The sequence below is a fragment of the Triticum dicoccoides genome, chromosome 5B, assembly GCF_002162155.2.
Source record: "Triticum dicoccoides isolate Atlit2015 ecotype Zavitan chromosome 5B, WEW_v2.0, whole genome shotgun sequence".
Classification (NCBI taxonomy): Eukaryota; Viridiplantae; Streptophyta; class Magnoliopsida; order Poales; family Poaceae; genus Triticum; species Triticum dicoccoides.
The window spans coordinates 94910028-94982116 of record NC_041389.1 but is presented as its reverse complement, the minus strand read 5'-3'; the positions used below and the strand labels follow the sequence as shown (position 1 = coordinate 94982116).

The 72089-nt window shown below is 43.1% G+C and overlaps 1 protein-coding gene across 4 annotated transcripts; it reads right to left on the bottom strand.

Annotated features, from left to right (window-relative positions):
• Nucleotides 1–36519: 36519 nt before the first annotated feature.
• On the bottom strand, nucleotides 36520–46914 carry LOC119307570 (histone deacetylase 15-like). 4 transcript variants are annotated; one of them, XM_037583646.1, is made up of 17 exons: nucleotides 46762–46913; nucleotides 44571–45101; nucleotides 44359–44452; nucleotides 43003–43061; nucleotides 42408–42483; nucleotides 41976–42040; nucleotides 41797–41852; nucleotides 41496–41619; nucleotides 41236–41361; nucleotides 41030–41080; nucleotides 40795–40863; nucleotides 40077–40185; nucleotides 39284–39363; nucleotides 38501–38583; nucleotides 37850–37895; nucleotides 37194–37362; nucleotides 36520–36984 (listed from the first exon to the last, which is right to left on the bottom strand). In XM_037583646.1, the coding sequence occupies exons 2-17, from the start codon at nucleotides 45063–45065 to the stop codon at nucleotides 36842–36844; spliced, it is 1845 nt and encodes a 614-aa protein (XP_037439543.1). In that variant the 5' UTR covers nucleotides 45066–45101; nucleotides 46762–46913; the 3' UTR covers nucleotides 36520–36841. The 4 variants fall into 4 exon arrangements, with proteins under 4 accessions (XP_037439543.1, XP_037439546.1, XP_037439544.1 ...); XM_037583647.1 differs by having other exon boundaries at nucleotides 36888–37004; nucleotides 46762–46914; XM_037583648.1 differs by having other exon boundaries at nucleotides 36944–37048; nucleotides 46762–46914.
• Between the last annotated feature and the right edge of the window lie 25175 nt (nucleotides 46915–72089).

Sequence of the window (72089 nt, the reverse complement as noted above, 5' to 3'; positions counted from 1 at the left end):
ATACATCAAGAGGTTTTGGAAGTTTAAGTCTATGAAGAATTGGTGCCTCCGAGTGCTCCTCACCCAGAGGGTTCAAATCTGACTTGGTCAAACTTTGTGATGTAGCATGAATAGAGTTTGAGATGATAAAAGCATAGATTGCTAGAGGGAGTACTTAGGCATTCTTGTTCATCCATTTGGCAAAAGAAAATACTAAACAATCAAAGCAACAAATGGATGTCCTCGAATGAAGAAAATTATGCAACCAACATGCTCACACAATTAAGATGGAAAATGAAATGTGTGGCAAGGCATGCACAGTCACTCTAGCATCTATCAAGCAATTGGCAATGACTAGGTCATCTATATATGAGTATATTGACTTAGGAGTCAAATGAGAACATTTGGTCATAGGTCATACTCATCGTTTAAGCACAAGTGTGGTTACCACTTTTACATAAAGCATTGTTGTGTTCACACCATTAGAGTTGCTTTAGCTCATTTCTTAGAGCAAAGCTCCCCCCAGATGTGATATCCCCCCTAAGAGGGGTGAACTAACTTTGGGTTTTGTCGACGATGACTTCATGTAGATGTTGAAGATGTGGATGCTCATTGTTGTTGTAGATCATTTGGAGCAATCCTTTGGAGTGAGTTGCACTTTCAATACCTACATGTGTTAGTCCCACAAGGAACAAACAAGAATATCCATAGACATAGAGTGATGTACACAAAATATGATGTCCATGAAAGCATTTGGTAACCTTGTACCTTGACTTACTATCAAGAGGGTTTGTGACTCCTTCCACTAGTGCAAGATGTGGAAGTTGATTGCACTTGTCCTTACCAATATGAATATGAGTGAAGTATGTTGGCGGAGTCACCCTCAAGAACTCTCTAGTTCTTCTTCTTCAGGATCCACGTCATCTTGATGGGAATCCTTGGGGTTGTTGTAGCGACCATGATTCGAATGGACCGAAGTCTCTGTGCATCGGTGTCATCCTTGGATCGGTAATGCTGACATGCACAATACTCGAGGAATTATAACAGAGTTCAATCACACACTTATTACTTCAAGTGCTCATAAAGAGTATGATTACACAAAAATATTATGGCTGAAGGCCATCTAAACTAAATAACTGCGGAAGCTTCAAAGGTAAATGAGTCCATCAACTCCAACGGCATAGCTGAGTGCAAAACAACGACCAATCGCACATTATTCGTCGTCTGAGTAGTCTGCAACATGAGACATTGCAGCCATGTAGGTCAGCACAATGAATATGCTGGCAGAGTTACACTGTAAAGCAATAAAATGCAAGAACTATATCTACATGCAATATTTGGCTGGTGGAGGCAATAAGTTTATGATTTTGCATAAAGCTAGTTTTTCCCAACAACAAAGGAATAAATTTATTTAACTACTCCCAAGTTGCCCAATATTTGAGAAGGTAACCCCAACTCAAATCCCAATTAAAAGTATCATCATTAAACCCAATCAATTAGTTAAAGAGTAATGAGATCAACATTAATATCCAATTCCAGATACTCAAGATGTCCATAGCCAGGGACACGGCTAACCATGATTAGTTTATACACTCTGCAGACGTTTGCGCACTTTTCCCCACAAGACTCGACCGCATCCATGATCGGATGATCGAGACATAGTCTCTCTGAAGCACTCACTCTCTACTCCGGGCAGACCGGTACACCTACTTTCCCCTACATCTGCTAGTCCACCTCTTCAAGAGCTCACGCAACTTACTCAACTATGTCAGAGCCCATAATAGCTTGTGGCTGCACACGGAAGTTTCTAGGCATGAAATATCATATGATCCCTTTGAGCCTGGGTGGCGAACCGAAGGAAAAATCACACGGGTACTCCGGGATTTCCTTAAATAGGCAACACTGGGTTCCCCAGGTGCCTCAACCAATCCACCCAGATGTATATTAAAGTTGCCACCTTAATGTTATCCAAGATTAATAACTCTCAAAGTTACATGTGTAAATCACGATCCAATCCCCGTCTATGAGCATGGCTAAGCAATAAATAAGCATAACATATATTCCCAGGGTGATCAAAAAGTATTAGGTTCCTACCTCAAGCACTACAATCAAACCACATGTTCCCAAATCCTACTCAATCAAATATTTGAGGGGTGATACTAATGCATAGTAAAAACTAGGTATAGAAAAGTATGATCAAAGTGTAACTTGCCTTGCTGACGATTTGCAAACTCTAGAGATTCATAGTAACAAGCTTCGCACTCCGGGTAATCTAGCATAGACAAACAGTAGCATACATAAGCAATCACTCAAACGAAACAACAAGAAAACCGAGAAAAAATCCAAATCAAACATGAAACAAGAAAACGGCTTAGACTAACAAAAAGTAAAACCTAACAGCATTATTATCGTGTGGATTAGATCTTAATAGTAGGTACAAGTGATTAGCTACGATTTGCAAAAAGAAACAACTCAAACGGAGAAACAGAACTCAAAATACGAAGGAAACAAGATTGTTTACTAATCTGAACTAAACTCAAATTTTACAGTGTCAAAATCATGTTCAAGTTACTTAACTGGAAAAACAGAACGATGCAAAGATTTAGGCGCTGGTTTCATCAAATTTGGGTAAACGAGTAAAAAGTTACGCTAGTTTTAAGATCAGGGGCTAAATCGCGAGAAAAATATTCGCGGATAAGTCCCTGGCTGAAAATAAACTAAAAAGAAAAAAACTACGGCACAAACATTCGCTAACAGAACTAATCCGACGAAAATTGTCCCTTAAAATGAACGAACATTCGTTAAATAAGTAAACCTCAAAAAATAAACCGATCAAAGCCGTAAAATGGGAAAAGACCGAACGGTTTTATACCGTTATCCAAGGTTTGACCGGCGGGATTTCTGGTGGCGGCGGCGACTCCTGGGGCGGCGAGGCGACGCGAGCGACTGCGAGGGGTGGCGGCGGCTGCGGGCGGCGACGGCGGCGCGAGGCAATGCGGCAGCGGAGGCGGCGTGACGCGGCGGCAGCGGCTTTGGTGGGGTGGAGAGGCGGCGGCGGGGCGATATATGAAGGCCCGGGGGGCTCCCCGACTTAGACGAAGCCGGCGAGGGGCGTGGCCGACCCGAACTCCGGCGAGTCCGGCTCTCGCACGGCACGGGGAAGGCGGGGGCGCTAGTTGGGCCGGCTGGGCCTTCGGCCCAGTTCGGTCTCGAAAGACTTTTTTTAAAAAAAATCACCATGAAGGAAAAATCCTAAATAAATATAAAAAAATCTAAAAATACCAGAAACAATTTTCACCGTCCAAACCTAATATTTAGGACAAGATGAACATTTTTCTCGACTAAAATGCAATTTTTTTTCTAATTCAAATAAAAATATCGATAAATAAGAATTTGATTTTAAAATTCTTTCTCTAATATTTCTCTTAGGTTGAAGAAGTCATATTATCTTCTCTCATTTATTTTAATGTTGGAAATAATTGGAGAGAAAATAATAAAATCAAATTGATCCTCTTTTCAAATTTGAAATAAATTCAAATATGAATTTTTGTGAAACCTCCAACACTCTCCTTGGGTCATTGAGTTGCTTAAGATTTCTAGGATCACAACAAAATGCAAAAATAAATATGATATGCATATTATGATCTATGTATAACATCCAAATTGAAAATTGGGATGTTACAAACCTACCCCCCTTAAGAAGAATCTCGCCCTCGAGATTCGGGTTGGTTAGCAAAAAGGTTTGGGTGGTCCTTTCGGAGATCTTCTTCTCGTTCCCAAGTGGCTTCCTCCTCGGTATGGTGGCTCCACTGAACTTTGCAAAACATGATAACCTTGCTGCGAGTAACTCGACTGGAAAACTCAAGAATCTTGACTGGCTTCTCTTCATAGGTCAAATCGCTATCTAACTGAATTGCTTCCAGTGGCACTTTATCTCTTAGAGGAATATCAGCCATCTCTGCATGGCACTTCTTCAACTGGGAAACGTGAAACACATCATGAACTCCTGACAATCCTTCTGGCAATTCCAGCTTGTATGCAACTTCTCCCATGCGTTCCAAAACTCTGTATGGTCCCACAAAACATGGTGCTAGCTTTCCCTTGACTCTAGAACATTTGACTCCTCGAAGTGGGGACACACGAAGATATGCTCTGTCTCCGACTTCGTAAACTATCTCCTTGCGTTTAATGTCCGCATAACTCTTCTTCCTGGACTGGGCTACCTTGAGTCTGTCACGAATCAACTTAACCTTCTCTTCAGAGTCTTTGATTAAGTCTGGTCCGAACAACTGTCGATCTCCAACATCATCCCACAATAATGGTGTCTTGCACCTCCTTCCGTACAAGGCTTCGAAAGGGGCCATCTTCAAACTGGCTTGATAATTGTTGTTATAAGAGAACTCTGCATATGAAAAATTGTCATCCCAACTAGATCCATAATCTAGAGCACAAACTCTCAACATGTCTTCCAGAATCTGATTGACTCTCTCGGTTTATCCATCCGTCTGTGGATGATTCCAAAACTTTGAAGTAAACTGGGTTCCTTGATACGTCTCCAACGTATCTATAATTTTTGATTGTTCCATGCTATTATATTACCTGTTTTGAAAGATTATGGGATTTATTATACACTTTTATATTACTTTTGGGACTAACCTATTAACCGAAGGCCTGGCCCATATTGCTGTTTTATTGCCTGTTTCAGTATTTCGAGGAAAAGGAATATCAAACGGAGTCCAAACGGAATGAAACCTTCGGCAGCGTTATTTTTGGGAAGAATATCACCCAGGAGACTTGGAGTTCACGTCATAAGAGCCTCGAAGAGGCCACAAGATAGGAGGGGCCCCCTACTGGGCGGGCCCCCTGTCTCGTGGGCCCCTCGAGCACCCCCCGACCGACTTCTTTCGCATATATATTCCCTCGTACCCTAAAAACATCGAATATCAAGATAGATCGGGAGTTCCGCCGCCGCAAGCCTCTGTAGCCACCAAAAACATCTCGGGAGCCCTTCCCGGCACCCTGCCGGAGGGGGGGTCCTTCACCGGTGGCCATCTTCATCATCCCGGCGCTCTCCATGACGAGGAGGGAGTAGTTCACCCTCGAGGCGGAGGGTATGTACCAGTAGCTATGTGTTTGATCTATCTCTCTCGTGTTCTCTCTCGTGTTCCCTCTATGGCACGATCTTGATGTATCCCGAGCTTTGCTATTGTAGTTGGATCTTATGATGTTTCTCCCCCTCTACTCTCTTGTGATGAACTGAGTTTTCCCCTTTGAATTTATCTTATCGTATTGAGTCTTTTATGAGAACACTTGATGTATGTCTTGTCGTGCTCATCTGTGGTGACAATGGGATATCATGTGCCTCTTGATGTATGTTTTGGTGACCAACTTGCGGATTCCGCCCATGAACCTACGCATAGGGGTTGGCACACGTTCTTGACTCTCTGGTAGAAACTTTTGGGCACTCTTTGAAGTACTTTGTGTTGGTTGAATAGGTGAATCTGAGATTGTGTGATGCATCATATAATCATGCCCACAGATACTTTAGGTGACAATGGAGTATCTAGGTGACATTAGGGTTTTGGTTGATTTGTGTCTTAAGGTGTTATTCTAGTATGAACTCTTTTATAGATCGATCTGAAAGAATAACTTTGAGGTGGTTTCATACCCTACCATAATTTCTACGTTTGTTCTCCGCTATTAGTGTCTTTGGAGCGACTCTTTGTTGCATGTTGAGGGCTTGTCATATGATCTATCTATGTTATTATTGTTGAGAGAACTTGCACTAGTGAAAGTATGAACCCTAGGCCTTGTTTCCTATCATTGCAATACCGTTTACGCTCACTTTTACCACTTGTTACCTTGTTGTTTTTATAATTTCAGATTACAAAAACCTTTATCTATTATCTATTTTGCACTTGTATCACCATCTCTTCGCCGAACTAGTGCACCTATACAAATTACCATTGTATTGGGTGTGTTGGGGACACAAGAGAATCTTTGTTATTTGGTTGCAGGGTTGCTTGAGAGAGACCATCTTCATCCTACGCCTCCTACGGATTGATAAACCATAGGTCATCCACTTGAGGGAAATTTGCTACTGTCCTACAAACCTGTGCACTTGCAGGCCCAACAACGTCTACAAGAAGAAGGTTGTGTAGTAGACATCAAGCTCGTTTCTGGCGCCGTTGCCGGGGAGGCAAGGTAAACGGCACTCACACCCCGTCAACTAAGCTCTTTTCTGGCGACGTTGCCGGGGAGGCTAGCGCTTGAAGGTATATCTTTAGATCTTGCAATCGAATCTTTTTGTTTCTTGTTTTATCACTAGTTTAGTTTATAAAAGAAAACTACAAAAAAATGGAGTTGAGTTTATCTCATACGTTTTGTCTTTTTAATATCTTTCGTGAGAATGATGGAAAGGAAAATTGTGCTCAAGTGCTAGAAGAAGAAATCTATAGAATGTTTGATATTAAATCTTTGTATGATGAGCATGATTGCAATGTTGTTAGTATGAATTCCTTGAATATCCATGATGCTAATGATATAAAAAGCCACAAGCTTGGGGAAGCTATGGTTGATGAATATGATATTTTTTGTCCCCCAAGCTTTGATGAGAATATTTATTATGATGAAAGCATGCCTCCTATTTATGATGATTATATTGATGAAAGTGGGTTTGGAAGAGTGTCAACTTTAAGAAGTAGTGATCCCACTATTTTGGAGGATGGTGAATCTTATTGTGATGAACATGAAAGTGGATTTGCAAGAGTGTTAACTTTATTTAGTGATGATTCCAATGTTTCGGAAGAGGTTCCAATTGATTATGAGAACAAAGTTGCTATCTATGATGATTATTGTGATGACTTGTATTCTATTAGGAATAACGATAACCATGAAACTTGTCATCATGATTTTAGTTTTCAATTGGATTATGCCTCACATGATAATTATTTTGTTGAGTTTGCTCCCACCACTATTGATGAGAATAAATTTGCTTATGTGGAGAGTAGTAAATTTTCTATGCTTGTAGATATATAAAGAATGTTTTAGGTGCTGGTTATATTGTTGAATTCATTCATGATGCTACTGAAAATTATTATGAGGGAGGAATATATGCTTGTAGGAATTGCAATAATGTCAAGTTTCCTCTCTATGTGTTGAAAATTTTGAAGCTATGCTTGTTTTACATTCCTATGCTAGTTGATTATTGTTCCCATAAGTTGTTTGCTCATAAAATCCCTATGCATAGGAAGTGGGTTAGGCTTAAATGTGCTAGTCATATGCTTCATGATGCTCCCTTTATGTTTCAATTCTTATCTTTTATGTGAGCATCATTGCCATCATCATGCCTAGCTAAAAAGGCATTAAAGAAAAGCGCTTGTTGGGAGACAACCCAATATTTATCCTTACTGTTTTTGTGTGTCCACATGATTATGATACTATAGTAATCATGTTTTATAGCTTTTTTTCAATAAAGTGCCAAGTAGAACCTTTGGGAAGACTTGGGTGAAGTTTATGTGATCTTGCTGTAGAAAACAGAAACTTGAGCTCTGAGAATAGCTGCCATTTTTTACTGGAGAGTGTTTTTAGGTTGATTCTTATTGCAGATGATTAATAGACAAATTCCTCGGTTCCACAAATTTAATTCAGAATTTTTTAAGTTATAGAGGTATACGTTTGATACAGATTACTACAGACTGTTCTGTTTTTGACAGATTCTGTTTTCTATGTGTTGTTTGCTTATTTTGATGAATCTATGAGTAGTATCGGAGGGTATGAACCATAGAGAAGTTAGAATACAGTAGATATTACACCAATATGAATTTAGAATGAGTTTATTACAGTACCTAAGTGGTGGTTTTATTTTCTTATACTAACGGAGCTTACGAGTTTTGTTTTGAGTTTTGTGTGGTTGAAGTTTTCAAGTTTTGGGTAAAGATTCGATGGACTATGGAATAAGGAGTGGAAATAGCATAAGCTTGGGGATTCCCAAGGCACCCCAAGGTAATATTCAAGGACAACCAAGCAACTAAGCTTGGGGATGCCCCGGAATGCATCCCCTCTTTCGTCTTCGTTCATCGTTAACTTTACTTGGAGCTATATTTTTATTCACCAAATGATATGTGTTTTGCTTGGAGCGTCATTTTATTTTGTTAGTATTTGCTTGGTGTTAGTTAGAATAATGTTTTGCATCTTTAGTTTCAATAAAAAAAGTCAAGGATAGCCTTTGTCATGCTTATTTTGCTAGTATACATGTTGCTGTTTGAAAACAGAAAGTTTACCGTTGTTGCAAAAATTCCCTAGAAAAGTCAGAGAATGGTATAACGTTGAATATTTTTGCAAACTAAGATCTGATAAATTTATTACAGTGGGAATTTTATTTCATAATTTTTGGAGTCAGGGAAGTATTGTTACTCTTGCACTCTTTACAGACTGTACTGTTTTGGCAGATTGCTGTTATGTTTGCATTGTTTGCGTATGTTTGCTTGTTTAATGATTCTATTTGAGGATAGGAGTATTAAATATGCAGATAAATTTAGTATTCAATGTTGAATAATAATGTTAGTAATATGTTACAGTATAAAATGATAAGGTTTGGCATTAGTTTATACTAACCTATCTCACGAGTTCTTGTTGAGTTTGTTGTGAATGAAGCTTTTGATAAGAAATAGAAAAACCATGATATGAGAGGAATTAAGGAGGCATAAAAGCTCAAGCTTGGGGATGCCCAAGGCACCCCAATATAATATTTCAAGAAGTCTCAAGCATCTAAGCTTGGGGATGCCCCGGTAGGCATCCCACTTTTCTTCTTCAACAACTATCGGTTAGTATCGGTTGAACCTAAGTTTTTGCTTCTTCACATGAGTTGTGCTATCCTTGCATTGCCATTTTATTTTGTTTTTCTTGCTGTTTTAATACAATACCAAGATCTGAAATTCTTAAATGAGAGAGAGTCTTCACATAGTTGCACAATTATTTAACTACTCATTGAACTTCACTTTTATCTTTTGGAGTAGTTTGTCGTTTTCTCTAGTGCTTCACTTATATCTTTTAGAGCACGGTGGTGGTTATATTTTGAAGAAATTGCTAGACTCTCATGCTTCACTTATATTATTTTGAGAATCTTAAAAAGCATTGTAATTTGAATGAAAACCATCATAGGAAGTGAATTGGATGTTATGATCAATTTGTTGCTTGATAATTGTTTTGAGATATAAAGGTAGTAATGTTAGGGTCATGGTAGTGGATAATTATGAAATTTAGAAATACTTTTGTTGAAGTTGGCAAGTCCCGTAGCATGCACGTATGGTAAAATTTCTGTGACAAATTTGTTGCATGAGGTGCTCTTTTGATTGTCTTCCTTATGAGTGGCAGACAGGGACGAGCGATGGTCTTTTCCTACCAATCTATCCCTCTTGGGGCATGCATAGTAGTACTTTGCTTCGAGGGCTAAGTAGAATTTTGCAATACGTATATGAGTTCTTTATGAATAATGTGAGTCCATGGATATACGCACACTCATCCTTCCACTTTGCTAGCCTCTCTTATTACCGCGCAACTTTCGCCGGTATTGAACCCATTATTTACCTTCCTCAAAACAGCCACCATACCTACCTATTATGGCATTTCCATAAATATTCCGAGATATATTGCCATGCAACTTTCCACCGTTCTGTTTATTATGACATGTTCCATCATTGTCATATTGCTTTTTGCAGGATCATGTAGTTGACATCATATTTGTGGCAAGGCCACCTTCATAATTTTCATACATGTCGCTCTTGATTCATTGCATATCCCCGTACACCACCGGAGGCATTCATATAGAGTCATATCTTGTTCTAGCTTTGAGTTGTAATTCTTGAGTTGTAAATCCATATAAGTGTGATGATCTTCATTATTAGAGCATTGTCCTAGTGAGGAAAGGATGGTGAAGGCTATGATTCCCCCACAAGTCGGGATGAGACTTCGGACTTTACAAAAGAAAAAATGAGAAAAGAGAAGAAAAAATGATGAGAAAGGCCAAAAAGAAAAAAAAGGGGGGAAGGCCAAAGAAAAAAAGAAAAAAAAGAAAAGGAGAAAAAAATAAAAAGAGAGAAAAAGAGAGAAGGGACAATTGCTACTATCTATTTTTCCACACTTGTGCTTCAAAAATAGCACCATGATCTTCATGATAGAGAGTCTCATAGGTTGTCACTTTCATATACTGGTGGGAATTTTTCATTATAGAACTTGGCTTGTATATTCCAATGATGGGCTTCCTCGAAGTGTCCTAGGTCTTCGTGAGCAAGCAAGTTGGATGCACACCCACTTAGTTTGTTTTGTTGAGCTTTCATATATTTATAGCTCTAGTGCATCCGTTGCATGGCAATCCCTACTCACTCACATTGATATCTATTGATGGGCATCTACATAGCCTGTTGATACGCCTAGTTGATGTGAGACTATCTTCTCCCTCTTTTTGTCCTCACAACCACCACCATATACCACCATAGTGTTATGTCCATGGCTTACGCTCATGTATTGCGTAAGAGTTGAAAAACCTGAAGCGCGTTAAAAAGTATGAAACAATTGCTCAGCTCGTCATCGGGGTTGTGCATGATGGAGTATTTTGTGTAATGAAAATGAAGCATGGCCTAACTATATGATTTTGTAGGGATAAGCTTTCTTTGGCTATGCTATTTTGATAAGACATGATTATTTGTTAGTACGCTTTGAAGCATTATTATTTTTATGTTTTGTAAGCTTTTATCTTGAATCATTTGGATCTGAACATCCATGCCACAATAAAGTGAAATTACTTTGAGAATCATGCTAGGTAGCATTCCACATCAAAAATTCTGTTTTTATCATTTACCTACTCGAGGACGAGCAGGAATTAAGCTTGGGGATGCTTGATACGTCTCCAACGTATCTATAATTTTTGATTGTTCCATGCTATTATATTACCTATTTTGAATGATTATGGGCTTTATTATACACTTTTATATTACTTTTGGGACTAACCTATTAACTGGAGGCCCAGCCCATATTGTTGTTTTATTGCCTATTTCAGTATTTCGAGGAAAAGGAATATCAAACGGAGTCCAAGCGGAATGAAACCTTCGGCAGCGTTATTTTTGGGAAGAATATCACCCAGGAGACTTGGAGTTCACATCAGAAGAGCCTCGAGGAGGCCACGAGATAGGAGGGCCCCCCCCCTACTGGGCGCGGCCCCTTGTCTCGTGGGCCCCTCGAGCACCCCTCCCCCCCCCCCGACCGAATTATTTTGCCTATATATTCCCTCGTACCCTAAAAACATCGAATATCAAGATAGATCGGGAGTTCCGCCGCTGCAAGCCTCTGTAGCCACCAAAAAACTCTCGGGAGCCCTTCCCGGCACCCTACCGGAGGGGGGATCCTTCACCGGTGGCCATCTTCATCATCCTGGCGCTCTCCATGACGAGGAGGGAGTAGTTCACCCTCGAGGCTGAGGGTATGTACCAGTAGCTATGTGTTTGATCTATCTCTCTCGTGTTCCCTCTATGGCACGATCTTGATGTATCCCGAGCTTTGCTATTGTAGTTGGATCTTATGATGTTTCTCCCCCTCTACTCTCTTGTGATGAACTAAGTTTTCCCCTTTGAAGTTATCTTATCAGATTGAGTCTTTTATGAGAACACTTGATGTATGTCTTGTCGTGCTTATCTGTGGTGACAATGGGATATCATGTGCCTCTTGATGTATGTTTTGGTGACCAACTTGCGGGTTCCGCCCATGAACCTACGCATAGGGGTTGGCACACGTTCTTGACTCTCCGGTAGAAACTTTTGGGCACTCTTTGAAGTATTTTGTGTTGGTTGAATAGGTGAATCTGAGATTGTGTGATGCCTATCGTATAATCATGCCCACGGATACTTGAGGTTACAATGGAGTATCTAGGTGACATTAGGGTTTTGGTTGATTTGTGTCTTAAGGTGTTATTCTAGTATGAACTCTTTTATAGATCGATCCAAAAGAATAACTTTGAGGTGGTTTCGTACCCTACCATAATCTCTATGTTTGTTCTCCGCTATTAGTGTCTTTGGAGTGACTCTTTGTGGCATGTTGAGGGCTTGTCATATGATCTATCTATGTTATTATTGTTGAGAGAACTTGCACTAGTGAAAGTATGAACCCTAGGCCTTGTTTCCTATCATTGCAATACCGTTTATGCTCACTTTTACCACTTGTTACCTTGCTGTTTTTATAATTTCAGATTACAAAAACCTTTATCTATTATCTATTTTGCACTTGTATCACCATCTCTTCGCCGAACTAGTACACCTATACAAATTACCATTGTATTGGGTGTGTTGGGGACACAAGATACTCTTTGTTATTTGGTTGCAGGGCTGCTTGAGAGAGACCATCTTCATCCTACGCCTCCTACGGATTGATAAACCTTAGGTCATCCACTTTAGGGAAATTTGCTACTGTCCTACAAACATGTGCACTTGCAGGCCCAACAACGTCTACAAGAAGAAGGTTGTGTAGTAGACATCATTCCTCTATCTGATACAATGGTCCTCGGAAACCCATGCAGGCATACGATCCTGCTCATGTATATCTTTGCCAACTTAGCACTCGTATAAGTTGTCTTCACCGGGATGAAATGAACTACTTTCGTCAAGCAATCAACTACAACCCAGATAGAGTCATAGCCTGAACGAGTCCTGGGTAATCAGGTGTTAAAATCCATGCCAAGTTTATCCCACTTCCATTCGGGTATCGGTAACGGCTGTAGCAATCTGGATGGCTTCTGATGCTCTGCCTTAACTCTCTGACATACATCACATACTACTACATACTCGCAATATCGTTCTTCATTCCTGTCCACCAGAAACTTTCCTTCAAATTCAGATACATCTTTGTGTTACCTAGGTGAATCGAGTACGGCGAATCATGGGCCTCCTGAAGAATCAACTTCCTGATCTCAGGGTCATTAGGCACATAAATACGATCTTCAAACCATAAGGTGTCGTGCTCATCCTCATGAAATCCTTTAGCCTTTCCTTTACTCATCCTTTCCTTTATCTCGGCAATCTCCTTGTAAGTCTTTTGGGCTTCTCTGATCTTGCCAAGTAGAGTGGATTGAATTTCCAATGTTGCAACATAGCCTCTCGGAACTATCTCCAAGCATAGCTCTCAAAGGTCATCTATTATCTCCTTTGGTAATCCTCCGGTTATTAGCGTGTTAACATAACTCTTGCAGCTCAACGCATCTGCTACAACATTTGCCTTTCCTGGATGATAATGCAATCTCATGTTGTAATCCATTATGAGCTCCAACCATCTGCTTTGCCTGAGATTTAACTCCTTCTGCGTGAAGATGTATTTCAAACTCTTATGATCCATGTATACATCACAATGGTTTCCAATGAGAAAGTGTCTACATGTCTCCAGCGCATGCACTACGGCTGCTAACTCCAAATCGTGCATAGAATAATTCAACTCATGAGGTCGAAGCTGTCGTGAGGCATATGAAACAACTCTTTATTCCTGCATAAACACCTCCAAGTCCTCGACGTGAAGCGTCGCAATATACTTGGAAATCCTAATGTTGGTCTGGGAGAATCAGCACTGGGGCTGTAACCAAACCTTTCTTCAACTCCTGAAAACTGGCCTCACAATCCTCAGTCCATTTGAACTTTGTGTCCTTCAATAACTCCGTCATGGGTTTTGCAATCATGGATAAATTCTCGATAAACCTCCGGTAATAACCTGCGAGTCCAAGAAAACTTTTGATCTCCCCAACTGATGTGGGTGCCAACCACTTAGTGACAGAAACAACCTTGGTAGGGTCTACTGCTATTCCTTCTCCGGATATAACATGTCCGAGAAATCCAGCTTCCTTTAACCAAAACTCACATTTGCTGAACTTGGCATACAACTGATGTTCTCTGAGCTTCTCAAGAACCAAATGCAAACGCTCATTATGCTCTTCTTCGTTCTTCGAGTAGACCAATATATCATCAATGAACACCATGACGAACTTATCCAAAAACTCCATAAACACCTTGTTCATCACACTCATGAAATAGGCAGGGCGTTAATCAAGCCAAATGACAATTGTATACTCATATAGCCCATACCTTGTGGTAAAGGCTGTCTTAGGTATATCCTGCTCTCGGATCTTCAACTAGTGATAACCCGATCGAAGATCGATCTTGGAGAAAACTTTAGCTCCTTGCAACTGGCCAAACAAGTCATTGATCATCGGCAGCGGGTATTTGTTCTTCATCGTCACCTCATTCAGTGCACGATAATCAACCACCATCCTCAAAGATCCATCCTTCTTCTCCACTAGAAGCACTGGGTCTCCCCAAGGTGATGAAATTGGTAGAATGTAACCTTTCTCCAGTAACTCCTTAACCTGCCTCTTAATTTCCTCCAGATATTTTGCAGGCATCTGATATGGTCTCTTTGATATTGGTCTGGTGCCTGGCAATAACTCAATCAAAAACTCAATGTCACGATCTGGTGGCATGCCTGATAACTCTTTCGGAAATACGTCGGGATAATCCTTCACCACTGGTACTTCCTCCTCAACAACTCCTGATAAGGAATTCACCTGAGTTCTCCTCGGTGCATGCCAGGATACATACTTGATCCTCTTTCCTTCTGGGGTGGTGAGAAGAATTGATTTACTGGCGCAATTGATGTTGCCCTCAAACTTGGATAGCCAATCCATGCCTAGTATCACATCCAATCCTTGTGACTCCAGAACAATCAGGTCGGTGGGGAAAACATGTCTACCTATGGTTACTGGCAACTGATAGCATCCCCTACTAGCCATATACTCCGCTCCTGGGGAACTTACTAACATAGGTGACTTAAGGGCTACGGTTGGCAATTTATTCTTATCCACAAATCCCCTTGATATGTATGAATGCGATGCACCAGTATCGAAAAGAACAAGTGCGGTAAATGCATTAATCAAAAACTTACCCAACAACTACGTCGGGTTGATCCTCAATCTCCTCCACACTGACGTGGTTCACCTGACCTTTGGTGAAGGGGTTGGGCTTCTTCGCAGAACCTCCATTGCCATTTCCATTCTTTGCTTCAGGACATTCAGTGGCATAATGTCCGGTCTTTTGGCACTTGAAACAAGTAATGTGGCTCAGATCCCTCTTGGCTAGCGTTGCGGGGTTGGAACGGTTCTGGCTGCTGCTTCCTCCATTCCCATTGCCATTCTTGGGGCCACTATGGTTGTGCGAACTTTCTCCATTGTGCGTTTTTCCTCCATGGTTATGGCCTCCATGGTTATGGGTATGTCCTCTCGAGTACGGGGAATAGCAGGGCTTCTGCTGAGCTCCAGAAGTGTACCTCCCATGTCCATACTTCCTCTTGCAATTATCAATCTGTTGTTGCTTGCCTTCAATCATGAGAGCCCTGTCTACCAACTCCTGGTAGTTGTTGAAAGTTTCCACCATCAACTGCATGCTCAGCTCATCGTTGAGTCCCTCAAGAAACTTCTCCTATTTAGTGGCATCTGTGGCTACATCATCTGGGGCATAGCGTGCTAACTTGCTAAACTCATCCACATACTGGACCACTGTACGCCCTCCTTGGCGCAAGTTGCAAAACTCGCGCTTCTTCATGCTCATAGCTCCTGCTTAAACATGGGCAGTGCGGAAAGCCTGTTGACACCGATCCCATGTAACTGTATCAATGGGGTAAGTGGCAGTGAAATTCTCCCACCAAGATGCTACGGGTCCATCAAGCAGATGTGCGGCAAAGCGCACTCTGTCCGCATTTGTGCATCCTACAGTGGTCAGCTCTCGTCCAATCTTGCGGAGCCAATCATCTGCAACAATCGGCTTGGTGCTACTAGAGAACACCGGCGGATTCAACCTTCGAAAACGGGCTAGGTGGTCAACAAGGGGTGGTGGTAGTGGGTTGTTGTTGTTGTTGCCTTGGTTCTGGTTCTGAACTAGTATTTCCATCAAGGCATTCTGCTGCTGGATCAACTGAGTGAGCTCCGGTGGGAATGCAAATCCATTGTCACGTCCTAGAGGCATCTGATGGGTATAAGGGGTGAGAAAACAGAATAGAATTGAGGTCTAAGAGAGATTCACTACCCATATGCTCATGAGACAAACACAATCAATTCACTTCATTCAATAGCACACTAGATTCACACAAACGATCTAACCTATGATTAGAAACTCGATCGTTGCTAACTACTTGGAGGAATACTACTAGTTACATGGTGGTCATCTAGAAATTTTCATCACAGGAAGACTCCATAATATATGCTCCAGCTTCATCAACGTAGTCGTCTTCACTGTCATCGCTTGCATCACTATCCGTCTCGGTGTCGTCCAGGATGATGTAGTCCTCCGAACGGATCTCCTTTGCTGGTTCTCACTTGTGATTCTCAACTGGTAGTCCTAGCTTCTTCTTAAGGTCTTCATGCTTCTCTAGTAGTACGGCAATCTCTTCCTCATATCCATCGCGTGTAAACTTGAGTTCCTCTTCTAGCTTGTTTTTTCTCTTCATCAGCTTCTTGATCTTCTTCATGTGGATAATTTGTTGATTCTCTTGTCGACGAATATGATCTCCCATCTCTTGAATGTAGCCTGCAATTGATCCATCCCTCCTAGTATGAATCATCTCCCATTCTTCATCTCAGCGGCCACATATTTGACAAATGGTGTTCTCTAGCTCCTTGTGATACACCTCACATATGCGTACAAAGGTGATATGGGCTGCCGTGCTCTTTCCTAAACTCCAGCTTGGTGCATCCAGGTAGAAATCAATAGGCTCCGTTGTTGGTGCAAAAGTCCTCCCAGGTACCCAGACTTTGATCTTCCAGCGCTCCTCTTCTGGTACAGTTGTAGAGAATGTCCCCGTGAAGCTTGGTAGTCCGATGTTCAGGTACTTAGTGACTTCCTACAAGTGTCATCTGAAAGGGGTGTCATCATCCAGCTGAGTGAACTTGTTCCTGGGATCTGCCATCTATAGAGTAGAAATAGAGGAGAACTGAAACTGAGCAGAGAAGAGAAATCTTGTGTCTTATTCCAGTGGTCGCGTCCTACAGTCAGCGTGTGCTCTAATACCATCTTGTAGCAACCATTGTCCGAATGGATCGCAGTCTCTGTGCATCAGTGTCATCCCTGGATCGGTAATGCTGACACGCACAGTACTTGAGGAATTATAACAGAGTTCCATCACACACTTATTACATCGAGTCCTCAAAAAGAGTATGATTACACAAAAATATTATGGCTGAAGGCCATCTAAACTAAATAACAGCGGAAGCTTCGAAGGTAAATGAGTCCATCAACTCCAACGGCATAGTTGAGTACAAAACAACGACCTATCGCACCTTATTCGTCGTCTGAGTAGTCTGCCACATGAGATGTTGCAGCCGTGTAGTTCAGCACATTAAATATGCTGGCAGAGTTACACTATAAAGCAATGAAATGCAAGAACTATATTTACATGCAATATTTGGCTGGTGGAGGCTCTAAGTTTATGATTTTGCATCAAGCTAGTTTTTTCCTACAACAAAGGAATAAATTTATTTAACTACTCCCAAAATTTGCCCAATATTTGAGAAGGTAACCCCAACTCAAATCCCAATTAAAAGTATCATCATTAAACCCAATCAATTAGTTAAAGAGTGATGAGATCAACATTAATATCCAATTCCAGATACTCAAGATGTTCATAGCCGAGAACACGGCTAACCTTGATTAGTTTATACACTCTGCAGAGGTTTGCGCACTGTTCCCCATAAGACTCGACCGCATCCATGATCGGATGATCGAGACATAGTCTTTCTGAAGCACTCACTCTCTACTCCAGGCGGACCGGTACACCTACTTTCCCCTACATCTGCTAGTCCACCTCTTCAAGAGCTCACGCAACTTACTCAACTATGCCAGAGCCCATAATGTCTTGTGGCTGCACACAGAAGTTTCTAGGCATGAAATATCATATGATCCCTTTGAGCCTAGGTGGCAAACCAAAGGAAAAATCACACGGGTACTCCAGGATTTCCTTAAATAGGCAACACTAGGTACCCCATGTGCCTCAACCAATCCACCCAGATGAATATTAAAGTTGCCACCTTAATGTTATCCAAAATTAATAACTCTCAAACTTCCATGTCTAAATCATGATCCAATCCCCGTCTACGAGCATGGCTAAGCAATAAATAAGCATAACGTATATTCCCAGGGTGATCAAAAGGTATTAGGTTCCTATCTCAAGCACTACAACCAAACCACATGTTCCCAAATCCTACTCATGCAAATATTTGAGGGGTGATACTAATGAAGGAAATATGCCCTAGAGGTAATAATAAAGTTATTATTTATTTCCTTATATCATGATAATTTTTTATTATTCATGCTAGAATTGTATTATCCGGAAACATAATACATGTGTGAATACATAGACAAACAGATTGTCACTAGTATGCCTCTACTTGACTAGCTCGTTGATCAAAGATGGTTATGTTTCCTAGCCATAGACATGAGTTATCATTTGATTAACGGGATCACATCAATAGGAGAATTATGTGATTGACATGACCCATTTCGTTAGCTTAGCACACGATCGTTTAGTATATTGCTATTGCTTTCTTCATGACTTATACATGTTCCTATGACTATGAGATTATGCAACTCCCGTTTACCGAAGGAACACTTTGTGTGCTACCAAACGTCACAACGTAACTGGGTGATTATAAAGGAGCTCTACAGGTGTCTCCGAAGGTACATGTTGGGTTGGCGTATTTCGAGATTAGGATTTGTCACTCCGATTGTCGGAGAGGTATCTCTGGGCCCACTCGGTAATGCATATCACTATAAGCCTTGCAAGCATTGCAACTAATTAGTTAGTTGCGGGATGATGTATTACGGAACGAGTAAAGAGACTTGCCGGTAACGAGATTGAACTAGGTATTGAGATACCGACGATCGAATCTCGGGCAAGTAACATACCAATGACAAAGGGAACAACGTATGTTGTTTTGCGGTCTGACCAATAAAGATCTTCGTAGAATATGTGGGAGCCAATATGAGCATCCAGGTTCCGCTATTGGTTATTGGCCGGAAACGTGTTTCGGTCATGTCTACATTGTTCTCGAAACCGTAGGGTCCGCACGCTTAAGGTTTCGATGACAGTTATATTATGAGTTTATATGTTTTGATGTACCGAAGGAGTTCGGAGTCCCAGATGAGATCGGGGACATGACGAGGAGTCTCGAAATGGTTGAGACATAAATATTCATATATTGGATGATATGGTTAGGCCAAGGGGTCAAGCCCATGAGGCTTTAGGTCGGTGCAAAAGGAGTTTTGCGGAGGCCAAGGGGCCAAACGCCGGAGACCCTGGCGTCTGGCCCTGGGCCAGACGCCGAGGCCCATGGCGTCTGGGCCAGACGCCAAGGATTGTGGCGTTTGGTCCTGGAGTCTGAGTGGGACTCTTGCCTTTCAGGCAAAACCGACTTTGAGGAGGCTTTTGCTCCAAGTTTTGACCCCGGGGCTCAACATATAAATAGAGGGGCAGGGCTAGCACCAAAGAGACAACAATTGATCCCTTGGATCTCTTAGCCGTGTGCGGTGCTCCCCTCCACCATAGTCCACCTCGATAATATCGTAGCGGTGCTTAGGCGAAGCCCTGCGACGGTAGAACATCAAGATTGTCACCACGCCGTCGTGCTGGCGGAACTCTCCCTCGACAGTCGGCTTGATCGGAGTTTGAGGGATGTCATCAAGCTGAACGTGTGCTAGAACTCGGAGGTGTCGTAGTTTCGGTGCTTGATCGGTCGGGCCGTGAAGACGTACGACTACATCAACCGTGTTGTGCTAACGCTTCCGCTTTCGGTCTACGAGGGTACGTGGACAACACTCTCACCTCTCATTGCTATGCATCACCATGATCTTGCGTGTGCGTAGGAAAAAATTTGAAATTACTACGTTCCCCAACAACTAATGCATAGTAAAAACTAGGTATAGAAAAGAATGATCAAAGTGTAACTTGCCTTGCTAACAATCTGCAAACTCTAGAGATTCGTAGTAACAAGCTTCGCACTCCGGGTAATCTAGTATAGACAAACAGTAGCATACATAAGAAATCACTCAAACGAAACAAAAGGAAAACCGGGAAAAGATCCAAATCAAACACGAAACAAGCAAATAGCTTAGACTAACAAAAATTAAAACCTAACAGCATTATTATCATGTGAATTAGATCTTAACAGTAGGTACAAATGATTAGCTATGATTTGCAAAAAGAAACAACGGGGAAATGAAACTCAAAATACGAACGAAATAAGATCGTTTACTAATCTGAACTAAACTCAAATTTTACTGTGTCAAAATCATGTTCAAATTGGTGGATTGGAAAGAACAGAACGATACGAAGATTTAGGCTCTGGTTTCATCAAATTTGGATAAACGAGTAAAAAGTTACGCTAGTTTTAAGATCAGGGGCTAAATCGCGAGAAAACTATTCGTGGATAAGTTCCTGGCCAAAAATAAACTAAAAACAAAAAAAAACTATGGCATGGACGTTCACTAACAGAACTAATCTGACGAAAACCGTATGTTAAAATGAACGAACGAACGAACGTTCGTTAAATAAGTAAACCTAAAAAAAATAAACCGATCTAAACCGTAAAAAAACGAGAAAAGACCAATCGGTTTTATACCGTTAGCCGAGGTTTGACCGACGGCGAGATCCGACGGTGGTGGCGGGATTTCCGGTGGTGGCGGCTCCTGGGCGGCGAGGCGACGCGGGCGACAGCGCGGGGTGGTGGTGACTGCGGGCGGCGTTGGTGGCGCGAGGCGCTGCGGCAGCGGCAGCGGCTGGAGGCGGCTCAATGCAGCAGAGCTACTGCGGCGGTGGCGGCGGCTTTGGTGGGGTGGAGAGGCGGCGACGGGGCGATATATAAAGGCCTGGGGAGGCTCCCCGACTTGGAGACGAAGCCAGCGAGGGGCGTCACCGACCCGGACTCCGGCGAGTCTGGCTCTCGCACGGCGCGGGGAAGGCGGTGGTGCTAGCTTGGCCAGCTGGGCCTTCGGCCCAGTTCGGTCCGGAAAGTCTTTTTTTTAATAATTTCGCCGCGAAGGAAAAATCCTAAATAAATATAAAAAAATCTAAAAATTCCAGAAACAATTTTCACCGTCCAAACCTAGTATTTAGGACAAGATGAACATTTTTCTGGACTAAAATGCAATTTTCAAAAATGCAATTTTTTCTAATTCAAATAAAATATCGATAAAAAATAATTTGATTTTAAAATTATTTCTCCAATATTTCTCTTAGGTTGAAGAAGTTATATTATCTTCTCTCATTTATTTTAATATTGGAAATAATTGGAGAGAAAATAATAAAATCAAATTGATCTTGTTTTCAAATTTGAAATAAATTCAAATATGATTTTTTGTGAAACCTCCTACTCTCTCCTTGGGTCCTTGAGTTGCTTAAGATTTCTAGGATCACAACAAAATGCAAAAATAAATATGATATGCATATGATGATCTATGTATAACATCCAAATTGAAAATTGGGATGTTACAGTTGTAGATGTACTTGATGAAGTGGAACTTGAGGTAGACTTGGGAAGCCCCTTGACCAAGGCTTTAGGGGCTTCTTCAAATGCATTAATCTCATCTTGAAGCTTGTCCTTGCCTTTTAGCTTATGGTCTTGTGGTGGAAGATCATCTTGAGCTTGTGTTCCATTAAAGGAAGTAGGATCATACTTCTCTTGTTGAGGAACAAACTACATCTTGGGGTATTGATCTTCCTTCTCACTCAACTCCATTGGCATTGAACTTTCGTTCAAAACCAACACCTTGATTCTTCCGGTGCCTTCCTTGCTTGCGTACAATTTCCTCAAATTGCTTAAGTCCGGCAAGACTCTTGTAAACACCTTTCTCTATAATTCCCGTCAATAGGCTATTTTCTTGCTCAAGTGTAACTTGGCTAAGAGAATCATTAGTGGAATCAAGTGAACTACTAGAAGCAACAATATTGGATTTTTCATGATTATTGTTACTACTAGAAGAAGAATCTTTCTTGCTCTTGTTGCTAGATTTTACTTGTGGCATGTAAGTAGACAAGAGTAAATGCTTGGCAATGTAAGAAGAACTTTTCTTCCGAAGATCATCATTGATGGCTTTTAGGAACCCATGTTATTGCTCTAGGTTGAGCTTCTCGAAGCGGTAGCTTCTCATGAGTTTTTAAAAGTTCTTGATGATCTTCTAAAGTAGTTTCATGAGATAACTTAAGAGTGTTTAGTTCTTTAGTTAGACGCTCAATCTCCTTCTTATCATTGTCATTCATTTTATCTTGATTAGCATGATTAATAGCAAGTTCATCATAGTTTTCATCACTAGAGTTGTCAACAAGTAAATCATCATCACCTAGCAAATCATCTTCATCACTATTGAAATCAACATACTCGGGGTGTGATACCTTTGGGCCTTTAGCCATGAAGCATCTTCCAATTCCTTCATTGGGTGATTCAAATATGTCATAGGAGTTGGTTGACACAAGTGCAAGATCGGCAACACCTTCATCTTGAGTATATTCGGAGTCGGAGTGATAACTTCTGTCAGAGAGGTGGTCGGAGTCAGAACTGGATACCCATTCACCAACATGAGCTTGATGCCTTCGTTTTGTATAGCTCCTTGATGACTTGTCCTTCCTCTTCGAATCCTTGCTTCTGTGAGAGGTTCTTTGTTCATAATGATCATCTCTACTCTTTCTCTCCCTTGGAGGTGATTCTTCTCTTATACTTCTTCTTTTAGGTGAGTCTTCTCTTCTCTTGTAGGGAGCCGTACACTCATTGGAGTAGTGTTCGGGTCTTCCACAATTGTAGCAATTACGTTCATGACTAGAAGATCTTTTGTCATTGTAGGACCTTGACTTGGAACTTCTTTCTTTGCTTCTACTCTTGTAAAACTTGTTGAAGTTCTTAACCATTAAGCTCAATTCTTCATTGAAAGCTTGTTTCTCACTTGATGATGTAGGAGCATCACATGAGGCTTTGTAAGCACCACTAGACTTGTTGTGAAGCTCTTCTTTATCCTTGAGTGACATCTCATGAGCAACGATTCTTCTAATGACTTCCATTGGCTTGAGATCTTTGTAATTGGGCATCACTTGGATCAATGTGCACACGGTATCATATTTTCCATCCAAGGCTCTTAGGATCTTCTTGATGATGAATCTATCGATCATCTCTTCACTTCCTAAGCCGGTAATCTCATTTGTGATGAGAGCAAGCCTAGAGTACATTTCAGTGACACCTTCACCATACTTCATTTTCAACTTGTCAAGTTGACTTTGAAGAACATCCACTTTGGATTCCTTGACGGAGTCGGTACCTTCGTGCATATCAATCAAAGTATCCCAAATTTCCTTTGCATTCTCAAGATGGCTGATTTTGTTGAATTCTTTGGGGCACCATCCATTGAAGAGGATATCGCAAGCTTGAGCGTTGTACTGCAACATCTTCAACTCTTCCACAGTTGCTTCATGATTTGGTTCTCTCCCATCGAAGAATTCACCTTGCAAACCAATACACACAATATCCCAAATGGCAGGGTTATGTCAAGAATATGCATTTTCATCTTATGCTTCCAACTAGCAAATTAGTGCCATCAAAGTAAGGACCTCTACGGTGGCAATTTCCCTCACTAGACGCCATACTCTCCTAGGTTGTGAAACCAAGGCTATGATCACCAAAGCTATGGAAATCAAGGCAAATGGACACCAAAGCTTTGATACCGCTTGTAGGATCAAAAGTATGTCTAGAGGGAGGTGATTAGACTACTTGACCAAATAAACATCTAGCCTTTTCCCAATTTTAAGTCTTGGAAGATTTTAGCAACTCTGCACAAGTCAAGCAACCAACCTACACATGCAATTCTAAGAGTATAGCAGCGGAATGTAAATCATTGCATATGAAGGTAAAGGGGAGGTGTTTGGAGGGAGCAAACGCAATGTAGACATAGAGATTTATGGCGTGGTTCCGATAGGTGGTGCTATCGTACATCCACGTTGATGGAGACTTCAACCCACGAAGGGTAACGGTTGCGCGAGTCCACGGAGGGCTCCACCCATGAAGGGTCCATGAAGAAGCAACCTTGTCTATCCCACCATGGCCATCGCACATGAAGGACTTGCCTCACTCGGGTAGATCTTCACGAAGTAGGCGATATCCTTGCCCTTACAAACTCCTTGGTTCAACTCCACAATCTTGACGGAGGCTCCCAAGTGACACCTAACCAATCTAGGAGACACCACCCTCTAAAAGGTAATAAATGGTGTGTTGATGATGAACTCCTTGCTCTTGTTCTTCAAATGATAGTCTCCCCAACACTCAACTCTCTCACACAGATTTGGATATGGTGGAAAGATGATTTGAGCGGAAAGCAACTTCGGGAAGGCTAGAGATCAAGATTCTTGTGGTTGAGTGGAATGTCTTGATCTCAACACATGAGTAGGTGGTTCTCTCTTAGAAAATGAATGCTGGAAGTGTAGGCACGTTCTGATGGCTCTCTCCTCGAATGGAGAATGGTTGGAGGGGTATATATAGCCTCCACACAAAATCTAACCATTACACACAATTTAGCAAACTCAGCGGGAAGGAACTGTGAAACTCGGTGAGACCGATATGGTTAAAAATGTGAACATTAGAGTTTTTGGTGGGACTGACATGATCAACTCAGTGGAACCGATGCGCTAGGGTTGGGGCATAACTTGGTCTCGGTTTGACCAACTACATGAACTCGATGAGACCGATTCAGTAATAAGCAACCAGAGACTTGGTCAGGCAAACTCGATGGGACCGACCGCTCACTTCGGTTAGACTCTAGATGCATGCTGGATAGTGGTCGATGTGTGGAGTAATAGTAGTAGATGCAGGCAGGAGTTGTTCTACTTGTCACGGACGTGATGCCTATATACAAGATCATGCCTAGATAATCTCATAATTATTCGCTTTTCTATCAATTGCTCGACAGTAATTTGTTTACCCACCGTAATACTTATGCTATCTTGAGAGAAACCTCTACTGAAACCTATGGCCTCTGGGTCTATCTTTTATCATATAAGCTTTCAATCTACTTTTATTTGCATCTTTACTTTTTGCATCTATATTATAAAATACCAAATATATATTTATCTTATCATATTATCTCTATCTGATCTCACTTTCGCAAGTGGCCGTGAAGGGATTGACAACCCCTTTATCGCGTTGGTTGCGAGTTCTTTGTTTGTTTGTGTAGGTTCATGGGACTTGTGAGGATCCTCCTACTGGGTTGATACCTTGGTTCTCAAAAACTGAGGGAAATACTTACGCTACTGTGTTGCATCACCCTATCCTCTTCAAGGAAAACCAACGCAAGCTCAAGATGTAGCAAGAAAGATTTCTGGCGCTGTTGCCGGGGAGGTCTTCGCTCAAGTCAAGACATACCAAGTACCCATCACAAACTCATCTCCCTCGCATTTACATTATTTGCCATTTGCCTCTCGTTTTCCTCTCCCTCACTTCACCCTTGCTGTTTTATTCGCCCTCTCTTTCCCGTTCTCCTCTTTTTTGCTTGTCTCTTGTTTGATTGTGTATCCATGTGCCTTCTATGTGCTTGCATCTTTGCTTGCTAAAAATGTATTGGTATGGATCCACTTAAAGTGTTCTACTTGGATCATCTTTGATCCCTTTGCGCTCGTGCTGAAACCCCAACTAGTCTAGTTGATGGGAAATCTTTAGATGAGCATGCTCATTTTGTGCGTCACCATTTGTCTGAAAAAGGGAGACTCTTATGGGATCAAATAAATAGATTGATGTGTTATGCTTGGAATCTTTGTGAAATTTGTGATTTTACTTGTTGCTCTAAGAACCCTAAAAACACCTTCCCTACCTATGTGAGTTTAATGTAATGAAATCTTATCTTCTTATGCAAAGGGTGTTTATAGTTACTATGATATCGAACAAATTGAAGAATTTGTTGCTTTTAAGGGTGCTTATGAAGTTTCTTCTTTGATTGAAAAGTATGATATTACTCTCTACGAATCTGAAAATTTTGACATACTTAAATATTGCTATGAAAACTATGCTCATAATGTCTATGTCAAAGAATTTATTGAGAGAATGACTGTTGCTTTGGAAGAAAATAATGATATGCATGAATCTATAGATGATCCCGATGATTTGATTGAAATATCCCTTGATGAACATGATGCTTGCTATTCTTTTGGCCATGATGCCAATATTTATGAAGATGAATTTGCTATAGTTCCTTATGTTAAACATGAGATCGTTGCTATTGCACCCATACTTGGTAGTTCCTTCAATGAAAAGCATGATTGCAATGATGTTACTATGAATTCTATTGATGTCAATTGTGCTAATAATATGCAAAACCCTAAGCTTGGGGATGCTAGTTTTGCTATGTCTACTACTTGTTGCAATGATCATGATTGGGGTGGTTCTTTTTATGATCTTGAAAATTTATTTAAGCCCCATGATGAATATGAGATTGATAATAGTGTTTGCAATATTATTGGAAGTGGTTTTGGAAGAGTGTCAACTTTAGATCCCACATATTTGGATTTTGATCAATCTTATGAAATTTGTGATAAAAGTGGGTTTGGAGAGGTCGTGACTTTAGTTAATGATAATCCCACTATTTTGGAAGAGTGTCAACTTTGCACGCATGTGGATCGTGTTGATAATATGTTATGTGATAGCTATTTTGTTGAATTCTCTTATGATCCCACATGTAATTATTATGAGAGAGGATAATATGATTGTAGAAATTTTTATCTTACTAAGTTACCTCTCGTCATGTTGAGATTGCTATCGTCTCTTTCCTCTTCCTTGCATATGCTAGTTTTTGCTTGCCTTACTAATTTGTTTTCTTATAATATGCCTATGCATAGGAAGTATGTTATACTTATATGTGTTTGTCACATGTTTTATGATAATCTCTTTATGCTTCAATTCTTGTCTTTATGTGAGCATCATTGAAATCTCAATGCCTAGCTAAAAAGGCTTTAAAGAAAAGCGCTTGTTAGGAGACAGCCCAACATTTTCCCTTGCTGTTTAGTAATAAATTTTGCATATAACTTTTGTTTAGATGTGTTTTTATGTTTTAATTAGTGTTTGTGCCAAGTAGAACCTATAGGATAACCTACGGTGATAGTTGATTTGATTCTGCTGAAAAACAGAAACTTTGCGCTCACGAGAAAAAATTCAATAAATCACAGAAACTAGCATTTGCATTGATTCTTTTTGCTTGTATTCAATAAACAAATTTTTTATGCCTTCCTATTTTGGTAGGATTTTTAACGTTCAAGAAGTTTGCGTTAGTTACAGATTGCTACAGACTGTTCTGTTTTTGACAGATTCTGTTTTTCGTGTGTTGTTTGCTTATTTTGATGCATCTATGGCTAGTAAAATAGTTTATGAACCATAGAGAACTTGTAATACAGTAGGTTTAACACCAATATAAATATAGAATGAGTTCATTACAGTACCTTATGTGGTGGTTTTGTTTTCTTTCACTAACGGAGCTTATGAGATTTCCTGTTGAGTTTTGTGTTGTGAAGTTTTCAAGTTTTGGGTAAAGCTTTGATGGACTATGGAATAAGGACTGGCAAAAGCCTAAGCTTGGGGATGCCCATGGCACCCCAAGATACTCAAGAATAGCCAAAAGGCTAATCTTGGGGATGCCCCGGTAAGGCATTCCCTCTTTCGTCTTCGTTCATTGGTAACTTTACTTGGAGCTATATTTTTATTCGCCACATGATATGTCTTTTGCTTGGAGCGTCGTGTATTATATTAGTCTTTGCTTTTTAGTTTACCACAATCATCCTTGTTGTACACACCTTTTGGGAGAATCCTACTTGATTGAAATTTGTTAGAATACTCTATGTGCTTCACTTATATCTTTTGAGCTAGGTAGTTTTTGCTCTAGTGCTTCACTTATATCTTTTAGAGCACGGCGGTGGATTAATTTTGAAGAAATTCTTGATCTCTCATGCTTCACTTATATTATTTTGAGAGTCTTTTAGAACAGTATGGTATTTTGCTATGGTTATAAATTGGTCCTGGAATGATGAGCATCCAAGTTGGGTATAATAAAAACTATCATAGAAAGTGCATTAAACACTAGGATCAATTTGATGCTTGATAATTGTTTTGAGATATAAAGGTAGTAATGTTAGAGTCATGCTAGTGGATAATTATGAAATTGAGAAATACTTGTGTTGAAGTTGGCAAGTCTCGTAGCATGCACGTATGGTAAAAGTTGTGTGACAAATTTGTTGCATGAGGTGCTCTTTTGATTCTCTTCCTTATGAGTGGCAGTCGGGGACGAGCGATGGTCTTTTCCTACCAATCTATCCCTCTAGGGGCATGCCTAGTAGTACTTTGCTTCGAGGGCTAAGTAGACTTTTGCAATAAGTATATGAGTTCTTTATGACTAATGTGAGTCCATGGATATACGCACACTCATCCTTTCACTTTGCTAGCCTCTATTTTACTGCGCAATTTTCGCCGGTAGCATGCACCCATTATTTACCTTCCTCAAAACAGCCACCATACCTACCTATTATGGCATTTCCATAGCCATTCCGAGATAAATTGACATGCAACTTTCCACCGTTCCGTTTATTATGACACGCTCCATCATTGTCATATTGCTCTTTGCATGATCATGTAGTTGACATCATATTTGTGGCAAAGCCACCTTCATAATTTCCATACATGTCGCTCTTGATTCATTGCATATCCCAGTACACCGCCGGAGGCATTCATATAGAGTCATATCTTGTTCTAGCTTTGCATTGTAATTCTTGAGTTGTAAATCAATAAAAGTGTGATGATCTTCATAATTAGAGCATTGTCCCAGTGAGGAAAGGATGATGAAGACTATGATTCCCCCGCAAGTCGGGATGAGACTTCGGACCTTATAAAAATAAAAATAAAAGAGGCCAAAGAAGCCCACCAAAAAGAAAAAAAGAAAAAAAAAGAAAAAAAAAGAAAAGAAAAAAAGAAAAATAAAAAAATAAAATGAGAGAAAAAGAGAGAAGGGACAATTGCTACTATCTCTTTTCCACACTTGTGCTTCAAAATGGCACCATGATCTTCATGATAGAGAGTCTCCTATGTTGTCACTTTCATATACTAGTGGGAATTTTTCATTATAGAACTTGGCTTGTATATTCCAATGATGGGCTTCCTCAAAATGCCCTAGGTCTTCGTGAGCAAGCAAGTTGGATGCACACCCACTTAGTTTCTCTTGTTGAGCTTTCATACATTTATAGCTCTAGTGCATCTATTGCATGGCAATCCCTACTCACTCACATTGATATCTATTAATGGGCATCTCCATAGCCCATTGATACGCCTAGTTGATGTGAGACTATCTTCTCCCTTTTGTCCTTACAACCACCACCATATACCACCATAGTGCTATGTCCATGGCTTGCGCTCTTGTATTGCGTAAGAGTTGAAAAACGCTGAAGCGCGTTAAAAAGTATGAACCAATTGCTCGGCTCGTCATCGGGGTTGTACATGATGGGAGTATTTTGTGTAATGAAAATGAAGCATGGCCTAACTATATGATTTTGTAGGGATAAGCTTTCTTTGGCTATGCTATTTTGATAGGACATGTTATTTGTTAGTATGCTTCGAAGTATTATTATTTTTATGTTTTATAAGCTTTTATCTTGAATCATTTGGATCTGAACCTTCATGCCACATTAAAGAAAATTACATTGAGAATTATGCTAGGTAGCATTCCACATCAAAAATTCTGTTTTTATCATTTAACTACTCGAGGACGAGTAGGAATTAAGCTTGGGGATGCTTGATACGTCTCCAACGTATCTATAATTTTTTATTGTTCCATGCTATTATATTACCTATTTTGGATGTTTATGGGCTTTATTTTACACATTTATATCATTTTTGGGACTAACCTACTAACCGGAGGCCCAACCCGTATTGCTGTTTTGTTTGCCTATTTCGGTATTTCGAAGAAAAGGAATATCAAACGGAGTCCAAACGGAATGAAACCTTCGGGAGCGTGATTTTTGGAACGAACGTGATCCGGAGGACTTGGAGTGCAAGTCAAGAAGCAATCGAGGCGTCTAGGAGATAGGAGGGTGCGCCCACCCCTCCTGGGCGCGCCCCCTGTCTCCTGGGCCCCTCGAGCGGCCATCGACGTACTTCTTCCTCCTATATAATCCTACATGCCCCTAAAACATCCAGGGAGCCATCGAAGAAATATTTCCGCCATCGTAACCTTCTGTATCCGTGAGATCCCATCTTGGAGCCGTCGCCGGCGTTCTGCTGGAGGGGGAATCCACCACGGAGGGCTTCTACATCAACACTATAGCCCTTCCGATGAGTTGTGAGTAGTTTACGATAGACCTTCAGGTCCATAGTTATTATCTAGATGGCTTCTTCTCTCTTTTTGGATCTCAATACAATGTTATCCCCCTCTCTTGTGGAGATCTATTCGATGTAAACTCTTTTTGCGGTGTGTTTGTCGAGATCCGATGAATTGTGGGTTTATGATCAAGTTTATCTATGAGAAATATCTGGATCTTCTCTGAATTCTTTTATGTATGATTGAGTTATCTTTGCAAGTCTCTTCGAATTATCGGTTTGGTTTGGCCTACTAGATTGATCTTTCTTGCCATGGGAGAAGTGCTTAGCTTTGGGTTCGATCTTGCGGTGTCCTTACCCAGCGAAAGAAAGGGTTTCAAGGCACGTATTGTATTGTTGCCATCGAGGATAAAAAGATGGGTTTATATCATATTGCTTGAGTTTATCCCTCTACATCATGTCATCTTTCTTAATGTGTTACTCTGTTCTTATGAACTTAATACTCTAGATGCATGCTGGATAGCGGTCGATGTGTGGAGTAATAGTAGTAGATGCAGGAAGGAGTCGGTCTACTTTTCACGGACGTGATGCCTATATACATGATCATGCCTAGATAATCTCATAATTATTCGCTTTTCTATCAATTGCTCGACAGTAATTTGTTTACCCACCATAATACTTATGCTATCTTGAGAGAAGCCTCTAGTGAAATCTATGGCCCCGGGTCTATCATTTATCATATAAGCTTTCAATCTACTTTTATTTGCATCTTTACTTTTGGATCTATATTATGAAATACCAAAAATATATTTATCTTATCATATTATCTCTATCAGATCTCACTTTCGCAAGTGGCCGTGAAGGGATTGACAACCCCTTTATCGCGTTGGTTGCGAGTTCTTTGTTTGTTTGTGTAGGTTCGTGGGACTTGTGAGGAGCCTCCTACTGGATGGATACCTTGGTTCTCAAAAACTGAGGGAAATACTTACACTACTGTGCTGCATCACCCTTTCCTCTTCAAGGAAAACCAATGCAAGCTCAAGACGTAGCAAGAAGGATTTCTGGCGCTGTTGCCGGGGAGGTCTTCGCTCAAGTCAAGACGTAGCACTTGCCCTGTTTGACTTCACTGTGTGAAGACATCCTTCTTTATTTGCATGCTTGGCTTCATAATGTCTTTCTATTATGATCCACTCTACCTAGCTGCTATTTGTCTTTGTGTTAACTCTGTACTATCTCCTTGACTATGGCATGGCTAGTGTAGTTTATCTTCTGCTGCATACTGTCTAGATTGTATTTGGTTGTGTGTCTTCGAAGACATTGCCTGTCTTGAAGACTTTCATAAAAATCGCCTATTCACCCCTCCCCCTCTAGTCGATAACTAGCACTTTCAATTGGTATCAGAGCAAGGTGATCCCTTGTTCTGTGTGATTCGGTTTAACCACCTGGAGTTTTAGCTATATCGACTGCAGGGATAATTGAAGTCTCCGTTGCGTGCCCCATCTTTGATGGCACTAATTACCCCTACTGGAAGAATAAGATGTGAATGCATCTTGAAGCCATTGACAACGACCTATGGTATGGCATCAAGACTGGCATTCCCAAAGGCGGTGAAGGTGTCACCACTGCTGATGTCAAGAGGTTCGTGCAACTGGACTCAACCGACAAGAACATCATTTGTGGTCATCTAACCAAAGGGCAGTATGGCCGTGTGAGTGCTCTAGAAAGACCAGCCAAGTGAAAAAACGTATTCAAATCCCGTCGTTATCATGTTACGTTACAAAAATGCTAAAGCAAACACCTAGTTCTCTAAATTGGACTTAAGTGCAGGAAACCATCAAATTTGGAAGGTGTCTACAGATGAACATAAGACAACATTTAAAACACAAAGTGGCCACTGTCGGTTTAGAGTCATGCCCTTTGGACTAACAAATGGACCATCCGCTTTTCAATGCCTCATCAATTCTATCTTTGCTACTTATTTGAGAAAAATTGTTATAGGTTTTATGGATGCCATTTTAGTCTATAATAAGGACTTACAAGAGCATCTCACCCATTTGAAATTGTTATAATAAGGACTTACAAGAGCATCTACCATCCATATTGCACTTTTATCACCATCTCTTCGCCGAACTAGTGCACCTATACAATTTACCATTGTATTGGGTGTGTTGGGGACACAAGAGACTCTTTGTTATTTGGTTGCAGGGTTGTTTGAGAGAGACCATCTTCATCCTACGCCTCCCATAGATTGATAAACCTTAGGTCATCCACTTGAGTGAAATTTGCTATTGTCCTACAAACCTCGACACTTGGAGGCCCAACAACGTCTACAAGAAGAAGGTTGCATAGTAGACATCAAGTTCAAGGGATGAAGAAGACAACTATCTATATATGAGAAATAATTTATGGCCATCATGATGGTTGTGGAGAAGTGAAGAGCTTACTTGCAAAGAGGTCCATGTGTGATTAAGACTGATCACCAAAGCTTATGTCAACTAGGTGATCTTCGGCTTTTGCTATAGTACCTTCCTTCCTTCAGTCAATCCTTCCTTCAAGATTTTTGCATGTGGATCTCTCTCTTCAATACAAAGTGTTAACCTTTGATTTATAGAGAAAAGCTATGACCAAGTTAGTAGGATTGAAGATTCAATTTCAATATAAGAAACGAAGCAAAAATATTGTAGCATATGCTTTATCAAGAGTTGGACGCTTATTGGCAGAGACATTCACTTCTCCAAGTCAACCAATATGCCTCCAAGAAGTTACTAACTCTTATACAATGGGTCCTGGGGCTCATACAATGCTACAGAAACTGGGCTTAGCTTCTGACAGTATAGAGGGATATTCTCTTCAGTAGGATATAATAAAGCAAGGGGATAGATTTTGGATTGGTGCCGATGTTGCCCTAAAATCTAAGTTGATTATGCATTCCATGTCAGCATTATGGGAGGTCATTCAAGCATTCGAGCAACTTACCAGAAGGTGCAGAAGTTGTTTGCCTGGTCTGGCTTAAAACAGTATGTGACTGAATTTGATGTATGTCAAAAGTAAAAGCATGAACATTGCAAATACCTAGGACTATTCAATCCTTTACCTGTTCCTGAAGGACCTTAGCAAGAAATAACCATGGATTTTATTGAGGCTTTGCCCAAAACAAATGGATACATATTGATATTGGTGGTGGTTCAGGTACACCAAATGTGCACACTTTATCTCTCTCAAGCATCAATTATCTACTCCTGAAGCGGCCAAAGCATTCTTGGAAACTGATTTTTAAGTTACATGGTCCATCCAATACCATTGTGTCGGATAGAGACAATATCTTTACTAGCAACTTTGGAAAGATTTGTTCAAGTTACGGGACACCAAACTCGATATGAGCACAGCCTACCATCCTCGGACAGATGGTCAAAGTGAGAGAGTTAATTAGTGCTTATAGATGTAATTAAGATGTTTTGTGCATGATACTCCTACCAAACGGCATTCGTGGTTACCATTGGCCGAGTTTTGGTATAACACTAACTACCACACATCTCTTGGTTGCTCACCATTTAAGGCTCTCTATGGGTACAATCCAAGCTATGGGTTCTTTTATTCTCGGCTAGAATCTGACCATGTTGATGTTGAGCAGTGGTTGTGTGAGTATCAGACCCATTTAACTCACCTGAATGCTCACTTACAAAATCAAACTATATGTTGAACAGAAGTGCTCACTCTTTCACAATGGGTAATGCAGTTTACCTCAAATTACAACCTTATTGTCAACATTTGGTGGTCAAACCACCATGTGCCAAGTTGGGTTACAAATATTATGGACCTTTTGAGATCTTGGACACTATTTGGACCTGCAGCTTACAAACTCCATCTGCCTATTGAAGCTCTCATCCACCCAATGTTCCATGTGTCATGGCTCAAACCTCATATACCTGATCATACTCCAGTTTTTTCTCAACTGCCAGCTCATGTGGACCTCTCATCCCTGAATATGTGCCCAAAGAAAATCCTTGATCGCAGGATGGTCAAGAAAAGTAATGGTGCGCATATTCAGGTACTGATCAAGTGGTCGGGTCTGCCACCAAAAGCTACAACATGGGAAGATTATGAAGTGTTACGACGCCGATATCCAACGGCACCAGCATGGGGACATGCTGGTTCTCAAAGGAGGGGCATTGTCACCAGTACACCACTGACGACAAAAGCAAAGGAGAAGGAAGCGCGAAGAAACTGCTGACATGGCGCGCGAGGTTTAAACGTTCGAATTGAACTGGGCCAGAGAACTGTCTTAGGGCTAGTTCTTTTGGGCAATTCTCCCAGAATTGTCACTCTATCTTTTTTTACAATTCCTAGCTATTATACCTTAACTAGCTAGGAATTGTAAAAAAAATGGAGTGGCAATTCTAGGAGAAGCTGGGGAGGGGGTCAATTCTGAGAGAATTGCCCAAAAGAACTGACCCTCAGTTGGGCTACAGGCCATATAAGCGATAGTGTAGACCAACGATATATTAGATATTGTAGTGTGTTTCTCTCAAAAGAAAAAGAAAAAGGATACTGTGGTGCATTCTGCTAGTTCAGATTTGAAATGAATAGTCTCTGAATTCCCCCAATCTGTATGTGTTCTTCCCCTTTCCCAAGTCTCCTCCTCTAGACTCAAATTCTTCATTGTATCCCAATTTATTTTACCTACATAGCTGAATCGTGATTATGGGTTCGCCAGCGCACGCAGCCCGATGTAATGTCCCGAGCTCAATCAGGAATCACGAATCAGTTATATAGGTAGGATAAATTGGGATACAATGGAGAATTTAAGTCTAGAGGAGAAGACTTGAGAAAGGGGAAGAACAAATACAGATTCGGGAATTCAAAGACTATTCAGATAAAGATTAGGGATCGACATCGCACACAGCCTCATGGAGGGAAGGAGCTGGCATGTAGGCATTGGGGTCAATTGACCCTAATGAAATTACTAAATCCTTCATTAACTTGGTACTAATCACTGTTGATTTATAGAAGATAACCCCATTGCCATGGATATGACCCCATCAAGCTTTTTTTTCTAGCTTCGTCCCAAGCCCCATGTGATTCAGGTTGCGTGCACGTCGCCTGGTGATGTGCTAGCAACGTGGCTACAAAAAGGTGTGAGCTGAGTAGCTGTTTGGTTCAGAAAAGGAAATGTAAACATAAACGCAATCAGGTGACACGAAGGACATGTACAATGGTTGATAAGATAGTTTTATTTTAAATTTTACATGTAAATTAGAGATGAGAAAAAAAACATGTCTACAATGGGTCATCTCTTAGTTTTATCTTCAATAACTAGCTATTCCTAAAAATATGATGAGACATATTGTGTTAAGAGATCATCTCTTGTCTTCTCTTAAATAAGATAAGACAAGCCTTTTTTTATAAGTTCTTTTTTCTCCACCTCACCATTTATCCTACGTGGCATTGTTAAGATAGAACCATTGTAGATGCCCTTAGTGTAAACAGTGTCGACAAAAAACGAGAACTGTTTGGTTGCTCAAATGTGTCGGTAATCAATACAGGGACCTGGTAAGATGTGCTTCACATAGAAGTCATGTCAAGGTAGCTGAGGGTCCGATCATGTTGCTGGCTGCCGGAGGCGGCTTGCTTGTATTGGTGGTGGTCGCCAGAGGGGGGCTCGGGGACGGTGGCGACGGGACAGGTCGATCTGATGAGGGGCAATGTAGCGTCGGCGACCGGGTTGTCCAGTCCGGGCTGCTGAGACTGATGAGGGGCTCGATGAGTTTCGTGCAAAGGAGCGTCCAAGGTTGATGTGAGAGCAGAGAGAGACGGCTGTATCGTATGCTTACGCAGGAGATTGAGGGGAATCAGTTTTGAGTAGGATGGGATCAGATTACGGCATTATCTAATTACAGAGCAATCTAAACAAACACGATTCAACGCTATCTATTACCGCTGTTATCGAGTGCTGTTACAAAAGCATGAACCAAACGCAATGTTTATAGATTCTAAACAAGCAACTCATGCGTATCCTATCTCGTGTATGCTCTGCACTAGGCACCAGTGCTCTTATTCCTAAAGTCTGAAATGGTGTATCCTATTCCAATCAGGCTACCTCGCCAATGTCAGGGTCAGAGATCCAGATTGCCAAATGCTAGCATTGGCTATGAACCCAAAACTCAAGCTGCTACAGGATCATCATACCATGGACGGCTGATGGCTAATTTCATGCATTGCTACAACACCAAAAACATGTCTACACAACAGGATTGCTGCCTGTGAAACTCTCTCGGCAACCAACAATGACAACGGCCACAGTTCAGTTCAGTCAAAAAATCAGCTCGGTGTACGCAAGCTAAGGTAATCTTCTTTCCGAACACCAAACAGCCAGCTACACTATCCATGTCAACTATACTGACCAGAGTCAGTTAGGCGGCTTCAGCATCACTAACTAAAACAACCTAGGGTTTTGTTTCATCAGCCAGAGCTTCATTCTCCTTTCGCCCTGCTCTTTCTAGGACGACGGCCCTCAAACAGTACTTGGTACAAAAGCCTCTTGCTTCCCCATTTCCACCACACAGGCCCTGGTCCTCCCGTAAGCATCCTTCTCTTCAGCTTGTTTTCAGCGTTAACTAGACAAGAGCAAGGTGGTCTATTAATCCTCAGATAGCTTCTTATGGCATGTAATGAACTAATCTGGGAGTTGAAATCACAAACATCTGGTTATCAAAACCAAAACAACCAGCATGCCCCATGATTCTAGAAGGCTGGCTAGAAATCAATACTAGACTTGTGTTGGAGAGCAAAAATGTAAATTCATTGTTGGTTGTATTGTCCTTACCATATTTGGAAGAAGTCGGCCCCTGCTGCGCCTGAAGTGATGCAAAGATTGGAACTAAAACTGGCCAATATTTTTGCTGAATGTCCAGAACTTGTAAGACAGTCTGCATGCCCTCCTTTGATGGTGCTGCTGCATCTGTGCCATAACTTGGACCGTCCCCGAGTAGGACCTAAATACGTTAAAGCATCATCAGGTTACACTAACAGTGTAATCATAAATCTCTCTCAGCTGTAAGCCTGTAACAGTACCAGCAGTTGTTTGTATTTTTTTATACATGCACTCCACAACAAATGAAGGATGGCAATACGATAAAGATGGAGTATCTACAACCATAATCTTTGTAGCAAGTATTCACATAGTTCATCATACAAATCCCATTTCTATCTCTGCATTCTAGTCAAGCTAACAATAACAATAACTGAACCAAATGCGAAACTGTAGCGCTCTTCAACTATTGATGTTTATGTATACATAAAGGTTTTGTTTGTTGATGAATTACGACGATAATGGATGATGCTGAAGCAGCTGATTCCAATCAAACATGTTCGTGTTATTTATACATCCGAATCCCACCTTACAAGAAATATTAATTGAACTAAAACCACGTCAAGTATTTCCGAACGGAGGGAGTAGTTTTTATTTCGAAGAATACATACCTTGACAACTTCAGTTGCAGATGAGGATATAGACCGAAGATTGTATCTGTACATTAATGACAGGACAAAGAAAACAATGAATAAGTGTTGATGTGTGCTTCAATAACAAATAATACCAGATTTTTCTTATTTGATAAAAATGAAAAAATGTATAAGAACACTGGCTCAAAAGTTCAAATATAAGCATCATGGTATGCATCTTAGTTTCCACAACAGACAGGGAATCATCTCTTGTGATGTCAAAAGTTCAAATACAAGCATAATGGTATGCATCTAAGTTTCCACAACAGACAGGCAATCATCTCTTGTGATGTTATATTAGTGTCCACAACAGCACAAAATTATAAGAACATTGGCTACACAGATTATAAGAATGTTTGGATCCATTGCAAAGATCTAGGAAAAGAAGTACATCTGTCCACACTAGCATTAGATGAACACATATCCACATTCTGGTGATGTTAGAAATTTCGCATGCCATATACAAAGCACGAATGCAACAAAAAACCATGAGCACCATGGTGACACGGGGTTTGGTGTCCAGCTTACAGTGTACAAGTTACATATCACAAATCCTGCTTAAAAATATAAATTCTAGGTCCTGTCTTCTTTTATTATCTCCATGAGTTCAGATAAGAAAAGGGTACCTACCCTCCCTCAAGTATAACCAACAATTTTCCTTCTGAGCAAGCAGTTAACATGGACGTCATCTGAGAGTATCCGGCAGGAGTGACCTAAAAATAATTAAGTTAAATAAACATTACCCACAATATAAAACTTTCATTGGCCTTCATTGGCATGCCAACAAGAAAAATAAAGCACCTAAAACTTTGAGGGACCCAAATAGCACATAAGTATGAATGGATAATACCAAAGTTTGATTGAATGTTAAAGCTGAAATATCAATCAACTTTGAGAAGCAACTTTATCATTCTCATTTGAGCAAGCTCTAGTACTAACTACCAGATATTATGATAAAACAAACTGAATAAATCTCACATCCATGCCAGTTAACTCTTCCCTAAATAAGCAACAATGGTATATAAGCCTAAGATTTATTGATGAAGTTTGGTGGATCAATGTGGTCCCAAATAAGTACAAAATGACCAATGTAGTTAAAAGTCTAGCTTCTCCAAGTGAGGAAGCCAAAGCAACACATAATTTTCCTACATTATGTGAATATAGTAGGTCAAGCCTATGTTCTAAGAAGAGATCAAGAGAAGTCTTCTGCATAAGTCTAAAATCTTTTAGCCCAGAATCATCTCAGTTGTCTAAAAGAAGACACGCACAAAATAAAGAATAACATGTACTCCCTCCGTAAACTAATATAAGAGCGTTTATAGAATACTAAAGTAATGATTTAAACGCTCTTATATTAGTTTACAGAGGGAATATGTTTTAGAATTCAATAACTAAAATTAGGAGAAATCTTACATCACAACAACCCAAAGGATCACCCCTTGCTGCATCAAAACCTGCAGATATAATGGTGATGTCTGGGGCAAATTCTGTAGCTGCACTCGCACAGGAAAAACACCAATTGAGAATGTGCAGGGCAGACTTAAACATCAATAAAAAAACAATGGGGTGATATCACATAAAGAGGTGCCCATGGAAACATGAAAATGAAATGAAGTGTTGTATCCTTAAAAAAAAGGGAAAACTTTGTTTTTGCCACTCTAGTTTTTGCCAACTTTGCTTATGCCACTCTAGAATTTGACATTTCACTTTTGCCACTCTTAGCTTTTGACAATACATCACTTTTGCCATTTCGTGGCAAAAACGATAATTTTTCATTTCACTTTTGCCACTCTTAGCTTTTGACATGTATCACAATTGCCACTCTAAAATTATCGTTTTTGCCACGAAATGGCAAAAGTGATGTATTGTCAAAAGCTAAGAGTGGCAAAAGTGAAATGTCAAATTCTAGAGTGGCATAAGCAAAGTTGGCAAAAACTAGAGTGGCAAAGACAAAGTTTTCCCTAAAAAAAAGGTGTTGTAGGCAGACATTTTTTTTCAAACAAAAATAGCACCATGACATATTTAACAAACAAGTCTTTTATTCCATCATGGTGAATACACATCTTAGCAATCATTTCTATTAAGGATCTAGAATGCCATGTTAAGACAAAGAAATTACTAACTAAAAAATGAGAATGTCATGAGATGTGAAATTTCTACTATTAGAAACTCAAGCAGACTAAATATTTACTCTTTTAATCATTACCTATTGGAAGCACCACATGCTGAAAAGCAAAGATGTAGTCATTGTCTCCAACGCCACCACAGCTCCAAGGTATATTTACCGAGAATCCTTTACCATCCAGAACTCCCACCTGCAGTGATATACGTGCAAGAAATGAGATACAAGTTTTCACAGCTTGGATCAAACTTTATTGCAAAGGAACTATGTCACTGTCAATTGAAACTTGGTTACAATGGATGGTTGGGTCCAATTGGATGCAGTACAGTTGTACAGTAGCAAAAATGAACTCTTTTTTTTAAAGGGCAAAAAAGAACTATATATATGCTAGATATGAATCATCCTACATAGTAACCTAATGTATGAAATAGTATACAAACTCAGGTCCTGATACCCTATTGTCCACAAAGCTCTTGGGTTCATTGAATCTTGTCAGGCCATCTCATACAAACAGAGATGGAAAGTTGGATTCCACTGGTAATTACTCCCTCCGTCCCATAATGTAAGACGTTTTTTGACACTGCACTAGAGTCAAAAAACGTCTTACATTATGGGACGGAGGGAGTAGTTTTCAAGACCCATGTGGTGCTGATGAAAAAGGCTGTCTATGGCATGTACCGAGGGATGTAATGAATTACATGTGCATCCTTCCTTATACATATTTTCAGCTCAGGCCTTAGTTCCATTCAGTTGTTCTTTTGGTGAATTATGCCAAAACTACAAACACTTTAAAGATAGCCACCTCGTCTGCTGCTCCAGTTCCAGGGTAGAAGCTTCCATCCTCATGGCGATGTAATGATATGTACAAAACCTAAAGAATAAAAAGTTATTCATATAAGAATTGCAAATTTGGAAACTGGTAAGCTCAATAGTAGTAGCAACACATGCAAACGGAAATACAGTAATTAAACAGATGCACTCAGAAAGGAAGAAAATAGAGCAATTAAAAATGCAACTAAATAAAGATGAGAACTCACTGATTTGTTCCCTTCAAATATCTCCTGTGTGCCATTGCCATGGTGCACATCCTGCAATAACAGTTAACAGTGCTACTGATGAGAATGGTAAACGTACTTTTGTATCTATTTACAATAAAATAGATATAGTACAAGAAAAAGAATTGGTGCACGCCAACAAAATTTAATGGTGCATATTTTAAATGCAAACTTGTGACTAGCATTACCCAGTCAACTATCAAGACTTTCTTAGCGCCTGCTTTTTGTGCAGCTAATGCAGCCACTGCTGCATTGTTGTGAAGACAAAATCCCATGGCTTGCTTTACCCCAGCATGATGCCCAGGAGGTCTCACCTGTTCTCAGGTAGAAAAGAACACAAGGTCAGCATCATGTACAACAAAAATGCAAAGCGGATTGATAAATAATAATCAAGAGCATTATAATGAATGAGATGAAAAACTGAATATATGAGATCATCAGACAGTACCAGCGCAAAGCCGTTCTGGACATGCTCAGACACTATCAAACTAGCAAGATCAGCGCATAGGCCTGCTGCAAGTTTGGCAGCACATGCCGAGTGTCCATTCGCGTAAGTATCCGAAGTGAAGTAACTACAGATTGATCCCCAGAATTATGTTATAACAATGAAACCTTTCCAAAAATGCTAGGACATAAAAATGCCAGTACATGCTGAACATGTATCCATTATAATCAAAACAAAAGGTAAAAACTAAACTAAAGACCATACTCACAATGATAGTTCTAATCACAAACTAAACAAGTAATACCTGTAAAGCATGTTCTTTGTCTGCTCTACACTTTCGACGTGATCTGAAGTATGGACCTAAATTACCACAGTTTAAACATATGAGCACTATCAAGAAGACTCTGAAATGAACAATGCATACAGGAGTAAAACATGGCAGCAAAACTAATGGATCTTTCAAACCACTTGTTGGACTCTTACCATTACGAGTTCCTCCTTAGTGATTTCTCGAGGAGGTACCAAGGCGCACTTTGAGGGAAATATTCCTGAAATTGGAAATAATAGTAATTGTTTACTTGGTAAGCAGTAGAATAGAAAGGTTGGTTCATCAACCAAGTTTAATTAATATGAGTGGGAGGATAATCATGTTAGTTGTTATACTGCTGCAGCACAACATCAACAATCAATAATTTTGTGTTGTTTAGAATTATATGATTGATATATTTAGTTTATATTCGATAATATGCCTGAGAACAGTTCAACAGAGGATCATCAAATCATAAAGATCTTGATTGAATATTTGCATAAGAATAATCACAGAACTTGCAGGCAAGAGTTTCTCTGCAGCTTTTTTCTGAAATACACAAAGCTGAAACACTGTAGTAAATAATTACACTAATCTCTAGTGTGCACCTGCAGCAGCCAGACTGGCAGCAATTGCACGAAGACGGTTGGGTCTTTCTGGATGTGGATTTGGTTTAATTTCCATCTGGTAGGATTTAGAAATATGAGATGTCAGTTATAAAAAAATTACAGACAGTACATTCTGACAGAGAATAGAGGAGGCCAAAAAGACAAGACATCACAAAAACTATCTTCTGAACTGCTGCTAGTTTTGTGAAATAATTACAAGTATATATGTTTGAAGAAAATAAATCATCATTTGGTCAAAATGGACGGAAATACAGAAACTGACATCCCATCTTGAAATATTTTCATACTATTTTAGCCTCACTTCAAATAAAAATGAAACGAGTTGTATAATTACAAAATTAATAATTATATGTTTCTGTCGTCTTTCTTTAACATGCTGCAGAAGAAGCATCTCACAAACACAAGAAGCAATCAAATGAAAAGTTTCACTGACACCACAATTAGGAGCACTTAAAGATTTATGACAATCATCCATGCTATTCACAGCAATAAAGAGTGGTCACCTTTGACGTGGGAACACTATATCATGCAGTACGCTAGCTCAAATTACATAAATCACAAGTTCATAGCTTGCCTCACTGTGGAGCAACATTCTTTCATCAAAACCAATCGCTGTAGATACCAGTACCGATGCTGCATAAACAGTGTGACCAAAAGAAGACGTTAATACACATAGGCGCATGAAAAGTTGATGCAGTGGCATACAGTCAATTGCTCTAAACTACTGTGCTAAGCTTGAATACACTCTGTCAAGGTATAAGCATCACACCTTTCCAACTCCTTCTCTATCATCATTCCAATGTTTCTGAATCTCCTCCAAGATAGTTTTACTACATTGAAGAGGAGGCTTCAGACTCAGAGGTAAGTTTTTACAGCATGGGGAGGAGGATTCAGCTGGCCAGTCAACCACATATTGGGAAAGATAGGATAGGGATAAGGAGTGTATTCTGTTTGCATTGAACCAAACAGCTGTTCTTTAGTGTAAACGGGTCATTAATCAGATCCATGAATCAAAGGATACTAACTTGAAAAATTGTTGTGACAGAGGACTATTATTAGTATGTTGCTAAGTTAATCAGTATAACGTTGGATGTCACCGTTTGTCCACAAAAAGAAGTAAATCATAAAATGTGTCTTACTGTTATTTGCTTTGTACTCAGAGGAGTATAGTTGTGTCTATCGATGCTACTTCATAGTTGTCATTGGTCTTGGTAAATCAGGTTTAGTAGGGACCTTTTGCTTTGTTAGATTTTGCTTTCTTGGTCTGATAATGTATTAAGGAGTCAAAACTCGAAAGTGTTCCATGGTATATTTTTTAAAGCTATTCCAGTAAGACTTAGCTAGCCTTATAGTAATTCTAAGTATGAGGAAGGTGAATTTCCTAGGCAATGAAAATTAGCCTAGGGTATGCTTGGATTGCGCTCGATTCTACCTGGCCCGGGATTGGATAGCTGGCAAGTTTTGGCATGGCCGCTCCCAATCTATTGTCTTGCCGATTTTGGCCACTACATGGGGAACTATAGCCTCAGCCAATATTTGGGCTAGCCAAAAAATATATACGGTAGGCTTGGGCTGAGACCAAGACACCCCTAGTCCATCCTAGTTCTTATTTTTGTATCTTCTGGAGTGTTTTCAGCTGCATTAAAATGTTCCAAATGGCATTATTAGTCAATGATGTTTCTATTAAATAAAGTTCATAATGATTCGGTTCGGACACGGAGATTTTGGAAGTCGATTGTAGACTTTGGTGTGGAAAGCAGATCGTCCATGGTCTAGTAGCAAAAACAGTTACAAATTCTATTAAGATGCCATTGGTGTACTCAGCTAAGTTTGTGGAAGGGAATACTGAAATGAGTTATATTCATAACGGATATTTGATATTTGATGATAGGAAGTAACGGAAAAACATAGCTACGAGTGGAAACGGCACCTGTGTTAGCAGATACCAAAGCTGCCCGCGCAATGTGAGTTTTGAAAACATCATATCCAGCAGCTACCTCAGATCCCTTAAGCTCATGGCAATTCTATGGTATGACAGAAGAACCAAGAAAGCACATGTCAAACATGTGACTGAATACATACTCAGATAAAGTTTGTAATGAGCTATATGGCCCGACTAATCACAAAACAAAAGGATCTTACCAGACAATGTTTAACCTCATCCAAGTTTGGCATTGTACAGTTCAAGCAAAACCATCTGTTTTCAGCCAGGCGAGCAGAAGGTTCCCAGTCAATATCATCATCCTCTTCATCATTAAAGAAAAACAGATCATCCAGGGTATCTCCAGCTTGTTCTCTATCAGACTCTTGCTGCAGATCATTGCAAGGCATGCAACTTTCATTCTTGGCATGCAGACAACCATGCTGACCACAATCTGCGCTGTCAATATGTCCTGGCCTTGCTGGCGAACCTTTGGGCCCATCTACTAATAAAGCATTAGCATGATCACAACTAAAACTGCATGTTCCACTTTCTTTCAGGGAAACGCCATTCGCTCTAGGATAAGATGGTTTTCCAACACCGTCGCAGCTTTGACATTTGCCATGAAAAGCTTGGTCAGAAACTCCACAGTTCTCACGACCATCGGAAGGGACCTCACCCTTTTTGCTGTTAAGCGGTCTCATATTGGATGTCATTACTAGGCGGCACCCAATGTGACCTCAAGTTTCTAACTGCAAGTACAACAATGACAAGCAGACAAATAAGTATAGCGCAGAACTCCAGGCATTTTTATCTACTCATTTTCAAGTATTACAGGCTGACAATAAAACAAAGAGACCTAAGAGCATCCTACCTTAACGATGACTCATAATGAACATCACCAACAGAGAACTGTTTACACATCAAAAATTATGAGCTGCCAATTCAACATCACCACAAAAGCGCAGCGACAGCCCACAACATACTTCTCGAAGCGCATAATAGCATCTACTAACATCACACAGAATCTCCTTAAAACCCTTGCAGAACCTCACATCTCTGGCATGTGGCATCTATGTACACCATTAACATGGGGGTTCAATTAAACCCAACAAAAAATGGAAAAACAAGCTGCTAATAGTAATCCACCAAGTAGCAATAAATCCAAAAGGCTGAATGGATTGAAGTACCCATCCCAGAAAGAAATGTTCGGATTAGATTGTTCACAAAAATAGAAAGACCAGGACAAAATTCTGTGAACAATCCAAGCAAGTCAGGGTTCGTCACCGACAAAAGAGATCAATACACACCAGTCCACTAGGGTGGACAACACATCGACCAGCGAGATGTGTGCTTCGGTGAAAGGTGGACTACGAATATTCTCCATAGAGTATTTGATGACCACATGGCAAGGGCTTGGGCAAAAGTAAGTTTCAATGTTCGACCTTGGGATGAGCTAAGAACTTCAGCGGCCCTAGGGACCGAACAAGTACATATTTACTTCACACTAAATATTTACAATATTTGATGGTTGCCCTTTTATGTTTTTGTTAACATCGTCTAACCACTAAACCTGTTGCAGACGGCACAAGGTATGGTCACGAGTCACGGCACCAAGCTGGCAGTTCCCACAAAAGAAGAAGATAGTGAGACCCCAGTTATTACAGGATGTAATGTAGCAACAGCAAACAAATACACACGGGCATCCTACGCAAACCATGCACCGCCATGAGGCAAGGCAATGAGCGTGAACCAGGGAAACGCATCGATCAAATGTACTAACTGTCAATTCACAGCCGCCACGCGGCGCAGCGAGAAGCCTGCCGCCATACAGCCGCAGACATACTTGTAAAAAGGATATGGCGGTTAGCTGGTTACTTGTCATGAAATAAATCGTGCATAATCGCATCTACGGAGATTGCCGCGCAACCTTAAGACCCTTCCAAAACCTTGCCTCCCTCACGCCATCAAGTGACAATCCCCAATCCACATAAACCCCTTCCGAAACCTCACATCTCGGTCCGGTTCTCACAAGTGTTCGACATTACCCAGAATAATCTCCGTCAACGCAGCTTCCTCAACAACCAAATCCACAGCCCAACACCGAACACCCACCAAAGCACCCAACCCCCGCCCCCATCCCATCCCCAACCTCCGGCACCAGAGGAAAAGGCTGCCTCGCATCTAGGAACTAAACACAGTCGAGACTACGAGAACAAACAAATCGACCATTAATCTACCCGAAACCGAGGAAAACCCTAATCCCCCGCCCACAGCAAAACCGAAACTGCCACGGGCTGCTTGTTCTCGGGCGAAACCCGCGGAACCGCATCGGGGGTGGAAGAAGTCAGCACGAAACCAGCGGAGGAACACGCTGGAGAGGGAGAAGCGAGGGATTGGCGGCGGGCGAACCTGGGGACGAGCCGTCGGCCGCCGCTCCCGCTCCGGGGGTGGGGCGCTGCTCACGCGGGACTTTTGGGGGTTTTCGGGATGGATGGCTCCCCTCCCCTGCTCTCCTTGTGCTCGTGCTGCCAGTCAGTCGGGTCGAACCAACTGCTGCTGTCTGCGTCCAACCCCAGACTCCTGGGTCCACCAGTCATACTTCTGGTTAGGTGCTTTGTGACCAAACGGGACAGGAACAGTCGCAAACTCCTGTGGCTGACAGGGAGAATGCAGGAGCTAGAGCTACGCGCACCAGGCGTCTTCTGTCGGCTCCCTGAACGGAATTCGGATCGATTTAAGAGCAACTCTAGCATACCCAGTAAAACGCCGACCCGCTTAAGATTTTTACAGTTTACGAAAAAGGGTATATGCGGGCCGACGCGGGCGAGGTCAGACTCGGACCCCGTAAAACGGACCAGTAAAAAAGGATATTCGGTGAATATGCTCTTTTACGGGTCGGCTACGCGGGGTCTGCTCGGGCGCCGCCGCATCGACCCGCAAACCGAAGACGCTCAATTATCGAATTTAACATCGATTCTGACAGATGAGTTCAAATTCAAACAATAGAACACAGTTCACACGCAAATAAAAGCTTAGTTTTGTATGACAAACTCAAGAGGGGGTCTTGCAAAAGTGACGACCACGTCCGGCATTATCTTGGTAGATCTTCACTCCTCGCCACCGAGTCCATGGAGGTCATCGAAACCACCGAGTCCACCTCCGGCGCTTGTTCCAACTCCGGCACCGAAATCATCGGCTGGTGCACTGAACGCATCGGCGACATTGGTTCCAAACCTCGTCGAGAAAACATCTCCGGCATTGTAACATGCACTAGCCGACGCAAGCATTCTCCTCTTCAAGATATCTCTTCTTGCCATATCATGTCATTCTTTGGTGAGCTCGTCCATGTCATTGCGGTTCAATGTCATGATCTTGTTCTCTTCAGCAAGCAACTAGGACATGGCTTTGTTTTCAGCGGCACGTGCTCTTTTCTCCTCAATGGCCGTTTTGCGCAGCCCCTCGTCCTTGAGCAATTGCCATTTTTCTTGCTTCTCGCGTGCCTTCTTCTCGGCCAACTTTTTCTTTATCTCCAACGTCTTCGCTAACATCAGCTCATCTGATTGTACCATGGCATCAATCTTGTCCCGCAAACTCGATGCTTCGTGCTCTCTCTTCATCTTCTCCTCGGTCTTCTTGTCATCATCGGGCTTGTTCAAATTTCTTGGGCCATCATCATCCTCATCTTTATCCATGTTCTTAAGTGAATCTCTCTTCGGTGGGGATTCTTTGCCAATCAACTTCCACTTCTCGCACTCTTTGAGCAAGTCCCAACAATGCTCTAGTTTGAAGAATTTGCCTTCCGAAACTTCCATGTCTTTGTATCTTTGTTGGGCAATTTTGTCCTACACGATTAAAACAATGTCAAATTATGCAATAACTTAGATGCTACAAATGATTTGCATCACTTGGAACGTGAACTCACATAGATGGATTCCACGGTTCTACTCGGGGGCATTGCGAACTTGTTCCAAGCAAGCAACCCAACGGCTACAAATCGGCTTGATCACATCCCAACGACCTTGGAGTGACCGAAAGGTGCGTGGAGTCCTATTGGGATACTTTGCCATCATGCGGAAGTATTGATCTTCGGTCCTTTGCCAATACCTCTTGGCAATTTGAGAAGTACCCTTGCAAGCATCAAGATATGCCGCACTCCACGCCTTGATCAACATTTGATCTTCCAAGATCGTGTAGTTCTTCGATCTCTGGCTTTTTCTTGCTTGCGATTGCTCATACGCCCCCTCATCTATCTCCTCCACTTCTTCTTCACCATCGTGATCATCCACGCCGCCCTCCGTTTTATTGTAATCGAATGCAACGAACGGGGCTTGATCGATGTCAACAGCTTGGTGTCCAACAAGTTCACGAACTCGGAAGTGGCATTGTTTGAACCACCGCTATAGTTAGCGACAACAAGTGACGAGCTACCGCAATGGCGAAAAGCAAAGAAAATGAAGGGACCGAAGAGGCATACCTTCCGACCATTTCGTCAAACACCTCGCTAGCGGTGGAAGCAGCGCCATTGAATGACATCGCCGAGGAACCTCTAGCCGGGGCAGAGGGAGTGGATGAAGGGTCGTCCTCTTTGTAGCCGGAATCCTCTTCTGCTTTACGCCTGAGACCTTGCCGACCTTCTCCGCCGCCTGTCGGGATCGCGCAGCGGCATTGGCGCCCGGAGCGTGGGCCTTCCCGGCGGGGCCAGCCAGATTCCCACCCTGCATGACCGCGTTGCCCTGCCGCTTGCGGGCGGGCGCAGTGGTGCCTTGGGCGATGGCGCGGCCAACATGGCCGACGATGAAATCCGCTAGAGGGGATTGAGTGTGCGCGACCTCAACGATGACGGGGGACGTCAGGGTGTCATCTATGGCAACAAAGAACTGCCGGGGAAGATGCACCGAAGCGGGCGGGGGCGGGGGCAATGGTGGCAGAGGGGTGGGAGAGCGGGAACGGCCGCGCAGAAATTTCCCTCGCGCCAAATCTCGCTTTGAATAGGGGCCGAGCTCAAGTCACCCTCCCACCCTGTGAATCTAAAGGTTGAGGGAGATCTTTTGCCGCGCCCCGCAAAAAAAATTACGGTTCGGACGCGTTTGCAGTGTCTGGTCGGGAAGGATTTTCTGCGCCGACCCGTATTTTGGCGGTTATTTTGCGGGTCGTGGCGTTATGCGGGGTCTGCTAGATATGTTGTACTGGCCTGCAAAACGGACACCGCATTCGTCACAAACAGGAAACCAATCCGTGAACATGGATACGGGAGCCGGTCATCCAACGTTATTCGCATACATTTTAAATCAGTTTTAAACAAACCAGAGGAATTACATACAAACCAAATGATTTTTGGGCGGGGCAGTAGCCTCCCTCTGCTTCTGTGAAGTATGGGTTAGGATTGGTTTTTGGGCAGGGGAAGACGGACACCGTGGTCTACAGCCTCGCTCACCGGGCAATACACCAATTGTGTAACCCGACGACGCGGTGGTGGTGGCCTTCGTGGGATCCAAGCGGCAGCAGTCTCCAACGATCTACTTTTCCTCGTTGTCAGCGGTGGCCGCGGACATGTCGGCCTTTGCCAACATGGCTTCTCCCCCCATCTGCCTGACGCGTTGTCGCCATTGCTCGCGATGGGTTTTCCGGAGACGATGTTATCAAGTCTGGACAGGCAAGGAAGGTGTGGCGATGACGATGGTGGCGGCGTCAGGTCCGGAGGGTTTGTCATCAAGCCAACCTGTACCAGGCTGGCTTGCCCGGCAACCCAGGCAGCTGCAGTGCCGAAGAAATCCTTCTATTTCATCGGAGGCCATGGCGGGGTGATACGTCCATTCTGCATCATGCTTTTATATCGATATTTATTGCATTATGGGTTGTTATTACACGTTATGTCACAATACTTATGGCTATTCCCTCTTATTTTACAAGGTTTTACATGAAGAGGGAGAATGCCGGCAGCTGGAATTCCGGGCTGGAAAAGGAGCAAATATTGGAAACCTATTCTGCACGGCTCCAAAAGTCCTGAAACTCCAAGAAAGTTATTTTTGGAATTAATAAGAACTATTGAGCGAAAGAAGTACCAGAGGGGGCCCACACCCTGTCCACGAGGGTGGGGGCGCGCCCACCCTTACAGGGCGCGCCCCCTGCCTCATGGGCCCCCTGGTGGCCCTCCGGTGCCCATATTCTGCTATATGAAGTCTTTTACCCTGGAAAAAATCATAAGCAAGCTTACGGGACGAAACTCCGCCGCCACGAGGCGGAACCTTGGCGGAACCAATCTAGGGCTCCGGCGGAGCTGTTCTGCCGTGGAAACTTCCCTCTGGGAGGGGGAAATCATCACCATCATCATCACCAATGATCCTACCATCGGGAGGGGGTCAATCTCCATCAACATCTTCACCAGCACCATCTCCTCTCAAACCCTAGTTCATCTCTTGTATCCAATCTTTGTATCCAAACCTCAGATTGGTACCTGTGGGTTGCTAGTAGTGTTGATTACTCCTTGTAGTTGATGCTAGTTGGTTTATCCGATGGAAGATCATTTGTTCAGATCCTTAATGCATATTAATACCCCTCTGATCATGAACATGAATATGCTTTGTGAGTAGTTATGTTTGTTCCTGAGGACATGGGTGAAGTCTTGCTATTAGTAGTCATGTGAATTTGGTATTCTTTCGATATTTTGATGAGATGTATGTTGTCTCTCCTCTAGTGGTGTTATGTGAATGTTGACTACATGACACTTCACCACATGCTTGCAAATAGGGGTTAATCATAACTGGGATACTTGTCCAAGAAAGGACAGCACCCAAGCACCGGTCCACCTACATATCAAATTATCAACATAACGAACTTGAATCATATGAGCGTGATGAAAACTAGCTTGACGATAATTCCCATGTGTCCTCGGGAGCGCTTTTCTCATTATAAGAATTTGTCTAGGCTTTGTTAAGGCATATCTCTATCGATGTAGTTTTGACAATTGATGACAACACGTTTGCGGACTAATCGTGTGCTTTGAGCATTTCAGAGATTCATCCTTTGGCACGAGACGATTCCTTCCCCTCGGAGTTTTAATCAAGACGGTGTAGCTCTTTCGTTTCTGTTTTGGTGGACATGTTTCGTAGGAGTCACCGTACTATCAAGAGGGGATCCGCTTTTGGTAAGGCTAGGGTGGAATCAACACGTACACATCCGTTTTGCACCCACTAAGCCTTCCCGCTTCGATGGAGGCTTTCTTCCCCTTCTGTGTGTGTGGCTTGGTCCCAGCGGTAGTACCGCTCAAGAGCCACATGCGACAGTACCACTCTACAGCGGTAGTACCACCTGTGGGTCCTCAGTCGTAGTGCCGCTACGGTACCGGGCTCCTACCGCATCGACTCGAGGGGGTCGCCTTTCGTGTTGGATTGTGCGGCACTAAGCAGCGGCAGTAGAAGTGGTAGTACCGCTCGACAGCGGTAGTACCGCCATACCACTGTGGCAGTACCGCACTGGGTCCATCCTCTGCTCATCTGCTTGCCCCCCTGGCTGCGTGGTAGTACCGCAAGGGGGAGCAGTAGTACCGCTGGGGCTAGCGGTAGTACCGCTGCCCCCTGCGGTAGTACCGCCCTCTGCGGGGCTGTTCTGGGGGTAAAGGTTGGATTGTTCCCCCCCCCCACTATAAAAGGGGGTCCTCTTCTCCAAAGTTGACCCACCTCTTTCCCCAAAAGCTCCATTGTTGCTCCAAGCTCCATTTTCACCCGATATCTCTCCCTAGCCAATCAAACTTGTTGATTTGCTCGGGATTGGTTGAGAAGGCCCCGATCTACACTTCCATCAAGAGATATTTGATCCCCCCCACTAATCCCTAGCGGATCTTATTACTCTTGGGTGTTTGAGCACCCTAGACGATTGAGGTCACCGCGGAACCATAGTCCATTGTGGTGAAGCTTCGTGGTGTCGTTGGGAGCCTCCAATTAAGTTGTGGAGATTGCCCCAACCTTGTTTGTAAAGGTTCGGTCGCCGCCTTCAAGGGCACCAATAGTGGAATCACGGCATCTCGCATTATGTGAGGGCGTGAGGAGAATACGGTGGCCCTAGTGGCTTCTTGGGGAGCATTGTGCCTCCACACCGCTCTAACGGAGACGTACTTCCCCTCAAAAGGAAGGAACTTCAGTAACACATCCTCGTCTTCACCGGCTCCACTCTTGGTTATCTCGTGCCTTTACTTGTGCAAGCTTATTTGTGTTGTATCCCTTGCTTGCTTGTGTACTTGTTGTTGTTGCATCATATAGGTTGCTCACCTAGTTGCATATCTAGACAACCTACTTTGATGCAAAGTTTAATTTGGTAAAGAAAAGCTAAAAATTGTTAGTTGCCTATTCACCCCCTCCCTCTAGTCAACTATATCGTTCCTTTCAATTAGTACCAGAGCCTCGTCTCTTTATTAAGGACTTCGCCATCCAAAGAGTATGGTTGACACAGTAGACGGTAGGGAGGAGCACTCCGGTGTAAATCCGAGCTCGTCTACGGGTGATGGGGGAACCGCGGTGTCTCGTGAGGAATTCAATGTGGCTTTGGACACATTGAAAACCTCCATGACTACCGAGGTTGAAAGCATGTTTAATAAATTCTTAGAAGGACTTAAACTATCTACCTCGCCGTTGAAGGTGGGTGATCCCACTGACAATGTGACGGATGCTAACTCCGACAAGGGGGAAGCTACTACTGGTAGAAATGGCACCGACATCTTTGCCCATGTGCAACCTCCAATTTATAGAGGACCGATTCCTTCTACTCATTTAAATCATGTCGGCCCTCCTCCTAAGATTGTGAAAAATGACGACTTTGATTCTTGGGTTTATCGCTTGAAGCGTCATTTAAACCATGTGAATACTAATCTTTGGAGAATCATTGAAGAAGCTTTCCATCCACATGACCGAAGCAACTTCACCCCTAGAGAAGCCGTGGATAATCAATTCAATGAGAATGCTCTCTTCATCATTCAAGATGCAGTTCTACCCGAAGATCTCCCTCATCTTCGACCCTTCGCCATGGCCAAATATGCATGGCATTGTGTTGTTTCCCTTTATAAGGGAAGCGCAAGCATTCAACGCTCCAACTATGAAGTGGTGCAAGATGAAGCCGATGAGTTTGCAATGAAAGAAGATGAAGAACCTCGTGAGCTCTTTCGGAGAGTAACCAAACTTGTGGTCTCACTCCGAGATCATGGGAGCAAGGACACGGATGACAATTGGATCAAGCGCGAGTTCCCCAAAGCAATGATGCCTTACCACAAGGCCCTGTCCTCCGTCATCCGTTAAAGACCGGACTTTCACTCCTTGACCTCAAATGAAGTGTTGGATGAGTTTGTGCCAATGAGGATCTTGGACAAGACCCGACAACGCGGTGTTGCGCTCTCAAATGGCAAAGAAGCCCAATCTTGCCTTGAAGGCCAAGGTTATTGTGGAAGAAGAGGAAGATGAGAAGAGCAACCCCGAAGATACGAAATATGATTATCATGAGCACATGGCTCTTGATAATCAAGGCAATTTTGGAGCAAGAAGAACACTAGGCCCAACTTCAACAAGAACAACTCAAGTGGGTTCAAGGGCAAGCAACGTGTGAGAACATGTTACAATTGTGGCAATGTGAGCCATTTTGTTGTGGATTGCCCTTACAAGAAGCGGGAAGACAATGGTGGCAAGCTCATCCGAAAAGACAAAGCCAAGTCCTTCCCAAACAAGAACAACTTCACCAAAAGGACTCCTACTCGAGGGTTGGTGGTTCAAGAAGAATACCATGAGGATGACAATGATGATGAAGATAGTGAAGCCATGGCCATGGCCTCTGTTGCCATTGGCACAACTCCACGGGTGTCCCTCTTCGACTCACCCAAGGAGAACATCACCGCCAAGTGTCTCATGGCTAAAGCCACCAACAAGGTAACCCCCACAATCAAAACCACCATCATTACTAATCCCTCCTTGACGAATGGCATTGATGAAAGTGAGGGGTCTAATGAGGAAGTGAATGAATTTGAGTCTTTTATGAGTAAGCTCAAGGGAAAATCCAAGAAGCACTTTGTTGCTCTCTTGGAACAACTTGGTGAATCCAATGACATGATCGAGGCTCATGAAGAAACCATCTCTAAGATGGAAGGTCATAGTCGTGACTATGCCGATGAGATATCGGATCTCTCTAATGCTCTTGAGGAAGAGCGTGGGCATCATTTGGCTCTTGAGGAGTCACACAACGATGACCATGCCAAGTTAAAGAAAGATCTTGATCATGCCCTTGTTGTGTCTCGTGTGCTAACTTTCGAGAAGGCTAAACTTGGCATTGACCATGCTAGACTCAAGGAGGAGTTTGATATACTCGACAAGGCCCACGAGGTCTTGAAGGGTGCTCATGCTAGCCTCAAGGAGTCTCATGATCAACTTCAAGTTAAGCTAACGAAAGAAAAAGCCACCTTTCCTCATATGGTATTAATTGATAATGCAAATGCCACTAACCCGTGATGTGAGCATGTGCATCTGGTGGAGGAGAATGCCAAGTTGAAGGAGCAACTCGAGAAAGGCCTTGTGACGTGCATACAAGGTGAGAAGAACCTCAACGACCTTTTGAGCAATCAAAAGGAAGTTGTGGCCAAGGAGGGAGTTGGGTTCGCACCCAAGTCCAAGAACAAGAAGAAGAACGACAAGACCAAACGACCTCCTCCTCTCAAGCAAACTTTTGTGAAGGATGGAGAGGGTGCTCCTAAGGAGAATAAGAACAATGTGAAGGGTGGTGATGTCAAAAAGGGCAATGCCACCCCTTCCAACAAAGCCGGTGACTTTAACCCTTCTTATATGTTGTGTCGTGCTAGTGATGGGCATGTTTATGCTAAATTTGTTGGTTCTCCTTATGAGTACATTGAATGGTCTATTTGGGTTCCTAAGACCCTTGTTACTAACATCAAAGGACCCATTACTAAATGGGTACCTAAAACCAAGCATTGATCTCTTGTAGGTGTTTGCTTCCAGTGGGGGATCGTGGTTGCTCGATAGTGGAGCAACAAATCATATGACTGGAAGCAAGGACTTGGTGGTGGACGTGCACAAGATCCCTTCTATGCCCACCAACGTCAAGTGGGGTGATGCCTCGTCTTCTAAGGTATTGGGTCTTGGCAAGGTTGTCATTTCTCATGATCTAACGATCGAGAAAGTCATGCTTGTTGAGTCCCTTGCTTACAATCTACTTTCCATTCGTCAACTTGCACTCATGGGCTTTGCCACTTTCTTTGATATTGATACCGTGGCCCTCTTGTGGAGCAAGACTCTTAAAGTAGCCTTTGTTGGGCATGTCGAGAACGATCTTTATGTGATTAACTTCTCTAAGTGACCCACTAAGACCGCGACATGCCTAATGGCTAAAGTTGATGTGGGATGGCTTTGGCATCGCCATTTAGCCCACGTTAATATGAGATCTTTGCAAAGTCTCCTCAAGGGGGACCATGTCCGTGGACTAACAAATGTTAGTTTTGCCAAAGATCGTGCTTGCAGTGCTTGTATCGAAGGAAAGCTTCATGAGAAGGCTCACCCTCCCACGACTATCATCTACTCGAAGAGACCCTTGGAGCTCCTTCACATGGATCTCTTTGGGCCTCCATCCTTTGATAGTCTTGGAGGTAGAAAGTATTGCTTGGTGATTGTGGATGATTATTCAAGATACACTTGGGTATTTTTCTTCAAGAGGAAGAGTGAGACTCAACAAACTGTCATCGACTTTGCAAATGAAGCTCAACATCAACATGATGCAAAGATCTTGACAATAAGAAGTGACAACGGCACTGAGTTCAAGAACTACACCTTGAATGAATTTCTTAGTGATGAGGGGATCAAGCATCAATATTCTGCACCATATACCCCTCAACAAAATGGTGTCGCGGAGAGGAAGAACCAGACGTTGATGGATGCAGCTAGGACCATGATGGTAGAGTTCAAGTCTCCATACAACTTTTGGGCCGAAGCCATCAACACAGCATGTCATGCATCCAATCGGCTCTATCTCTGCAAAGGCTTGAGCAAGACTCCTTATGAAATACTTACCGGTAACAAGGCCAACCTCAAGTACTTCCGGGTGTTCGGGTGTAAGTGTTTCATTCTCAAGAAAGGTGTTTGTTTGTCTAAATTTGAGGCTAGCGCTTATGAGGGCATATTTGTTGGTTATGCTACAAACTCTCATGCTTACCGTGTCCTCAACAAGTCCACCAGACTCATTGAGGAGACGTGTGACGTGGAGTTTGACGAAAATAACGGCTCCCAAGTGGAGCAAAGTGGTACTTGTGATGTAGGTGATGAAATTCCTCCCCAAACCATAAGAAGATTGGGTGTGGGTCATATCCTACCCATTGAGGAACCCATTGTGGCCGAAGGAGAAGGACAATGCTCCACTCAAGTGGATCCATCACCAACCCAAGACCCACACGCTTCCGAAGAACAAAGTGAAGGCCCCCAACCTCATGAACAAGACCAAGGGCAAGATCAACCTCAAGATGGTGGTGAACCTCCAAATGATGCCCAATGTCAAGTTCTCCCCCTCGAGCAAGTTCAAGATCAAGAGCAAGCTCAAGATCAAGAACAAGCTCAAGACAACGCTCAATATGATCAAGAAGTTACCCCTTCTCCTTTCACATTCGAGGAGGAATTAGAGCGTCGTGCCGCGAAGATTGCTTCCAAGCTCACTACCCAAGGTCATCTCATGGAGAATGTGGTTAGAAGCCTAAGAAAGGGGGTAAGCACTCGTAGACAATTAGCAAATTATTGTGAACATCACACGTTTGTCTCTTGTGTTGAACCCCAAAAGGTCTATGAGGCGCTCGAAGATCCGGATTGGCTCAATGCCATGCATGAAGAACTCAACAACTTCGAGTACAACAAGGTGTGGAGATTGGTGCCAAGGCCATCGGGGAACCACAATGTCATTGGAACCAAGTGGATATTCAAGAACAAGCAAGATGCTCATGGGACCATCGTTCGCAACAAGGCAAGATTGGTAGCACAAGGCTACTCCAAAGTCGAGGGTATCGACTACGGTGAAACCTTTGCTCCTGTTGCTCGCCTTGAATCCATTCGTTTGTTGATTGCTTATGCTTCCCATCACAACTTTAAGTTACAACAAATGGATGTGAAGAGTGCTTTTCTTAATGGTCCTATTAATGAGTTGGTTTATGTCAAGCAACCCCCCGGTTCGAGGATCCCTACTTCCCCGATCATGTGTATCAACTCGATAAGGCACTCTATGGCCTTAAGCAAGCCCCACATGCGTGGTATGACCACCTTACCGAGTTGTTGCAAGATCGTGGATTTGAGGTTGGGCAAATCGATCTCACTCTTTTTACTAAGAAGGTCAAAGGGGAGTTGTTTGTGTGCCAACTATATGTTAATGATATTATCTTTGGTTCCCCTAACAAAGCTTTCAATGAGGAATTTGCCGCTCTCATGACCTCTAAGTTCAAGATGTCTTCGGTGGGAGAGTTGAAGTTCTTCCTCGGTTTCGATATCAAGCAAAGAAGAGAAGGTACCTTCATCAACCAAGCCAAATACACTCAAGACATGCTAAAAAGATTCAAGCTAAGTGATGTCAAGCCGGCTTCCACTCCAATGCCCACCAAGTGCCGACTTGACATTGATCCCAATGGTAAAGCAGTGGATCAAAAGGTATATCGCTCTATGATTGGCTCCTTGCTTTACCTTTGTACATCTAGACTGGATATCCACTACAAAAAAAGACACATCCGTGACATTTTGGGCCGAACGAATTTTTTTATGTCATACATATGACACTTCTATGACAATAATTGTGACAAAACCCGGTATCATCATAGATGTGGTGGGCTCCTACTTCTATGACAAAAAATCATGACAGAAAATGGGCTTTTCGTCCTGGGCGGGCTGGAGATGCAGCTGCATGACATTCTTTGAGCCGTCCATGACGGGAAAAACCATGGTAGAAGCGAGGGCGAGGAAAATTTCGTGGAGTTCCCGGTTACGGTGGGTGGTCGAGGGCCGAGCGATGCGCGTTTCTCTCGTACACGTACGCGTGTGTGTGTGAGGCGTTGGCTCTAACTAAACCCGAGCGAGGCGTTGGGCTCTAACTGAACCCGAGCGATTGCACTGCAGGCTACACGTTACTGAACCCGAGCGATTGATCGATGGCTGTTAACTGAACCCGATCGAGCGATTCCTTCGCTACTGCTGCTAACTGAAGCCGATCAATGCTGCCTCTCTGGATGAACAGTGAGTGTTGCGGGGGGAGGGGGGTTGGATGAACAGTGAGCGATGGGAGTGGATGAACAGGACCCGTGGCGTTGCCTCTGGATGAACAGGACCCCGATCGATCGAGCCAGTTGGGGCTGGATGAACAGGACCCCGTGGAGGGCTGGATGAACAGGACGACCCCGTGGAGGGCTGGATGAATAGTAGATGGTGGAGGGGTGGATGAATAGCAGCCCGTGGAGGGGTGGTTGAACAGGAGCCCGTGGAGAGGGGTGGTTGAACAGTGGCCAATGGAGTAGCGCGCGGTGGAGGCTGGACGAACAGGAGCCTGTGGATGAACAGTCGCAGGTGGAGTCTGGAGGAGGTCGACGGTGGATGAACAGTAGCCTGTGGAGGCTGGAGGAGGTCGACGGTGGAGATGAACAGTATCCCGTGGAGTCCTGTTTTGTGGTACGCCACACCCCTCCCGATGAACAGGACCCCCGTTTCGTCCGTTTTGCGGTACGCCACACCCCTCCCGATCAACAGAACCCCCGTTTTGACCGTAGGAGGTCCGTTTCCTCCATTTTGCGGTACGCCACACCCCTCCCGATCAACAAGACCCCCGTTTCGAACGTGGCCGGTCGAACACAAGGCCGTTTCCTCCGTTCTGCGGTACACCAGGCCTCGTTTCCATCGTCTGTTTCGTCCAAGCCCTCCCGATGAACACGACGACGCATTGCGTTTCGACCCAGCCGGTTGGCTCCCCATGAACACGACGACGACGCTGTTTCTCCGTTTTGACCCAGCCATGTACATGAGCCCTGACCGTACGTATGCGCGAGTAGGCGTTCGAGACCCCGCCCGTATGTACACATACGTGGCCGTATTTTCTTTCTTGCGCACTGGTCGCTGTACGTACGTGTACATGCTACATGCGCGCCTCTACATCGACACGTGCGCGCCTCTACATCCACCAGTATATATGTACGTACACGTTCGCGACCAGAATGACAATGCTACGTACGTCGACCAGGTGGGTCCCGACTGTCAGGCACTTCCTTGCGTGCGAAGATGTAGCTGGTGGGTCCCAGCAGTCAGGGGGGCGAATCGTTTTTTTGCCCGAATGCACTTCCTTGCGTGCGAAGGTGTGGCTGGTGGGTCCCAGCAGTCAGGGGGCGAATCGTTTTTTTTTCCGGACGCACTTCCTTGCGTGCGAAGATGTAGCTGGTGGGTCCCAGCAGTCAGGGGGCGAATCGTTTTTTCCCGGATGCACTTCCTTGCGTACGAAGATGTAGCTGGTGGGTCCCAGCAGTTAGGGGGCGAATCATTTTTTCACGAAATACGGTGGCCCGTCTGGTGGGTCCCCACTGTCAGGTGGAGGAATAATTATTTTGCGCGTAATAAGGAGGCACTTCCTTGCGGCTGCCGTGGACCCAACTGTCAGCTTCTCCACGTACAGTCCACATCCGATGGAAGTCGTTCCTTGACCACGTTGACCACGCCGCGCCGAGAGCACCATGGCGGTGGACGACGGCGAGGCCTAGGAAGGGGACGACGCAGAGCCGGGGAAGACACAACAGTGGATGAACACGCGGAGAGGAGTACGCGGGTTCACTGGTTTGGCTGCGCTGCCATCGCCGCAGAATAACAGGGGGTGTGGGTGAGTGGAGGGATGGCCTGGCCAGCGGTGGGAGTATTAAGGGGCGGTGAGGCCTCCGCGGCAGCACAGCCGGCCACGGGAGGCAGGAGCAAGCGGCACGACCGATGCTGCTTTGGGCGGCTGGAGCAAGAAGACCAGAGGTTGAAGAAGCACGACGGCCGTTGGATGGACATCGTACGGTCACTGCAGCTAGAATCGTTTATATTGACTAAGTTGACAAAGCCCTTGGTACGTCAACTTAGTAGGCCCACAGGTCAGCTTCCGAAACGGTGCACCCCAGATGTCAAGGGGAGGAATCATTTTTTGGGCGGGTGAAGCTAGAATATCCGAGATTGAAGAAGAAGCACAACATTCGTTGGATGGACATCCAACGGCCACTGCTGCTAGAACCGTGTGTTGACTATAAGTTGACAAAGCCTTGCATACACGTCAACTCTATTTTTTTAGAGGACGCGTCAACTTAATAAGGCCAGAAGTGTGTGGCAGAGAAACTTATAGCCCATTTGAGATTTGTAAGAATGTGCAGCCCATTTTTGAATTCTAATGGAATTTACTACAACCCATTTACAATTTGTTAAAAGTACAACTCATTTCAACCAACCGTTCAAAACAGAATTCAATAAAATTTCCCACATTTTGATGGGATTCAAAATATTTTTATCCCAAAATTTCTAGTGAGATTAAATATAATTTCAATATAAATTTATATTACGTAAAAATCCAACAAAACATTGCGCTCGCAACAATTAATGAAATTAAAATTTTCAATATCCAAAAATAATATTTTATAAAGTAATTACGTGTTTGGTGCATTTTTTTATAGTTACTGCCCAGTTTTTATAATTACATCCCATTTATTATTTCTTAAAGCCCATTTTCTTGTTAAGCCTAATGCATCCCTCCTAGGAAAGATTTGCAGCCCAGCGGGGCGAAGAATAACAACTTGACCTTGCCTGGGTATTCCTAAAAAAAAGTATAGCTGGGCTAGCCATTTTCAGCTTGAAAAAATTTAATATCTGGGCTGGATATCTGGCCTGGGCTAGACGGTCCACAACCCGCCCAGTTAATACCTGCAACGATGTTTTCGTTGTTGTTCAGAGGAGAAAAATTAATATCTGGGCTAAACATCAAAAAACTCTGCAGTGCTCACGCCTCAAAAACACAAATACTGCTCGAGCTGCTTGGTCCCAGCTGCCAGTCGCTTCTTGTGCAATTGTCTCGTTTATGGACTAGTACATAGGTTGACAATGGTGTGGGACCGTGATGTCAGGAAACCAGGAGGAAGCAAAATAAATTATAGTTTTTTATATATCTATATCTATATCTATATCTATACTACTATATAGTGTATCAGTTTTGAGATGGATCCAGAGCTTCAATCATAACCGTTGGTCTCCAAAATCCAAGGGCTAAGATCAGCCGGATTCGCCATGAACAGTAGACTGGTGTTGCCTCTGTTGTGTTCTAGAATATTCACATGGCCCTTCCAGGGAAAAGAAAGGCCCATATGCGATGCCTCATGGGCTATATTTTACTGTTTGAGCGCATGACGACTTGTGCCCAGATAAGAAGGTTTGGGAGGAGAATGGGAAGAAAAAATAATAGAGTAACATACAGTTTTTTAATGAACCTCTGGTGTTTTAGATGTGAATGTACACTTTTTTGTATGAATATTAAAAACAATTGTGGGTGGAATTCCATTTATCAAAATCACTCCATTATATTTTTTTCGAGTCACACTCCAAAATCACTCCATTCTTTTAAGACGTGCATTGCACGTGCATACATACTAGTATATAATAAGGAGGCACTTACGTACATTAGGCTATAGCCCTGATGGGTCCCCATTGTCATCCTCTCCAAGTAAAGTCATCTCCTCGCCCGTGCGCGCTTTCCGCCTGAAACAGTCAGCGCCGTCCGCCCCGCTTCCCAGTGCAGGCGATTGCTTTGCCTTCAAATGACATAAGTGTCGTCCGTCCGTCCATCTGCTGCCCACATTAATGATACACGGTTGCCGATGCGGCTACTCCGGCGCCACACGTCCGTCCCTTCGCCGCCCACAATTGCTATATAAACTGCTGCGCCGGCCATAGCCGCAGTCATCTACATCCGTTCCCTTTCTCCTGTCCACACCACTACTGCCCACCATGGCTTCCTCGCGCTCCAGTGCTCTTCAGGACGGGCGGACGACGGACCACAAGGAGATGGCAGCCATTGCTGCCGACCGGCTGGCCGGCAGGTAGCCGGAGGACGACGACGTCTCAATGGAGAACATGGTAGTGGACGATCCGGCGCCAACCCCCTACTCCACGCCATCCTTGCCGGTGCATTGCACCATGACCATCAGCGAGGCCTGCGCCCAATATATGGACACAGTGAGGCAGATGTGTGAGGAGCCGTTCCGGGAGGCGCAGGCCGACGCCGCCTACAACCACCATCTCCTCCAGGAGCACCTGCAGGCGGAGGAGCAGATCGCCACAGAGCGGGCGGAGCAGGAGGCACTGCTCGACTCGTACCGCTCCGCCCGCAAGGGCCGCCTCGAGCGCTAGTGGTACTGCATGCGGGTGGCGGAGGCTGCGGTCGCCTACAAAGAGGGCGATGAAGCGGGCGAGGCGTTGTTTGGCGAGACCGAGGACGAGGCAGAGGATAATGCCGGCTCCGATGAGTCACTGCTCTGCTGGCGTCAACGAGGCCCTGCTCCGCCGAGGCCCCGCGGCGCCAACAACGAGGCAGAGGACACCGTCGGCTCCGCCGAGGCCCCGCCCCACCAACGACGAGGCAGAGGACATCGCCGGCTTAGCCGAGGCCCCACCCTGCCGACAACATGGGGGAGGATTTCCATCACTCCGCCGAGGCGCCGCCCGCCGGTAACGAGACAGAGGACATCGCCGGCTCCGCCGAGGCCCCGCCCCGCTGCCAACAAGGCCGCGCCACACAGAAAACGAGGAAGAGTAGAACACGGTAGGTCGCTGCCACTCAGGTCCAAGTAAGACCACCGCTGCTACCCTCCAGTTGAGTCCAACCTAGGCGGGTTGACCATTGACGGTCGGTTAGCTTCTTGGCGGCGACGTGGAGTCGGAGAGCTGCGCTGGAGAAGAACACTGCTTCTACTTAACTGCTGGTGCAGTTGGCTGACTGACACGTTGGCCCAACAGGCCACATGTCAGTTACGCAACTGCACCTGCAGTTAAGTCACTGAAGCTTCTGTTCGGCTCAACGGGACACCGGTGGGTAGCTTCGGTTAATTAATTATACCTCCAGCGCACCCCTTTTTAGTTGAAGAATGTATGAAATGTAATCAAATCCGGCATGTTTATATGAAATCCGACCGTGTATGAATGAATTTATTTTGATTAGTTCGAATTCCTATATCACTAGCATTGGATGAACATGCAAAACAATACGTACTAGCATTATTCCAAGGGTGATCACCTTGTTTGCAGCAGTTTCACATGTACTCCCTCCAGTCCTTTCTATACAAGTTTTGTCTGCACTCAAAGTATCTCTACTTTGACCAATCTTATACAAAAAAGTATGCACTTTTACAATGTGCAAAGTAAAAAGGAACAGAAGGAGTATAAAGAGTTTGAGCAGCTTTTTAGCGTTTCTGTACATTGCAACCAAACACACAGGGCTGGCAATTCATAGAGAACATTCAAAACAATCAATGATTATGCATCTCAGCGACTCACATGTCAGAGGCAATATTTACTTCACAACTAAAGAATAAAGAAAAAATTGATCGACGCTACTAACAGCAAGGGCGTCCCATTCGAAAATATCAAACACATGTCTTAAAATCAATGAGCAAAATTTGACAAGGTTGTCCCATTCCAAAATATCAAATTCCTATGATTGTGGAATGGGCAGGGTTTGCCATCAGTTCGGACATTGACATGGCACCTCATGCTAAATAAACCAGCTATTCTTTTTTGCAGTTCCACCAAAATCAACCAAATTCGCGCGTAGCTTGTATGATTTCGCCCTTATATGTTGCAACACCTTGAACTTATCGGCACCTCCTTTCTTGTGGTGGAAATGAATGATTCGATGTATTCATGAACATTTTGTGCAGTTCCCATTGAAATCAAGCTGGTCACCCCTGTTTGCACAAATACAAAAAAAGTGATTAGTATAAAGCAAATTGTACTATGAATTGACAGTATAAACAGGCACCTACATGGTCCATGTAGAGAACACTTTTAGAAAAATGGAACTCACCAGAAAGAATCCTAGAACAACATGTACTCGCGCATCACAACAAAAAAATGGAGATTTGTCAGTCCTTCTGAGCTAAAGTTAGTTTGGTCTTGTGGGGAGTAATATAACCATCCTTCAACTGCTCCTTCTGATGAGAATCCTAGAACAACATTGTACTCGCGCATCACAACAAAAAAAATGAAGATTTGTCAGTCCTTCTGAGCTGAAGTTAGTTTGGTCTTGTGGGGAGTAATGTAACCATCCTTCAACTGCTCCTTCTGATGAGAAGATAGACAGGGCTTCTTCATCCTGGCATAATCGGAAATAGTCACTTCACGTACTCCATATTCTTCTTCAGAGGAAGATGATCCTGTTGTGCAAAGACAAGAGGAAACTAAATGCTAGCATCCCTATTTGCTCGAAAAAAGGAAAGGAAATATTTAAAACAACACAGATGAAGCACTTCTCAAGGACAATACCACTTTTTCATGACAGTATCTAAATAGTAGCACAATACAAATAGAGATGACAAAGCTCAATCATATGGATGAATTAGTGGGCGAGTACCAACCTTTGTCAGGAGGCTTATTGTGTAGAGCATACAGATCAAGCACTTCTCCGGAACCATGTGTTGCTATCTACTGTGGTGGCCATGCTTACTATATACTCCTTGATTAGTTTAATGTTTCCAACATCTTTTTGTGCAGTTCCACTAAAATATATGGTATCTTCAAAGAAGATCCCTGTTTGCACAAGTAGAGATGATTACGTATTACATTAAGAGTGTCATCAAATCAGTGGCAAAACAATTGCTCGTTCCAGCCATAGCAATAAACTAAGATGCAAAACTATATCATTACTTGTGTCATCACAGTTCCATTGCTTCATTACAGCACCGGGAGTTGATTTTTGTTTTTCCGCTTGTTCTTCCCCTTCATCACTTGGTTTAATAACAGACAAGCTTCGCCTTCAATGTAAGATTTGGCATGTCAATTAGGGAGCACAAGTATAGCACTAAACAATGGCATTAATTTTCTGACGAAAGTGGCAAAATACAGGCTAACAGTTGTGAAATATCCTTATCTTACCTCAATGGGATATTACGGTGCACATACAGATTGGAAGTCTTGTCTCCATTTGTGCAGTTCACTAAAATCAAGCAACATTATCATACAAGTAGCACAACATATGAAAGCACACTACAGAATCATGTGAAAGAAGGCTAGTACCGACCTCTCATGATGTCGAATTCAAACAACTCACAAGAAGAAGATCTGAACCAAATTTGCCAACACGGATGTGAAGTAAGTGTTGGAAATATGCCCTAGAGGCAATAATAAAAGGATTATTATTATATTTCTTTGTTCATGATAGTTGTCTTTTATTCATGCTATAATTGTATTATCCGGAAATTGCAATACACGTGTGAATACTTAGACCACAACATGTCCCTAGTAAGCCTCTAGTCGACTAGCTCGTTGATCAACAGATAGTCATGGTTTCCTGACTATGGACATTGGATGTCAATGATAACAGGATCGCATCATTAGGAGAATGATGTGATGGACAAGACCCAATCTTAAGCATAGCGCAAAAGATCGTGTAGTTCGTTTGCTATAGCTTTTCCAATGTCAAGTATATTTTCCTTAGACCATGAGATCGTGTAACTCCCGGATACCGTAGGAGTGCTTTGGGTGTACCAAACGTCACAACGTAACTGGGTGACTATAAAGGTGCACTACAGGTATCTCCGAAAGTGTCTGTTGGGTTGACACGGATCAAGACTGGGATTTGTCACTCCGTATGACGGAGAGGTATCTCTGGGCCCACTCGGTAATGCATCATCACAATGAGCTCAAAGTGACCAAGTGTCTGGTCACGTGATCATGCATTACGGTACGAGTAAAGTGACTTGCCGGTAACGAGATTGAACGAGGTATTGGGATACCGACGATCGAATCTCGGGCAAGTAACGTACCGATTGATAAAGGGAATTGTATACGGGGTTGCTTAAATCCTCGACATCGTGGTTCATTCGATGAGATCATCGAGGAGCATGTGGGAGCCAACATGGGTATCCAGATCCCGCTGTTGGTTATTGACCGGAGAGCCGTCTCGGTCATGTCTACATGTCTCCCGAACCCGTAGGGTCTACACACTTAAGGTTCGGTGATGCTAGGGTTGTATGAATATGAGTATGCAGCAAACCGAAAGTTGTTTGGAGTCCCGGATGAGATCCCAGACGTCACGAGGAGTTCCGGAAGGGTTAGGAGGTAAAGAATTATATATAGGAAGTGTTGTTTCGGCCATCAGGAAAGTTTCGGGGTCCACCAGTATTGTACCGGGACCACCGAAAGGGTCCCGAGGGTCCACCGGGTGGGGCCACCTATCCCGGAGGGCCCTGTGGGCTGAAGTGGGAGGGGAACCAGCCCCTAGTGGGCTGGTGCGCCCCCCTTGGGCCCCCTGCGCCTAGGGTTGGAAACCCTAGGGTGGGGGCCGCACCACTTGCCTTGGGGGGCACTCCAGCCCCCTGGCCGCCGCCCCCTTGGGAGATCTGATCTCCAGGGCCGGCGCCCCCCTAGGGGGCCTATATAAAGTAGGGGGGAGGGAGGGCAGCCGCACCTGAAGTCTTGGCGCCTCCCTCTCCCCTGCTACACCTCTCCCTCTCACAGAAGCTCGACGAAGCTCTACCGGAACCCTGCTGCATCCACCACCACGCCGTCGTGCTGCTGGATCTTCATCAACCTCTCCTCCCCCCTTGCTGGATCAAGAAGGAGGAGACGTCACACTGACCGTACGTGTGATGAACGCGGAGGTGCCGTCCGTTCGGCACTAGGATCTCCGGTGATTTGGATCATGACGAGAACGACTCCCTCAACCCCATTCTCTTGAACGCTTCCGCACGCGATCTACAAGGGTATGTACATGCATCTCTCTCTCTCGTTGCTAGATGAACTCATAGATTGATCTTGGTGAACGTAGGGAAATTTTTATTTTATGCAACGTTACCCAACAGTGGTATCAGAGCTAGGTCTGTGCATAGTTCTCTATTGCACGAGTAGAACACAAATCTGTTGTGGGCGTAGATCTTGTCAACTTGCTTGCCACTACTAGTCTTATCTTGCTTCAGCGGTATTGTGGGATGAAGCGGCCCGGACTGACCTTACACGTACGCTTACGTGAGACAGGTTCCACCGACTGACATGCACTAGTTGCATAAGGTGGCTAGCAGGTGTCTGTCTCTCCTACTTTAGTTGGAGCGGATTCGATGAAAAGGGTCCTTATGAAGGGTAAATAGAAGTTGACAAAATCACGTTGTGGTTATTCGTAGGTAAGAAAACGTTCTTGCTAGAACCCAATTGCAGCCACGTAAAAGATGCAACAACAATTAGAGGACGTCTAACTTGTTTTTGCAGCAATTGCTATGTGATGTGATATGGCCAAAAGTTGTGATGAATGATGAATGATATATTGTGATGTATGAGATCATGTTCTTGTAATAGGAATCACGACTTGCATGTCGATGAGTATGACAACCGGCAGGAGCCATAGGAGTTGTCTTAATTATTGTATGACCTGCGTGTCAATGATTTAACGCCATGTAATTACTTTACTTTATTGCTAAACCGTTAGCCATAGTAGTAGAAGTAATAGTTGGCGAGCAACTTCATGGAGACACGATGATGGAGATCATGGTGTCATGCCGGTGACGAAGATGATCATGGAGCCCCGAAGATGGAGATCAAAGGAGCTATATGACATTGGCCATATCATGTCACTACTATATATAATTGCATGTGATGTTTATTATGTTTATGCATCTTGTTTACTTAGAACGGCGGTAGTAAATAAGATGATCCCTCATAATAATTTCAAGAAGGTGTTCCCCCTAACTATGCGCCGTTGCTAAAGTTCGTCGTTTCGAAGCACCAGGTGATGATCGGGTGTGATAGATTCCTACGTTCACATACAACGGGTCTAAGACAATTTTACACATGCATAAACACTTAGGGTTAACTTGACGAGCCTAGCATGTACAGACATGGCCTCGGAACACAGAGACCAAAAGGTCGAACATGAGTCGTATGAAAGATACGATCAACATGGAGATGTTCACCGATGATGACTAGTCCGTCTCACGTGATGATCGGACACGGTCTAGTCGACTCGGATCATGTAACACTTAGATGACTAGAGGGATGTCAAATCTGAGTGGGAGTTCATTAAATAATTTGATTAGATGAACTTAATTATCATGAACTTAGTCTAAAATCTTTTGCAAAATATGTCTTGTAGATCAAATGGCCAACGCTCATGTCAACATGAACTTCAATGCGTTCCTAGAGAAAACCAAGCTGAAAGATGATGGCAGCAACTATTCAGACTGGGTCCAGAACCTGAGGATCATCCTCATAGCTGCCAAGAAAGCATATGTCCTAGAAGGACCGCTAGGTGAAGCACCCATCCCAGAGAACCAAGACGTTATGCACGCTTGGCAGTCACGTGCTGATGATTACTCCCTCGTTCAGTGCGGCATGCTTTACAGCTTAGAACCGGGGCTCCAAAAGCGTTTTGAGCGACACGGAGCATATGAGATGTTCGAGGAGCTGAAAATGGTTTTCCAAGCTCATGCCCGGGTCGAGAGATATGAAGTCTCCGACAAGTTCTATAGTTGTAAGATGGAGGAAAATAGTTCTGTCAGTGAGCACATACTCAAAATGTCTGGGTTGCACAACCGCCTGTCCCAGCTGGACATTGACCTCCCGGACGAGGCGGTCATTGACAGAATCTTCAGTCGCTCCCACCGAGCTACAAGAGCTTTGTGATGAACTACAATATGCAGGGGATGGTGAAAACTATTCCTGAAGTATTTTCAATGCTGAAGTCAGCAGAGGTAGAAATCAAGAAAGGACATCAAGTGTTGATGGTCAATAAAACCACCAAGTTCAAGAAGGGCAAGGGTAAAAAGAACTTCAAGAAGGACGACAAAGATGTTGCCGTGCCCGGTAAGCCAGTTGCCGGGAAGAAGTCAAGGAATGGACCCAAGCCTGAGACTGAGTGCTTTTATTGCAAAGGGAAGGGTCACTGGAAGCGGAACTGCCCCAAATACTTAGCGGACAAGAAGGCCGGCAACACTAAAGGTATATGTGATATACATGTAATTGATGTGTACCTTACCAGTACTCGCAGTATCTCCTGGGTATTTGATACTGGTGTCGTTGCTCATATTTGTAACTCACAGCAGGAGCTGCAGAATAAGCGGAGACTGGCGAAGGACGAGGTGACGATGCGCGTCGGGAATGGTTCCAAGGTCGATGTGATCGCCGTCGGCACGCTGCCTCTACATTTACCTATGGGATTAGTTTTAAACCTCAATAATTGTTATTTAGTGCCAAGTTTGAGCATGAACATTGTATCTGGATCTCGTTTAATGTGAGATGGCTACTCATTTAAATCCGAGAATAATGGTTGTTCTATTTATATGAGAGATATGTTTTATGGTCATGCCCCGATGGTCAATGGTTTATTCTTAATGAATCTCGAAAGTAATGTTACACATATTCATAGTGTGAATACCAAAAGATGTAAAGTTGATAACGATAGTCCCGCATACTTGTGGCACTACCGCCTTGGTCACATTGGTGTCAAGCGCATGAAGAAGCTCCATGCTGATGGACTTTTAGAGTCTCTCGATTATGAATCATTTGACACATGCGAACCATGCCTCATGGGCAAAATGACCAAGACTCCGTTCTCCGGAACAATGGAGCGAGCAACCAACTTATTGGAAATCATACATACCGATGTGTGCGGTCCAATGAGCGTTGAGGCTCGCGGAGGATATCGTTATGTTCTCACTCTCACTGATGACTTGAGTAGATATGGGTATGTCTACTTGATGAAACACAAGTCTGAGACCTTTGAAAAGTTCAAGGAATTTCAGAATGAAGTAGAGAATAAACGTGACCGAAAGATAAAATTCTTACGATCAGATCATGGAGGAGAATATTTAAGTCACGAATTTGGTACACACTTAAGAAAATGTGGAATCGTTTCACAACTCACGCCGCCTAGAACACCTTGGCGTAACGGTGTGTCCGAACGTCGTAATCACATTCTATTGGATATGGTGCGATCTATGATGTCTCTTACCGATTTACCGCTATCATTTTGGGGATACGCTTTAGAGACAGCTACATTCACTTTAAATAGGGCACCGTCTAAATCCGTTGAGACGACACCGTGTGAATTATGGTTTGGGAAGAAACCTAAGCTGTCGTTTCTAAAAGTTTGGGGATGCGATGCTTATGTCAAGAAACTTCAACCTGAAAAGCTCGAACCCAAGTCAGAAAAATGCGTCTTCATAGGATACCCCAAGGAAACCATTGGGTAACCTTCTACCTTAGATCCGAAGGCAAGATCTTTGTTGCCAAGAACGGATCCTTTCTGGAAAAAGAGTTTCTCTCGAAAGGAGTAAGTGGGAGGAAAGTAGAACTCGATGAAGTACTACCTCTTGAACCGGAAAGTAGTGCAGCCCAGGAAAATGTTCCTGTGATGCCTACACCAACTGGAGAGGAAATTAATGATGATGATCAAGGTACTTCGGATCAAGTTGCTACTGAACTTCGTAGGTCCACAAGGACACGTTCCACACCAGAGTGGTATGGCAACCCTATCCTGGAAATCATGTTGTTAGACAACGGTGAACCTTCGAACTATGAAGAAGCGATGGCGGGCCCAGATTCCAACAAATGGCTAGAAGCCATGCAATCCGAGATAGAATCCATGTATGAAAACAAAGTATGGACTTTGACTGACTTGCCCGATGATCGGCGAGCGATAGAAAACAAATGGATCTTTAAGAAAAAGACGGACGCGGAGGGTAATGTTACCATCTATAAAGCTCGACTTGTCGCTAAGGGTTATCGGCAAGTTCAAGGGGTTGACTATGATGAGACTTTCTCACCCGTAGCAAAGCTGAAGTCCGTCCGAATCATGTTAGCAATTGCTGCATACTATGATTATGAGATATGGCAGATGGACGTCAAAACGACATTCCTTAATGGCTATCTTAAGCAAGAGCTGTATATGATGCAGCCGGAAGGTTTTGTCGATCCTAAGAATGCTAACAAAGTATGCAAGCTCCAGCGATCCATTTATGGGCTGGTGCAAGCATCTTGGAGTTGGAACATTCGCTTTGATGAGATGATCAAAGCGTTTGGGTTTATGCAGACTTATGGAGAAGCCTGCGTTTACAAGAAAGTGAGTGGGAGCTCTGTAGCATTTCTCATATTATATGTAGATGACATACTTTTGATGGGAAATGATATAGAACTTTTGGACAACATTAAGGCCTACTTGAATAAGTGTTTTTCAATGAAGGACCTTGGAGAAGCTACTTACATATTAGGCATCAAGATCTATAGGGATAGATCGAGACGCCCCATAGGTCTTTCACAAGGCACATACCTTGATAAGATATTGAAGAAGTTCAATATGGATCAGTCCAAGAAAGGGTTCTTGCCTGTATTGCAAGGTGTGAGATTGAGCTCGGCTCAATGCCCGACCATGGCAGAACATAAAGAAGAGATGAGTGTCATCCCCTATGCCTCGGCCATAGGATCTATCATGTATGCCATGCTATGTACCAGACCAGATGTAAACCTTGCTGTAAG

Excerpts from the sequence above, each read along its gene's own strand:
- LOC119307570 (XM_037583646.1), bottom strand. The coding sequence starts at position 45,065 with ATGACATCCAATATGAGACCGCTTAACAGCAAAAAGGGTGAGGTCCCT. Across the intron at positions 41,853-41,975 it reads CTAAGGAGGAACTCGTAATG|GTCCATACTTCAGATCACGT; the intron begins GTAAGAGTCCAA and ends GTGGTAATTTAG. Across the intron at positions 36,985-37,193 it reads GCCGACTTCTTCCAAATATG|TTAACGCTGAAAACAAGCTG; the intron begins GTAAGGACAATA and ends GCTCTTGTCTAG.